The sequence below is a fragment of the Podarcis bocagei genome (genome assembly GCF_964188305.1).
Source record: "Podarcis bocagei genome assembly, chromosome: 1".
In the NCBI taxonomy this organism is placed as follows: domain Eukaryota; kingdom Metazoa; phylum Chordata; class Lepidosauria; order Squamata; family Lacertidae; genus Podarcis; species Podarcis bocagei.
The window spans coordinates 78755067-78817379 of NC_138125.1; the positions used below are offsets into that span (position 1 = coordinate 78755067).

Below are 62313 nucleotides of genomic sequence, written 5' to 3' on the forward strand. Positions count from 1 at the left end.
ATTTAGGTGCCAGGTGAAGATTTGTTTTACTTGCCTAGGCCTTTTAGATAATGGAGTTTTATAATATTTGAATTGTCTGCTCCATCTTTTTTGCTGTTGGTGTTTGTATTTACTGTAATTTTTATTTTCAATTTTTTGTTTACGGGGGGGGGGGGGGAGTTTCTCCTGAAGAGCAGGTATAAATATTTTGGGGTTTTTTTAAAAAAAACAACTCATTCCAGTGGGCTATAAAAGTAGGAAACATGTTCTTGTCTTTACTTCTTGAGATTGTCATGTAAAACAGCGGACCCCTCTATGGCTGCCTGTAAGGAATCATGTATCTTTGTTGAACTTATGAAACTACTTTATGTCAAGTCCAACTCCTGTTCAATCTAGGTCAGAATTGTTTAACAACTACCAACTTAAATGACTTTTCAAGGAGGATTAGACCCATTAATGGAAAGTTAGGCTACCTACGGCTACTAGTTATGACGGCTATATGCTGTCTCCAGGATCACGGATAATCTGCCTCTGGATATCAGTGCCTGGGAAACATCAACCGGAGTTGGGGCCATTGCCCTCATGTCTGGTTTGTCAGCTTCCCAGGTTCATCTGGTTGACCACTGTGGGAAGCTGTGGGCCTTCAGTCTGATGCAGCAGAACTCCTCTTCTTGTTATTTAAAATTTGTATATTCTGCCTGTGAGTGTAAACTCTTTCAGGGTAGTTTGCAACATACGCAGAAATATAATTAAAAAATTATGTATGAATAAAATACTGGGGGACCAACAACATATAAACCGGGCAATCCATTAAAATAGGTCCTCTTCTCGTCAGCTCATGACATGAGATAAAGAAGTGGAATTTGACGTAACAGCAACACTGCTCTGTTGACCAGGCAAAGGGAAAAGGCCAACTTTGTAGTGTTTGTGTCGGGCCTGCTGATCCAGAAGCTTCATACCACCTGCCAATTGCAGAGGGGGATGTTGCATATGCCACTTCCTTTGTATGTCTAAAGAAAGCTCTGAGGCTCTAGTCTACATGGCTAGGGATAGCTTATTGGGTATGTCCCAGCCTCATACCCAAAGATTACCCATTCAAAACCAGGAGTCCCTAAAAGGCATTTGAACCTCTTGGCTGGATTGGCAACCAGTGGAGGGCAGGGGAGCAGAATGGACCATCCAGTTATTTTTACAGTGGTACCTCGGGTTAAGTACTTAATTCGTCCCGGAGGTCCGTTCTTAACCTGAAACTGTTCTTAACCTGAAGCACCACTTTAGCTAATGGGGCCTCCTGCTGCCGCCGCACCGCTGGAGCACGATTTCTGTTCTCATCCTGAAGCAAAGTTCTTAATCCGAGGTACTATTTCTGGGTTAGCGGAGTCTGTAACCTGAAGCGTATGTAACCTGAAGCATATGTAACCCGAGGTACCACTGTATTTTGTTTTCGTATTAATTGCCAGAGAAGAAAGGGAACATCCCCCTCATAAAAGCTATAATGCTTAAGTGAATAGACAGCTTTTATGTTGTGGTCTGAAAGAGGACCTAGCTATAACTACTGGCCTCCAGCCCAAACTCTCCCAAAACCTCTGGCCTCAGCCTCTAAACTTCCACCTCCACTACAGCAACTCTCATACTAAACATGCCGTCTTTGGAAGTTATATAACCAGATATTGTTTTCACGTTGGTAGTAGAAATGCTATCTGTAGCTTTAAAAACAAACAAAAAACCGAGTAAAAGCATTCTGTTGATATTTAATCACTTGCTTCTTGTTACCAGCTCTTAGCGTTCTGCAAACATCCTTGTCATTTCCTGCCTCAGAAGTGCAAAATCTTAGATGAATCCCCAGTTCAGCCCCTGTCTGCTGTCTATTCTGTCCTCAGGACTTCGCTCCATGCAGAAACACAGAGAGGATGGGAGCCTCTGAATAAGGTCAACTGCTGGTTTGAGGTAGCTTTGGCAAACTGGTGGGCCTCCTGCTGTATGAGTAGGTGGGTCCTTACCATAGAGGATGGCAGAACAGACTTTTTGTTTTGCTTTCTTTAACTGTAAGGAGTGTCAAATTTACTGCAAGGCAGCCTCCTGGTAGCCACCATTTTATTTTTCCCCATGGTGCACTGGTCGGACACATTTGGGCCACACCCACCCAAGCTATTTAACAATCTTATACAACTTTAATAGTCAAGACTTTCCCCTAAAGAATCCTGGGAAATCTAGTTTGTTAAAGGTGGTGAGAGTTATTAGCAGAGCCTTATTCCCCTCACCAGTGGACTGCACTGGAGGAGGCTTTGCTCTGCTCCGCTCCAGGAGAACAAAAAGGGTCTGGCGCTGCTCTCGGCAGCGTAGTCAGCCCCAGAGCGTCACCCACCCAGCCCACCTCTAATCTTGTTTTCTTGCAGACTAACCTTTTCTTTCCAGGCACGCGGGCGTTGCTGTGGTTGTGTGGTGGTTTTTGTCTTCAGAGCCGGGAAGGAATTGTCCCTGCTTTGCAGGTTTTGCCTTCCCCATAGCAATTGTCACAACTTTGGTGGCTTAGGCCTTCAGCGGAATCCTTTAGTCAAACACCTAAAAGAGGGATGAATTGGTGACTCACACACTTCTGGTGGCATGGCAGATGGGTGCTATCCTCAGCGATTTGGGGAGGGACCAGCTGTGTAAACACGCATTTTGTGTTGGTCCCATCTTCCCCTTACTGACCCTGTCATGCCTCAGACCCCCAGCAGGGTGGGGGCCCAGTGCCTATGCCAAAGTTTACCTACATCTGAATTCAATAAAGTTGTGGTCATTTTAATCCCAAATATATGTTGTCATGTCTTCTCCTTTCACGGTGAGGCCTGGCTCCTAGGGGAGGGGGGCCGCGTCTGGGTATGCAACTATTTCACATTATTTTCTTTGAATATTCATCATGTATATACTGTACATATACTTCTGTGTAAGGTTACACTTCTTTTCCGTGAAAAAAAAATGTTTATATACGTGAGTATGCATGTAGTAACATGAAAAGAAAGGAGGAAACACAAAAATAAAAAATTACTCCCTCCTACCCCTCTGCAATACATCAAACAACTTATCTGTGTCCTATTGATTATTACACATATAACCCACCTTTCCCCCAAGGGGATCAAGGTGGTGTACACAATTCTCTGCCTTCTTGTTTTTCTTCACAACAACCCTGTGAGGTAGGTTAGGTTGAGAGACAGTGACTGGCCCAGTGACCTTCATGGCTGCGTGGGGATTTGAACCCTGGTCTCCCAGGTTCCATACTGTGTCTGTGCCCTGCTGTGACTACTGTATCCTAATGACATAGTAATCCATAGGAATCCATGCACCCATCTCTGTGACAGCAGAAGCCAATGGCATGAGATGGGAGCAGGGAAGTTCCCAACACCCTGATGTCTTCACACAGTCTGGTCTTGACAAAGTCTTAGACGATACAGGATGGAGAGGAGGTATCCAATACATTATTTTCCATTTTCTGTAATTGCCTTGTTCATTGTAATGTGCAGATCTGTCTTAAAAGCAATACTTTTCTATTTCAGCTGTTAGGAATTTAAGGAAATCCTGGTGCTTTATTGCTTTACAAGCTTAAAACAGATAATTTGCTGACCTGAGGGTTCACAGTCTAAAATAAGAAACATAAAACCTGGCCTTTGTTGATAGATAATCTTTGGGGAAATGAATAAAATGCAGGAACTGATTATGAGGATGCTTCCTAGCACTTACGAAAATGTTTCTGAAACTCCCCCCCCCCTCCAAAAAAAATCTTTTGATACCTGCTGCTCTCTGTCCCTGTCAACTTGCTCTTTTGCTCTGTGGATTGCAGCGCTTACAAATATCTCTTCACCTAGGCTGTGGGGGAACACAAGGAGTGGCTGACACATGTAGTTCCAGCCTCAGAGGTCTAACACGTAGGGAATCTGAGATATTGCAGGCATTGAGCCAACACAGTGAGGCATGAAACCATTGTCCCTAGGAATTAATTTCAAAATAATGTTTCCCATGCAGTGCAGAGTTCTTAAGACAGCCAAAGGAGAAAGAAATCTGTTAAGCTCTTGGTGTAAATTGTTACATGCACTTACATTCAGGCATCTTATTACAGTATCCTCAAATCAGCCAGAGAACTTGAGCTTTAGCAAGATTGGTCCAGTCCTATCCTCCGTATCTAAGATGTTTTGCTTTACAGCACCTTTTAAGATGTTGGGGGATTCAAACCAGGGACTCTGGAAAAAGGTGTTACCAAATAGTACCTTTTTCCTTCCATGTTGTTCCTACACTAGTTGCACACATGCAATTATTACTGGTAGTTCAATGGGCTTCTCTTCCTCTGCTCCCTTCATGTACCCCACACCATACCCAATTCTACTGTGGAGGGTTAGGGGAAACCCCAAAACAGATTTAGGGAATGTGCAGGTAGGAGGAAAGGAAGAGAATGTACCATTGCACAATGAGAAACACTTGTGCTGCTGAAACAAGATACTTAGTGCTATACAGTGGTACCTCTAGTTATGAACTTAATTTGTTCCAGAGGTCCATTCTTAACCTGAAACTGTTCTTAACTAGAGGCGTGCTTTCACTAATGGGGCCTTTTGCTGTCGCTGCGTCCCCGGCACATGATTTCCGTTCTCATCCTGGGGTAAAGTTATCAATTTGAGGTAACTCTTCCAGGTTAGTGGAGTTTGTAACCTGAAGCATTTGTAACCTGAGGTACTACTGTATTGGCTACAACTCTCAGTCTTCCTCTTGTGTGTTAACTGAGGAGGCTGGCAACTGTGGACAGAGTATGTTTGCAGAGCCAGTAGCCGTCTTGTATTGTCTTGGAAAAGAAGGCATTTTGGCTCTATGTGCTTTGAGCTTCAGAAACCCTGAATTGACACTTGAGAGTTCTGTGTTCTCCTGTGACCTCCCATATATCACTAAAACACACCCTATTTTCAGAAAACAAAATAAAAAGCATTCCTCTGCTAGTAAAAAACAGTAACTCAGGAGTGAAACAGGTTCTAGCCAAGCCCCCTCTCTGCTGGGGCAGGTGCAAGGTATTTTCCTGCCTGAGTCAAAGGACAAGATGGCATTCCCATCCCACAAAGAGAAACTAACTGGGCCAGCAGTTAAATTTTGCTTCAAACCTGGTAAGTAGATAGCAGCTTTCACCACAACTGAGGCAGTAGGACAGATCAGGGAGCCTGGGACAGGCATGAGACAACTAAGGGGAATGGCTGGAGGGCTCAGACAAAATATTCAGGGATGTTTTCTCTCAGGCTCTGCCACCTGAGGTGATTGCCTCCTTCTGCCTAATGGTAGAAGTAGGGAGAGTGCATTTTGTATGTTTGCTTTGTATTGTTTTTTGCCAAAGGAGAGCATTAAAAATGTGTTCCTTCACTTGCAGTCTGCAGTACATTCTACTAACTCAATACTTTTTCTCATGACTTTTCCCTGCATTTTAATGCATGGGTAGACCACACCATATTTTACCTATTAATCTGAAGAGATGGCTGGAGAATTGTAGAACCTTATAGGAGCATAGGAAGCTGCCTTCTACTAACTCAGGCCAGTAGCTCAGTATTATCTACACTCAACTGTTCTCAAGAGTTTCAGGCAGGGTTCTCTCCCAGCCCTTCCTGGAGATGCCACAAGTTGAACTTGGGACCTTCTGCGTGCAAAACAGATTTTCTACCTTTGAGCTACAGCTCTTTCCCTCTTCCTCTGGAGAGCACAATCACTACAAAGTTACCTGGCAAAAGCCCACATTGAAACTGGACAGGAGTCATACAAGAACACACCTTCCATTCATTTCCACGGGACCTGGACAGAAGAACTTCATGGTGTCCTAGTACAGTGGAACTGCATTCAAATGGCATTTTTTGACACAACATTCTGAAGCTTGTTCTTTATAATTATGCTTGTCCAGCCCTCCTCCAGGGAACAAATATTACTTAGGGCTGAAAAATGTTCATTCCCACTATGTTTGAAAGGGATAAACACTGGAGGAAAGAAAGATTTTAAAGGAAAATTAGGAACCTGTATCAGTAGGATCTCAAATCATCAGCCTTGCCTTCTATTTTAAACACACACATACAAAGAGAGAGAGAGAGTATCCTTTCATTGCCTGTTCATAATATTAGCACAGCAAGACTGCCCAACTTCGGTCCTCTTGTCTCTTTGGCCAATAGTCTATGTATCATAGAATTGTAGAGTTGGAAGGGACTCAAAGGGACACCAAGTCCAACCCCCAGAAATGCAGGAATCACAGCTAAAGAATCCCTGAGAGATGGCCATCAAACCTCTGTTTAACAACTTAGCTGTTCTTAATGTTTAGTCAGAATCTCCTTTCTTGTCATTTAAATCCATTAGTTTGGGTCCTACCCTCTGCAGCAGCAGAAATCAAGCTTGCTCCATCTTCCATGTGCTACATTCCGCCTTTATCAGGGTTATCAGATTTTCTGCACTACAGATCTGCATTTCTTTTGGACTCCACACCACACTTCTACAGCAAATACTGTTAAAAGTGTTTGTGTAAATTGTCGCAAGCCAAGCCCGTTGAACTAGCTATGGAAAAATGATACTCAAGTAGAGGAGGTGTATTTTTCTTTTATATTTCCAGATAGCATTTGCGTGCATTACGCCTGATAAAGTGAAGATCCTGTTTGGCGGTTACTCCACTTTACCCAGCTGTAGCCATCTCAGAATGTGCATGGGAATAAGGGAGGGCCTTGTAATGCTATATATAAAGCATCCAAGCTTGACAAGGTGAGGCTAGAGTGGCAGCAGCAGCACTGCCCATTGTGAGTAGATAGGGGAGGAGGAGAGTCCAAGGTGGGGGAAAGGACTCTCCACTCAACATCATGCTTTGGGCACTACTGGTTCTCCTCTGCAGCCTCCTGCATAGTTCAGGTAAGTCTAAAATCACATCTAGAATACATAGATAACATGGGACTTCTTTCAATCTTGTCATTTTGGGGGGAAAGGATGCCAAAGCATTAGAGGACATGCAATATATAGGGATAGGATGGAATAAAGTGGTAGAAGATGCTATAGATAAGTTAACCTCACTTCTTTTCTTTGACACTGCTTGTCTGGAATGCCCATCATATATAATTAACCAAATAGGAAGGAAGGAAGGAAGGAAGGAAGGAAGGAAGGAAGGAAGGAAGGAAGGAAGGAAGGAAGGATCCCAGTGTGATTATAAAGTGGGAATGACTGGTTTGAAACACAATATATTTAGGCAAAACTGAATGATTTGATCGTTGTCTTCTTGATTTTTGCACTTTGACATTTCTCTTGGGTACTTGTGGAACACTCCCTGCTTTTCATGCCACGGTTCAGCATTCGTCCTCTTTATTTGACATACAGAACCTTCGATGGAATACACTTTCAGATCTGGAAACTGCAATAAATACCAACCTCCAATGGTCCCAGAAGCAAGAGATCTTACATATTCCTTCAGCAATCTTGCATACTTGTACATGAAACTCTTCTAGGATGGAGCCCAACTATTATACCCAACAATACATTATTTCATATATTTCACTTGAAAGATGCTTCCATGAAAGAAGATAAATACTTCAACGCTTTTTGATTCGAAAAATAAATTTGTTCTGTGAATCCATCTAGGGATGTAAGATATGTCTTTCTGCATCTGTCCAAAGATCCATGTAGTTCAGCATTCCAAGCTAGATTCTAGAAGCTCACAAACAGAGCATGAAGTTGACCCCATTTGTCCTCAGAATCTGGTAATGATAGGTATTTTGCCTCTGAAGAAGGTGGTTCCTGTACCTATCACAGGTTAATAGCTAATACAGTAATACTCCATGAAGATGGATATAAACACTTTACTATCAATTGTGGTTTCAAAATACCTGTTTTATATTCTACTTTCATAGTTTTTGTTTCATAAAATTTATTTTTCTTTATCAGATCAGAATCATATGGATCATTTAGACAGGTTATCAGGTAAGTCTGTGAAAGATGTACTGTTCTTCCTACTTACTAAATGTATATGGTTCTTATCTAAAACTCTGTTGTAACTCATTTTGGTTCTCTTCTAGATTATGGTTTCTTGTTATTTGCTCTTTTTCTTTTTCACCTGTAATTATTTGCTGTTACAACTGGTCCCAGTACTGCCACAAACATTCCAAGCACATAGTTTTAAGTCTTTCTTTCTAAAAACAATACAGACGTGTTCTGAACAGTTCAAAATTTATTTCTTTTATATTTTCTAATGCACCTAATGACCCATTTGACACTAACCACATAGAAGAACATATTCCTGAAAGATGGATTTGTAGAACAACCCCCAGAAAGAACAATTAAAAAGTTCACTTAAACTTCACAGATCAATTTATAAACCTCCTTAGCAGTACAGACCTCTAAAAGTGTACTCAGAAGTCAGTCCCATTGAGTTCAGTGTAACTAACTGCCAGGAAAATGTGCATAGGATTGCTGCGTAAGGCAATCAGCACATCCAATATAAGGGTCTTCAAATGATATGTTTAGTGTAGTGTATTTTGGCCCAAAGATGTCCTTCCAACCTGTTTTAAAACCTCCAATGAAGGAAAGTCCACCACCTTCCAAGGTAGTCCATTCCACCATTGGACAGCTCTTACCATCTGGAAGGTCTTCCTAATGTTTAGTCTGAATCTCCTTTCTTGTAAATTGGTTCAGGTCCTACACAGGACACACAGAAAGTTATACATCTGCAAACAATGACATATGAAAAATTCTGAGAGGAACAAATATTGTACCTAGTGTTAAGCGTTGTTCTTTTTTTTCTTTTTTTGCTATTTGAATTGCATGGGCAATAGTGAATACTGTTCTATGTGGAACTGCAGCTGTGGTCTGGTACTGTGATTTGGAGCTGAAGGCTTACATTGCCTTGTATCCAATGCAGCATTAAGTAAGCATTCTGTCAGTGCAAGGACTTATGCTTCCACAATGGGACTTTCCTGCCCTGTGTGCCTGCCATGTACTCACCCCAAATCTGCTCCAGAGGCAGGGCATTTTTTCAGCCAGAACTCATTTCCAGCACCTCTTAGATGGGTGCCATTGCCATTACAAGATAACATGGTAGGTGTTCATAGTGAGTTCCGGGACCTCTTTTTCTAGAAAAATAGTGTCCAGAGTATTGGGGGGGCGGCAAAACATGGTAAATGGGTGTGTGAAGGAGAAGAGTAGATGAGTCCTGGAGTGCAAATGTAAATCTTTGTGCTAATAGGACAGTTACTTAGTACTACAATGGATACAAGTCATAGTGTAATGGTACTGGACTAAACCACGGTCTCTTCCAACTCTAAGGTTCTATGATTCTAGCCTATCTACAGGAGTGAACACATATGCATATATGAAAAACAGCCCTTGCATTCAGCCTGTCTTTGAAATCAAGGTGCAACTTAAATTACATAAGAAAGGATCCTAACAAGAAAGAGGGCTTCATTAATCTACTGTTCTCACAGGACTAACTTTGCTCCATACTTGGACATACATTATGTTAAGTTAGTTGAATACAACCCAAAGTTTCTGAATAGGAAATAAGCCAATACTCTTCAGACCTGCTGTGGACAGCTATAATTTTAGATTGTCTAAAATGCAATGTATAGTGTCAATACTGGGCTTTGCATTTGGGGCACTCTAAGATGGTGCCCATGCATAGTGGATAAGCATTTGGCTCACATCCTCTGCAAAAAAATGTCACTGCCTGCCAAGTAAACATGTCCAGAGGGAGAGCAACAGTAATTGTGTCATCTGGGACCATGCCCTGTTGCTTGCTGCTGCTGCTGCCTGTTGTTCACGTGCTGCCCCTGGACATGTTTATCTTTCCTGGCAGCAGCAATAGATGGGTGGGAGTCAAGCCAAGTCCAGGGAGTCAGTGACTGGCAGCAGCAGCAAAACACAGCAGTAGAGCAGGAGAAGCTGATGGTGGGAACCCTGATGGCAATGCTGGATGGAGCCCTCAATGGTGGTGTGAGCAGGACTGGTTATGCCCCCCCCCCTGTGCCCTAGGAGTGTCAGCATGGGCCTGATCATGCTGGCCTCTGATGCTGGGCCAGAGCTGTAAAGATTTTGTTTCTGAAGTTACAGTAGCATCTTGAAACAATCCATTTCCACAATGGTGTCGATTTGCATCATAATGGGAAGAGCATAGTAATGTCAGAAACTACCTTTGGCACAATTCCATCTGTTGTTAGGCATCTTCCATGGGTAAAAGTTCCTGGAATAAAATGCAAAGTAGATATTATTTTCCTTCCCGTTTAGCCATCAGGAAGTGATACTTCCTGATACTTTCTTTCCCCCACCCCTTCCACTATTTTTATGCAGCAAATACCAAAATATATCATTCCACACTTGGCTGACTCATATATCATTGACAAAACCACTTATTGTGGGCAAATGTAGAAGGAAATAAGCGAATTCAGTTCTGAGACCAGCCCTTCCTAAATATCAGGATTGTCAGGTCAAATACAGAGCTAAGTTCTCAGTTGGAAGGTACTTCAAAGGTCATCTAAATCAACCCCTTCCGATGCAGAAAATCCACAGTTACAACATAATTAATAGAAGACTATCCAGCTTCTTATTCAAAACCTCTGATAAAGGGGAGCCCACCATCTTCCAAAACAATCGGCTGTTGAACAGCTCATATTGTCAGAAAGTTCTTACTGAAATTTAGTCAAAATCCCTTTTGCTGCAATTAGAACATGCTGGTTCAGGTCTTGCCCTCTGGTCCCCTGGAGCAACAGAAAACAAATTTGCTCCTTCATATCTTTGATGGTTCTTCAGATATTTGACAATGGCTATCATATCACCTCTTAATTGCCTCTTCTCCTAGCTAGACATTCCTAATTCAGTGAAAGATACCTGTGGCATAAAATGGAAAACTTTGCCAGATGCATGCAGCTTCTTTTGCCACGGCATTATTATGAAGGGGAAACTGTCTGTCCATTTAATGTGACTATTAAAGTGAGACATAACAAATATGGAAACCCTACCATTACACTCACAAGACACTAGTGATCATTTTCTCTCTCCTGATAAAAATGCTAAAGGTAAAGGTAAAGGTACCCCTGCCCGTACGGGCCAGTCGTGTCCGACTCTGGGGTTGCGCGCCCATCTCGCTTAAGAGGCCGGGGGCCAGCGCTGTCCGAAGACACTTCCGGGTCACATGGCCAGCGTGACAAGCTGCATCTGGCGAGCCAGCGCAGCACACGGAAACGCCGTTTACCTTCCCGCTAGTAAGCGGTCCCTATTTATCTACTTGCACCCGGGGGTGCTTTCGAACTGCTAGGTTGGCAGGCGCTGGGACCGAGCAACGGGAGCGCGCCCCGCCGCGGGGATTCGAACCGCCGACCTGACGATCGGCAAGTCCTAGGCGCTGAGGTTTTACCTACAGCGCCACCCGCGTCCCCAATATAAACTACTACCTTATTTTTTATATTAAAAAACAGCCCTATTACTACTACTTAAAAAGTAAAGAGCTACTGCTGCTTATCCTCTATATCCATTGTATTGGCAGAGTAAGGGTTCTCCGAATGATGGGCCCTTGATGGAGTAAATGTGCTTGCAAAAGATTAGCACTGTATAACTGAACCTAAACTCGAATAGTTTTAATGCAGACAATATCCACTTGGTCAACTGTTGTTGTTTTTAACCTAAATAATTATTTCATTCATGAGTTTAAAACCAAGATGCATAATTCCAAGAATACTTGTGAAAAGTTGTTTGTTTCAATTAATTGTATATGTATTCTCTATTTAATTTCCTTTTTTATTTCATAGGTGCCTCCTTTCAAAGACAGGAAGTGGCATTAGGAGGAGGTAATAATTTGCACATTTAACATCCATTGTGGACTCTTTCTTAAGCAACAGCAGTGGCGGGGCTGCTATTCTGGCCGAGCCCCATTCCATGTGTTCCTGGTGATACTGGAATGGGAGAGATGATGCAGGAGTAGTTTGCAAGACCAGTGGGGAAAGAAAACATGTTGTCAGCACTTTCTGGTCTACTTCTTTCATTGTAACATCACTGCAACAAAATGGGATGGAACCGCAGGAGAGCAGTCACTGTAATGAGATTCCTCCTATAATGAGGCTCAAGGCCTGCCTTCCCCAGCCAAGTGCCCTTTAGATGTTGTTGGACTACAACTCCCATCAACTCCCTCTAAGGCCAGTGGTCAGAGCAGATGGGACTTGTAGTCTAACAATATCTGGAGGGCATCAGGACATGTCACTGTGGTAGTAGGTTTCTCAAAAGGTCTCTGTCAGGAGAAGAATATCAGTGCTGAATGGTCAGAGGTCAAGTCATGCTTGGAAAAAGAATGGTATTTAGTATTCCCAATAGTTTAGAATGCTTGTTTCGAGCTTCAAGACCATGGGACTATTCTTCAGGGTCAAAATGTGCCAGGCAAAGGATGGAAATGTTTTCACTTTGCTGTTATATTTGAAGCCACAAAAAGTAATTCAATTAACAAAGCAGTGTGTGTGTGTGTGTGTGTGTGTGTGTGTGTGTGTGTGTAGATAAATTCTACCTTTGGAAATATAACACATAAGAGCATTTTTTTCCTTTTACCTTTCGTTGGGGAGGGGAAGTGTATTATCATTATGCCCTGTTTTTTAGTAGTGGGAATTGAAATTCTGTTATAGGGTTCAGCAGTAAATGGTAAGCTATTTTAATTTTGTTGTTTAGTCGTTTAGTCGTGTCCGACTCTTTGTGACCCCATGGACCAGAGCACGCCAGGCACTCCTGTCTTCCACTGCCTCCCGCAGTTTGGCCAGACTCATGTTTGTAGCTTCGAGAACGCTGTCTAACCATCTCGTCCTCTGTCGTCCCCTTCTTGTGCCCTCCATCTTTCCCAACATCAGATGGAGGGCACAAGGAGAAGGGGACGACAGAGGACAAGATGGTTAGACAGCGTTCTCGAAGCTACAAACATGAGTCTGGCCAAACTGCGGGAGGCAGTGGAAGACAGGAGTGCCTGGCGTGCTCTGGTCCATGGGGTCACAAAGAGTCGGACACGACTAAATGGCTAAACAACAAAATTAAAATAACTTAGTTATTTTAATTAAAGTTATTTTAATTAAAGTTATTTTAATACAATCAGTATATATATGTCCAATACTGCTACAACAAATATACCTTTGTTTCACTTTAGGCCAAAGGAGTGCTGAATGGCTTGACCTTGGTAAGTATTTCTTTTCCTAGAAGTAGAACCTACAGAGACAGGCTTCCCTGTAGTGGAGAGAGAAAAATATTGATCATTCCCCCCCCCCCTTTTCTTTACTTTCCTAATAATGAGATACTCCTGTGGACATTCTAGAAACTAAAATGAGCTACAGGATAGTGTGGGTCATATTTTAATCATGAAAATGCATTTGATTGGAGGATAACTAGAAATGCTAACTTACGTAGACTTGACATATGCACCTTTTCCTATTTTCTAGAAACCTATTCTGAAGAGTTGAGAAGTCTAGATAATGCCCGTCTTCACCATACAGGTATTACTTTCCTTGCTTTAATGGGAAATCATGATAAAAGGTTCACAGCACTTCAAAAGGCAGATATATACAACACAGCATGAATTTTATACTTTAAAAAACTATTACAGTCCTGCACTCAGGCAGTCCAAATTCTGCATCAAGGAAAGCTGGATTCTTTAAAAAACACATAGGACGGGGATTTAATAGGGGCATCTGCTATGAATGGAAACTCTTGGAAAAAATAATTGTTGGTAGACAACACGGTACATGCCCATGCTTATGTATCATGAGCCAGGAGGACAGATTTAAAAGAAGAATCCATTCAACTGATTAAAATACTGCTAAAGTATATGCACAATGCCATTCAGAATGGCCAACAGAATAATCAGGGCCCAACAGAACCTCACTATAGTTTTGCTTCCTTTCTTTAAGCTGTGGATAAGGGCTCATGCTCCACCTGGGGCACTGGGCATTTCTCAACTTTTGACAACTACTTGTATGATTTTTCTGGGACTTGCAATTACATCTTTGCCACCGTATGCAATGACGTCAACCCGGATTTCAACATCCAGTTCCGTCGTGGGCCGAACAAAAAAATTACCAGAATCATCATCGAGTTGGGACCCAACGTTATCATAATTGAAAATGGCATCATATCAGTCAAGGATGTTGGGTAAGCACGTGACAGTAAAATGCTCATGTGGTGAAAGTTTTGCTCTTTTTTTTAATCAACAACTATAGGTTCAGGTTTCAAGCTGGCCTTTTTCTTTTCCTACCTGAAGGTGTTGTTAATACAGTTTTTGACATAATATTCTTTGTTGGCATGGTTTTCATTTTTATAGTGTTAATGGAAATTGTTTGGAGACAAACATAAAACTTGCCCCAAAACCTGGGGTTTAACCAAACAACAGCAACATATTTTGTACTTTATGAAAACATGATGGCAGAAATGAAGCATTTCTTTCCAATTCTTCAGCTTGTCAAAAGTGAAAGCTGGACTTTGCCAAACTCCCAAGTTTCTGTCAAAGTAGGAATGGCATTTTACACATGCTCAGAAGTTTCCTCAGATTGTGTGGTCCAAGGCTGAGGCCTCTCCTAACTGAAATTGGTTTCTAGTAGATTTCAGAGCTCTTTTGCCTGCATTTTTTAAAATTCCCAAACAGTCCCATGAATATTAATAATAAAAGGCATCCCACTAGGCATGAATGAGTTAAATGCTTATTTTTGCTGGTACTATGGCACCCGCCTTGCGTTCTTAATTAGGAAAAGTGGTCTTTTCCAGACTCAGTCTGATCTTTAACAAATATAGTTTTAAATTTAATGTTAAAAGTGACTAGGAAACTTTTAATTATTAATTTTAATGGAAATGTATGGTGAGAAATAGACATTGCTAAGCATCTCTAATTTATGGATGATAAAAAAAAAGTTTGGATAAAAAAGACAGCTTTTGACTTAGAACACGAAGCCTAGAAATTCCTTGGAGTTACTAAGTTTCTAAGTCTATGTGTTTCTTCTTTCCTCTTCCCCATACTACTCCAATAGTATTATCAGGCTGCCATACACCAGAAATGGAATTCAGATTACACCTTTTGGACGCACCATCCGCCTAGTGGCCAAGCTGATGGAGATTGAGCTTGCCGTTTTCTGGAATAATGATGATTATCTCATGGTGGGTAAAGTCTTGCTTTCATCTTCTGAGCATATTTTTGGAATGATAAAAATCGCACAGGTTTTACATTATTGCTGCATGGTTGTAATGAAGAAGCCAGCCCCCACCTGCCTTCTTACAACCAGTCCAGAGTGTGTCCCCGGCTATCAGTTGCATCCTCCTTAGTCTAAGTGTTGCCCTTGGGGATCTCAGCAGGGAGAGGGGGGGGCAAAACTAGAATTAGCTGGCTGTGCCTGCCATTGGCTACCTACTCTTTATGCTCCCTGCCTCCTGCCCTGGTGGTCACAAAGGGCATCAGCGGCTTCACAGGGTTCTCAACATGCCATGAGCTGGCTCTTCCCATCCTCCCTGCAAGTAAAAGGAAGGAAAGGATATAAGCAGGCATTGCATTACATTGGACTGCCTGGGTGGCTACAGCCTAGGGATGACAAACTCCGTACCTGATTAGGGCTGACAGGTAGAACACACTGAAGCACTAGCCACATGGTTAAGTGGTCATCTGTTTTCACCCATAGAAAATATGATTGGGGGAGAACACTTACATTCTTCAGGATGACAAATTCCAGCGAGGGAGGCCTGTTAACCTGTTAACAGCAAGAACAAAAAGGAGTCTTGCTGTGGCACTTTAAAAACTAGCAGATTAATTGTTGGCATAAATCTGTTGGCCTTCAAGGTGTCACAACAAGACTCCTTTTCAAAAAAGCAAAGCAAAAAACAAACAAAACCTCATCTTATAGCGGGTAGTCGCACGATTAATAATGCAACATGGGTCAATCTGACCTGGACAGCAGCCCACAAAGCGGTTCTCAGACATTTCGTTGAGCTTGCTGCTGCGCTAAGTGTGGTTGGTGTTGACTCAGGTGTGCATTCTCCTGGCATTTTATCAATCTGTGCTCAGAAAGATGTAAGAAATAAGTAGACTCAGTGTCAGGATGGGCACCCTCACCCCAGTCATCAGACTGATAATCTCATATAGGGAAAGGGGGTTGTAAACCTCCTTCCTCTTCTGATCTGCACATATCAACTTAGGAGGGGGTGATGTGTGTCTATGTATGCCGACCTATGTGTGTCCTTTGTGCACATGCGCAAGTCTCAAGTAGGCACACTAAGCAGTGGTATGATCTCCCCTGCTCTGAGTGCTGGCCATGGATGAATGTGGCCTTCAGGCCATAAATGGTTAGTCTCCTCTATTATACAAGAAGGGAATTTCACAGCCAGGGAGCCTTAGCAACAAGACTTTTCCCCACATCACAGCAACATGTGCTACATTGGGTAGCAGGATCACAAGGAGGGCCTTCTCAGCAGATCTTAATGTATGGGCTGGCAGAGAGCGGCTCTCCTCTAAGTACTTGAAACCTGAGTCACTCAGGGCTTTGTATTTCACCAAGATATAATGCACAGCTATTTTTCTAATTAATTCAGTTTTCTCTTTTAGGTTTTGATTGAGGAAAAATACATGACAAGAACATGCGGACTGTGTGGGAACTTTGATGGGAAAGAATTAAATGAGTTTATGAGTGAAGGTGAGTTTTTCCGGTGCAGAAATAAATGACAGAAAGGTTTGGATTTCATGACAACTTATTAAGCCAAACATTGTCATCTAATTGCCTAAACTTCTAGTATAGTTGATAAAATAAAGACGATAATATGAGGACTACTTGCTCACACATTGCAGTAAGGTCCCATGTTTTTTATTTCCCATCACTTTTCTGTGGTATTATAATAAGAAAAGGTAAAAGCATTGGATATATCCAATTGAGTTTTCAATCTAGTGGAGGTTTCCATTAACAGGAAAGGTGAGGAGGAAATCTTTTGCCAAGCCCTTCCCCCATGCTATCCACTGTGCTGTTTGGAGGGTCCTCCAAACTTCTATAGAGTATAGGGGCTGTAGTGGAATGGGGAAATTGGCAAACATTGCTTTCTGCAAAGATGTTCACTGGGTCAACAGCCCTTCCATGAAGGGAAAAGCATGACTAGAGTCAAGAAGGCATCATTTTACTGCCCTTAAAATCTCCACTCCTTATGTTTTATTTTTCCAGAGATTGATGACAACAACAAGCCACCCGCCTATTTTCATACATGCACAGTTATTGTTTATTAATGTAAAATGAGTCAGGTGTATAAATGGACCCTCATTTATATAGTGCATAGGTTGCCTAAGATGGACTCTTCACTAACAAATTCAACTGAATTTATACTTTGATTAATAGACAAACTTCTGGACCCTCAAAAATATGCTGCCTTGCAGAAAATTGATGATCCTGCAGAGATCTGCCCAGTTGAGGAAATGGCAGTTTCTAACGTTCCTCGCAAGAAATATGTATGTACCATATCATTTTTCTGGATCTGCCTACCTTTCAATACTTTTAGACAGAGGCAGTAATTGAGAAAACACTGCCATGATTGAAGATACAGTAGCAGATTGGCTAAGTCAGTCTGAAAGAACTGGGAGGAAAGCATGGAATGGGATGTACAAACCTCTTCCTATCTTTTTGGAGGTTTTTCATAAAGGGGATTTTCAAAAGTGGAGAATTTAGGCTTTCCAGCTGTGAGGGAATGGCATTCTCCCCAGTTAGTTCCCTGCTTCTCTCACAACAGGATGGAGACTGTATTCTCTTCGTAGCAGGGCAGGAGCCCCAAATGAGTGTGGCCAGAGCCCAAAGTGGTCATTACTCTCCACATTCTCATAAATATATCACTCCCATCCATGCATTCTCTCTCTCTCTCTCTCTCTCTCTCTCTCTCTCTCTCTCTCTCTCTCTCTCTCCCACGCGGACAATATGCATTGCTAGAAAAGGATCCATTTGTTTTAATATATTATTTTTTGGCAATTAAAATATCAGGTGTGCTGGGGCCTGATTTGGATCAGAACTCTGGTGGGAGGATGGTGCAGGGGCTTCAACCATTTGCCCCCTGCTGTGGCCCCTGCGCATTGCAAATAAAAAAGGGATCCATTCATATCTTCTTTTTAAAAAAGATTTTATTAAGACTTTTCAAAATGCAGTAAAAGACCAGAACATTCAAAAGATCCAAGGTCAAATGCAGATAGGGCTGGAGAAGACTCCTGTCTGGAACCCTGGAGAGTCACAGTCAGGGCAGCGGCCTGAAGGGTTAATGTTAGATAGACAAGGAATAGTAAAAAGACATAGCTTTGTGTGTCTTACTCTCTCCTTTTAATCCCTACACGCAACAGATATCACACATAATTCTGCCTATCTACTCTCCTGTTCAAGATTAAATGTTATTCAGCCCTCAGACGACAGGAAGCAAGGTGGGACGTTTTGCCACCATTGAAAGTGACATGGGTGATGGTGGAACAATGCACTGGATCCAGGGACTGCCGCCTGTGGCTTTCGGATGCCAGTCCATAACTTATATGGTGATAAGGGGGAGACCACATTAACGATAGGCACACATTCTTACTCAATGCTTTTGGTAACAACAAGTTGTCAAAGCAATTCAGTCTGTGGTACAATCGCGCCCTGTCCCAAAATGCATTGCATTCATTGAAACTGCCTTTCTTTCTTTTTCCAATAGTCTAGGATCTGCAGCCAGCTTCTAGGACTCGTCTCTCAATCTTGCAACATCTCAAGGAAAGGGTTTGTTATCCGCTGCCAACTTGACATGCAAAACTGCCCTGATCCAGGGCAGAGGAACTGTACTTGTGCTACCCTTTCAGAGTACTCCAGGCAGTGTGCCATGTCCCATCAGGAAGTGTCTGATTGGAGGAGCACTGACCTCTGCTGTAAGTTATGAGGTTCTGGATCATGATTATACATGTCAGGTATTAACAACACATTGACCAAACTACCATAAACATCAGCTTCTGTATTCTGAAATAAAATGTGCACAGCTAGTAAATGCCTCATTATTTACGTGTATTAAGACAGGGCTACCAATGAGGACAGGAAGAAAGTATGCTCCCCATCAGTGTTTCGCCTGCTCCTTATTGTTGTTGCTGCTCCTTGTTCCCCCTGTAGCTATTTTCCATTGCATTTTTCTGCTTCTTGACAATTTGCTGTACTTCTTTCCTTCCCGTCTGTCCTAACTTCACTCTCTGAACCATTGCGTTTTGCAGCTTTGGGAAGATGTCCAGCTAACCAAGTCTACAAAGAGTGTGGTTCTCCCTGTCTCAAAACATGTTCCAATCCAGATTATAGCTGTTCCAGCTACTGTACATATGGCTGCTTCTGCCCAGAAGGTAAAAGGACATTGTGATGGATAGACCTTGGGTCAGCCTCCTGGAGACCCATAAGATAATCAGGGCTGGGTGAAGTGTCATCCAATCAGAAGAGAATAGAGGGTTACAAGTTAGAACCTGACAGTTTAACTTTCAGGTAGGGCTGAGTTAGGGCTTCACTGTTAGATGGGGCTCAGAAATGACTTGTTTATGGATTGGCTAGGCATGACAACCCAGATTATTTCCCTAAGGAGAAGGTAAAGATGCTCGATGGAGCTGGGAGTGTTTTCCTGGCTTAGTAGAAAAAATAGTCATTCTAGGAGGAATCATCTTATTTAGGAACAGGTTTAAAGTGGAAATTATCTGTGATTCTGAAGCTAAACCAGGTTCTTTAAAAAGTATGTTTAGGAATATGTAACTTAAATTCAACTATGCCAAATGGCCAAATGACTGTGTATGCTGTGCACTTTATATTTAGTTAATTACCTATGGTTTTTGGTCTCTACCAGATTTATTGCTATGAAATTGGAACACAATTTGTCCATGATATGAAGAGTACCTAAGTGAATAGACCTGCCCCTGAATTTCCACCAGAGGGGAAAAAAACACCTTGCAAAAGTTCCCAAGCTTTATGCTATATACATTCAGAAGGAATTAAAATGCTTGCCATTCATTTGCTTTCACTTTGCTTTGACAGGGACTGTTTTGGATGACATTTCAAAAAACCGAACATGTGTCCCGGTAGAACAGTGTCCATGCACACTGAATGGGGAAATGTATGCTCCTGGTGATGTTATGAAAGCAACATGTAGAACCTGGTGAGTATGGTGGTATTCTAATTAAAGAAGGATGGGTTGTGGTCATGAAGCTGGTTAGAATACCTGACACTGATATGCTGAAACATACATAAAAAAAGACAGAGATAGAAAATTTTTTATAATAGAGATTTTTGCACATAGATCAGGATATGATGTGCATTTTTGACTGTCTTTAGAAGTCCAACTTGGATTTTCATGTTTAAAGTCTATTGGTTTCAAATATTGTTGCACAAATGAAGAGAGATATAATAGGTTGTGTGCGCACTTTGCATTGAAAGCACCCCCCAATAATCCTGGGATCTGTAGTTTATTCCTCAGAGAGCTGCTGCTTCCAGCACCCTTAACAAACTACAGTTCTGAGGATCCTTAGGGGGTGGGGGAATGTGCTTTTACATGTATTGCACTCGCGCAGCTATTCTGACCTAAAACAAATAACCCAGAAAGTGATGATGAGCTTAGATCTGCTTTCCCAGTTAACAGCTGACATGTACTTTTCTTTTTACTAGTAAGTGTATGACGGGTCAGTGGAGCTGCACAGAACTGCCATGTCCAGGCAGATGTTCCTTGGAGGGAGGGTCATTTGTTACCACATTTGACTCTAGGCCATACCGTTTCCATGGAGTTTGCACCTACATTCTTATGAAGGTATTCTACCTAATAAAGACCAGCATTATCAGATTTGTTTTTAAAAAATATTTTAAAAGTCATTGAATTTTTGTTTCTGAGAGCTTAATATTTTCCAGGGGTCAGCATTTACCTTATACTGTTCATAGCGGACTAGAAGGACCACAGTCATGCTATTAACCATAACTCTGTATTCCTCTTTTTTATGGCATGTGCCAATATTAAAAGAAACAAGAAGCATTACGGGGGCCTTCAAACAAGTGGGAGATGGACATTCTCCACTCTATTCATTGGGTAGAACAATCCTATGGGGGTGGGTGGGCAGAGGAGGTAGAATCCAATGCAGTGGAAGCACCCAGCATATTCAAAGCACCATTGCCTCCAAACCACCAGACTCAAAATGTTTACAATAGCACGGTCACGGGAAGTAGTCAGGGAGTCACAATTGGCAACAGCTCCATATTGAGTGTATGTTTGGTGGCATACCTGGATTTGCTGCAGCAAAATGAATAAAATGTCAATGAAAAGAAAACATTTGGTACAGTATGGAAACATTCGACAATCATTTTAAACGGTGGATGTGAACATATTGAGTTTTCTCCTTCTACAAACTTTGCATTATTTTGCTTTTCCTCTCCTTCTAGAGTCCTATGTTACCACACAATGGAACCCTGATGGCCGTGTATGAAAACTCTGGTTATTCCAGTTCAGAGACATCACTGACAGCCATCATTTATGTCTCAGGAAAAGTAAGTGTGCCTCTCATAGAAACGTTACTGCTGAGTGCATACTATGAAAAAAATCAGAGCAGATAGAGTCCAGCACAGAATGAGGTATGCCCAAGCCCCATTGATCTCAGCTGGATTTAAAGGATGTGCTTAAATTGTAGTCCAGATGTACAGATACGAGCATTTGAATGCGGAACAGAGTGAAAAGGTTAGATAAGTACCTAGATGCAATAGTCACAATCATTGTTCTCAGTTGCAAAAATTATGGTAGCAGTTAATTTCAGTGAATCCTCCAAAAATTACTTTATTTCATGTGGTTACACACATTCTATATCCGTCTTGATTCATGGAAAGATTGACCCAGAGTGGCATTTAGCCCTTCACCCAGCTCTGTGTTTAGGATTCTGTGTTATTTTTTCCACGTAGGACAAAATTGTGATTTCCAAAAATGAAATTTTAATGGATGAGGATGAACTTAAGAGGCTACCTTATAAATCAGGTAAGATAAGAAAGAAGAAAATGGAAAATGTACCCAATAAATAAGATGGTGATAAGATAAGATATGAGATAAGATATGAGATAAGATATGAGATATAAAAGATATATAAGATATAAGATAAGATGATAAGATATAAGATAATTATTATTTATATCCCACCCATCTGACTGGGTTACCCCAGCCACTCTAGGCAGCTTACAGCATATCTAAAAACATAAAACACCAGGCATTAAAAACTTCCCTAAACAGGATTGACTTTAGATGTCTTCTAAAAGTCAGATAGTTGCTTATTTCCTTGACATCTGATGTGAGGGCATTTCACAGGGTGGGTGCCACTACCAAGAAGGCCCTCTGCCTGGTTCCCTGCAACCTCAATTCTTGCAGTGAGGGAACCAGCAGAAGGCCCTCGGAGGAGGACTTCAGTGTGCGGGCTGAACAATGGGGGTGGAGAGGCTCCTTCAGATATACTGGGCTGAGGCCATTTAGGGCTTTAAAGGTCAGCACCAACACTTTGAATTATGCTCAGAAACGCAGTGGGAGCCAGTGAAGATCCAGATAAAGAGAATCCTCCCAACAATAGGTTCTATATTTTATATTATTTCTGTTTAAATATGTTGTTACCCACTCTATATTTGGGGTAGGTGAGCTGCAAATATAAATAAATAAGCAACCATTCCTCCTATCAAAATAACAAAAAATGTAATATTTATATGATGCAAACTATTCAAATTGAATAGTAGAAACAAAGAAGTAAACATATCAATATACTGTATGTAATATATTTAATAACTTAAATAGATAAAACAGAGTCAACATCTTTTCAATTATCTCATTTCTTTAGGAGACATCATCATCTTCAGACAGTCATCTACTCACATTCAAATGTATACCACCTTTGGGCTGGAGCTGGTAATTCAAGTTAGTCCAGTGTTTCAAGTTTATATTAAAGTTGGACTTCAGTTCAAAGACAATACCCGAGGTAAAGTACTTGGTTTCTGTTGAACTATTCCAGATCTGATGTGGAAATAGTTTGTGAGATGAGATCTAGCATAGCCTGGGGACACCTTCAAATTGTGACCACTCCATACTAGATTATACTTGACCTCTGGGGGACAGTCATTCACCTGTCTACCACACTAGTAAGGGGTGGAGAAACATTATATCATTTTTAATTGTTTTTGATATTGTATTTTAAATTGTAATTCATTCTGGGACCTCATGGTGACCAGAGCGTAAGAAATCTTAATAATCATAATTATAGTAACACCTCTGCACTTGGGTGGAAACTAGTTCAGAGATTCAAGCAGACTGTTAAAAATGTTTTAGCTTCTACAATTCAATGCAGCCTTTTGGGCAGACCAGAACTTATTTGCTCCAGGGCCTACAGATACTTTATGGAGAGGAAACCTGTGGCTTTCACATTGCTACCTATATTAGGCATATATAGTACAGGTATAATTCACAGGCCTGCCATAGAATTAACAAGACACTTTTCAGTGTTACTGTAGAAAATGCTCCTGGCTTTTCATTCTGCACATCTCTTTCCATGCCACTAGGGCTGTGTGGTAACTACAACGGAGAAACCACAGACGACTTCATGACCAGCATGGATATTATTGAAGGAACAGCTCCTCTCTTTGTGGATTCTTGGAGATCAGGAAATTGCCCCCCTGCCATAGAAAGAGATACAGATCCTTGTTCTATGAGTCAATTAAACAGTAAGTGACATGGTCTGCTTTTGTATGCACTCTCTTTTATTCTATTTATTTCAGAATTTTTAATATTAAATACATTCAAGACCATGGCAGGATTCTGAAAATGAGCTGTAGAATTTTTGTCTTGCTTTCAGTATATGAGGGACAGAGGGAGTAATTATGAACAGGAACCCCTGCAGTTTTTTGTTTTACCTATTCGCATCTCCCTGAGCTGCTTTGGAGATCAGAGAAGTGGTGCTCTGGGAAGGAGGCATTATCAACAAATGCAAAATGTGAAAGGGGAACATTAATGCTGCATCATTTAAAAAGTCACTGTGGGCTGTATCCTTGAGGGTGCCTCTCAGATTGACGAGCATGAAAGAGGCAGCCAAGAGCCATTTGTGTTAGTTTTAAAATGTACACATTCTATAATCATTGTCAAAGGAAGATGACAAATGAGATTCACTTTACTTCTTGGATGTCCATGAAAAGCATAACAAAATAACAGCATTTGTCACAAGTATTCAGGTCGGCCATAAAATTGTCTATTGGTATAAGGTAAATGTAAAGGGACCCCTGACCATTAGGTCCAGTCGCGAACGACTCTGGGGTTGCGGTGCTCATCTCACTTTATTGGCCGAGGGAGCCGGCATACACCTTCCAGGTCATGTGGCCAGCATGACTAAGCCGCTTCTGGCGAAACCAGAGCAGCGCACGGAAACGCCGTTTACCTTCCCGCCAGAGCGGTACCTATTTATCTACTTGCACTCTGACGTGCTTTCGAACTGCTAGGTTGGCAGGGGGCTATTGGCATAGCCACTGGCTATTATTCATAGAATCATAGAATTGTAGAGTTGGAAGGAATGTCAAGGGTCATCTAGTAGCCCAATGCCCTGCAATGCTGGAATCCTTTCTACAGCTGTTTCTGAATGAGCTCAAGCCACCAACCTTCTGGTTAACAGCCAGGCACACTGACCCACTGCACCACAGGACTTGTTTTATCTCCCCCCTTATTTGTACACATCTTTTAATATTAGCTTGGGAATAAGTGAACTTGCCTAATACCTTTGGTTGTATCTTTTTGTCTAGAAATGTGTGCCGAGACCCATTGCTCTGTTCTTATCAAGAAAGAAACAGTATTTGAGAAATGTCATTCTGTGGTGAATCCTGTTCCATTTTATAAGGTAGGGGTTTCTGTAAAATGTTCAGAAGACAGCAACTAGATGTTCAGATGTGAACTAGATGTGAAAATGCTTTTTTTTTAAAAAAAAGTTTTGAAAAATACATTGAATTTGGCATAGCTCACTGTTGCCATCTAGTTGCACATTTGCATACTGCACTTTACAGCACATTTAAAACGTTTATTTGCAGCTGTATAACTGAGTCCCAGGTAATTACAAAGTTTGTAAACATCAGAAAAAGTTGTATTCCCCTCCCACTGCCAAAATGACATCCAACTTCCAGCTGAAATCCTGTAACCCTTCTGGACATAAATAATGTGGTAGCACCAGGGAAGCATTGCAGAACGAACTTATTACTTCCAAGAGGAACTTAGCCATGGCCAGGGTAGTATCATTTGACATATCTCCAAGGAGGTACTTAAGATAGATGGTTTTGGATTTTCCAATTATGTTTACCAATAGAGGTTTAATTAACTGATCCCGGGCTTGTTTGAACGGCTCACAGTGTAGTAGGATAAGCTTCATAGAGTCGACACCTGAGAACATGAGCAGAGTAAGTTCTGATAGGGTATTCCAGACTGTCTGCCATTTAGTACTTTTGATGGAAATACATTTAGTCTGGCTTTGGTGAATAATTGGCAATAGTTAGGTACAGACAGATTCATGAAATATGATGGTCACTGAAAATCATGGCCATAGTAGATTCCAGATGCAAACATTCCACAGATTACATAAGATCAAGAGCGAAGCTAACTGTATGAAATATCCCATAACCTCTGCCTCAGGATTTAAAGGCAATATCGTAGCCCAAAAAGACGGTGAAAGACCAATAGAGAAGGCTTTTAATAAGAAATAGAAACCTACATGCTCTGCATAAGATATAGTGACTGCCATGGAATCCTTTCCCTGTATTTCTGTTTTTATTTTGAGAATGCTTTTGTGGGTCTTTGGACCAAAATAAAGAATGTAAATATCTAAACTAAAACAGAATAAATCCACCACAAACGTTGCAGAACACATGCACAATGGAACACAGTCTGGAGGGACTTTAACTGCCCCCTCAGAATAGGGCTGTGTGAAAGAGCTGACCCAGATCACCAAAGATAGCACTTTTATATAATCTCAGTTGCAATACTTTTCAATACAATCAAGTGATGTACACGCACTGACAAACCATTTCATGATCTACAGTCAGCAGTTCTGATTGCTTATTAACAAAACATATCCTGCCTCTTTGTTTTCAGAGATGTATATACCAAGCCTGCAACTATGAGGAAACCTTTCCCTATATTTGCTCCGCTCTGGGATCATATGCCCGTGTGTGTGCTTCAATGGGACTGTTTCTTGGGAACTGGCGGAGTACAGTAGACAACTGCAGTAAGTAGTCTCCAACTGATACTTATAGGGATTTGAGATCTAGCCCCAGCAAACTAGAGCTGGCTGCAGCCCTGCCTTAAACCCTGCTCCATGATAAATGGCAGGACTATTTTTTAAATGATTACATTTAGATAACTGAGAGCCCATGCACACAAATGATCCTGCATATAACATACATCCTTACTTACTGCGCTTAGGGAAGGAAGCATTCACTTAGGAACCTTGTGTCTGACCTAACCCATATAATAGATAGTGTCCCCACTCATAAAACAAGAAACAGGGACATTTAATTCCATATGCTTAAAGTCAAGCACGCAGGTGCTCTACTCTAACGAACTGTGAAATTTCCCCTCATTACGCTGCTTACGTAAGCACTATTTAAGGAAGAGAGTGCCTGGCTGATTGTTGGAACCAATACAGGGTTAAGCATGTTTTGTTGTCCTCTGAGAACTTTCTGCAGACCTTCTAGCTACTGCACCATCAGCAGTCTAACTAGTAAAAGAGGAGTAAGATTTTGTCTCTCCCAGAGACTTCCGACTTGCTTCACTGAACTGCCAACTGTTCCATGCATGAGACAGAAGTATGAAGGGAGAAGAATATCTCACCAGCTGAAAGCAAAAACCTAATTGTATTATACTTTTTTTCTACTGACAGCCATTTCTTGTACTGGAAATCAGACATTCAGCTACAACACTCAAGCCTGTGACCGGACATGCCTGTCCCTCTCCCATCGAGGCCTAGAGTGCCACCCCACTGACATCCCTATTGACGGCTGCAATTGTCCAAAAGGCACCTATCTCAATCACAAAAATGAGTGCGTCCGTAAATCCCAGTGCCCTTGCTACTTGAAAGACAGGAAGTTCATTCATGCTGATCAGTCAACCATAATTGGTGGAATTACCTGGTAAGCATGGGCTACAGCAAATGAGGATTTTGCATTGGCTCTGTTAGCACATTGGTGTTTCCTCAAATGCATGGTCTTACAGGAAAAGTAAACACTTGCAATGGTGGTGGTGGGGCGGTAGTTCAGAAATGTTAAGGTTGCAGTGTTGTTTGTGTATGTCAAACACCCTGAAAGGAATTAAAAGTATTAAAGGCCATTATAAAAGTATGGCGAGTGGGAGAGGGAGGCAAAATCTCTTCAACAAATAACATTATAAGGGAGTGAGGCAACATAAATTAAACAGACACCTAATGTTTATGCAGTTGAGAAAAGAACACTCAATATCCTGTTGAAACTAAAACAAATTTCATCAAAGATATTTCTGAGCTTTAAGAGAAAAAGGAAATGTAAAATAATTAAAACCCACTTAATTATGTCCCATTCTTGTCCCATTTTGAAGAGGTATGTTGTAGGAATAGGCCTACATATCTGAAATATGAATAGTACAACGAAGTCCAATGGTATAGTCTTTGATCTCTGGTCTAAAGGTACATGGTGGAACGACCTTGCTGAATCTAAGTCAGGGTAGGCCTCTTCAGTGTCTTTATGGGAGACTGAACCCTCAAGTTCCATCATGGTGGGTTATAAATGTAACGAATAAAATAATACTGCTATTAGCATGGGTGGTATTTGGAGCACACTTGTGGAACCAATTAAGGAGATAGACTGAAATATCTTACCTCTTACCTTTTATTAACCCTTTACCAATCCCCATCCACTCCATTGCCATCTTTGTTATTTCCATCTAACTGTCATTGTCATGTCACTTCTACATTCTGTATAGCATTTACCATATAATTGATGTTTTATTTACTTGCTTGCTTACTTAAGTTTTATCCTGCTTCTTCCCAAGGATTTGGGCCAGATAACGATTGTTAATAATAAATCAATAATAGCCAGTATTAAATCTCTTTTATTCCACATCTGTTGAACTCCTAATTAATGAATGCCAGCCCAAAGAGAAAACCTGATAAGCTCTTTTGGAAGGTATTCCAGCTCAGACATACTTGATCTCAAACATTCCCTTAGTGTATTCTTATGTTCATTTTTCTATTCTAGCTATTGCATTAATGGGAATCTGAGTTGTACTGGCAAACCTGCTGACCCTGCAGGTAAGGATCTCTTTACCCTTTCTTTTCAAAAGCACATGCTTTCCAAATGTCGCAGAAACATCATTTCACAAGCATCTTATTTCCTTTTTCCTAGAAAACTGCAAGCCTCCCAAAAAATATATTTCATGCTCAGCACCTTCAGAAAGCAAATATGGAGCTGCCTGTGCACCCACCTGCCAAATGCTGGCTACTGGAATTGCATGTGTAAGTTCAATACTTTTGCTACCATCATTATTATTATTTATTGAATTTATATACCACCCTATACCAAGAGGTCTTAAGGCGGTTCACAGAATAAAATCAAAATTAAAATATATATATAATCATTGTGATTATCATCAGCATGCAATAATTTGTAGTACTTAATTTGCCAAATGCTCTCATTCTTTGCTATGAAATTAAAACCATGTATTGAAACACTCATAGTGTAACAAAACTAACACAGAGCAGTGAAAACAGTGTATAACCGATTTTTTTGTATGAGATAATAGGCATAAATAGAAAAAAATAGCAGGAATTTCACAACTACCTTTATGCTATTCCGGGAGACAGGGAGACATCACTCCAGGCTTAGTGCTGGTTTGAATTCCAGCCTCCACAATCTGGTGGCTCCTTAAGGGTTATTACAATGATGTTTCCAGAAGTGTGGGAGACCAGAATTTCCCCCCAGTTGATAACTTGAATTGGTGTTGGGGCTGTGCAATCTCTCACTTTGGGGACTGCAAGCTTCTCACCATAAGTAAGGAAGATGGGAAGAACTTTCCCACCTCCTTTCGGGCAGACACTGCAGTAGAAGCTCAGTGAGTGAAAGGCAGACCTGGAACCTGAGGGCCACCATAGTCCACCTGTAGAACTCAAATATGGGCAGGCAAATTCTGGCTCAGGCTCTTAGAATGCAACCCCATACCTACTGATCTCGGAGTAAGTGCCATTAAATTCAATCAGACATACGCCTGAGTAGGCATACATATGATTGCACTGTTGACCTCATTAGGCCAGCTCCCAATATGTACCTCGCTTTTAGACTTAGAATCATAGAATCATAGAATCATAGAGTTGGAAGAGACCACAAGGGCCATCGAGTCCAACCCCCTGCTGTTATCCTTCACAATATCTGTATAATACAAATCACAACTTTATCCTAAATACTTTATATACATGTAGATTTCCTTTAAATGTTCTCCCAGTCATATGGCAATGACTTAGAAAACACCAGGTCTGAGCATGCCCACAATTTTGTTCTCACCTTTCTATTCTCACCCCATCACTCACATACTTATTTATGGTTGCTGCATAACAGCATTGAGCAGGAGAACCTGGTGCCCTCCAGAGTTTGCTGGACTACAGATCCCATCATATTTGGCTCATGGCTATGCTTGCAGGTGCTGTTGGGAGATGGGTGTCCAGCAACATCTGAAGGGCCACAGGCTAAGAGCAACCTTATGGTTGGCTGGTGTTGGGCTGGACTTTGCATATCTCAAAGTCTGAGTTTGAGATTGGCTGATGTTTTCTAGGTCCCCAGCAAGTGTGAATCAGGCTGTGTTTGTGCTGCTGGACTATATGAAAAGCTAGATGGTACATGTGTGCCACCTGATGAGTGTCCCTGTGAATATGGTGGCATCTCATATGCAAAAGGAGAGGAGATTCACACTGAATGCAAGTCCTGGTAAGATTTTTATTATTATTATTTTTTTGCTTTCATCCCTTTGGCTATACCATGCAAGTATGCTATTCAAATGATAGTTAACAAGCTTAGAAAACATCACATCTGAGCATCCACATAATTCTATTACATATATTGCTTGTGCCAGCTGCCCTGAAACATAGCTAAACTGAATATGGGACTCTGAGAAATCTAAGGTAACATCACATGAAGGCATCAAGGAATAACGCTTACCCAATATTGTGCTACCTTTATTTGCATTTGAAGGCTTTATGACAAGTTTCTTGTTCCTCATCAGCACCTGCACAAGAGGAAAATGGAAATGCATCCAAAATTCCAGATGCTCTTCAACATGCAGTCTCTATGGGGAAGGCCATATCACCACATTTGATGGACAACGTTTTGTGTTTGATGGCAACTGTGAATACATACTAGCTATGGTAATATCACTTTGACTGCACTTACATGCCATGATGCTAATGATCAGTATAAGCATATTTGAATCAATGTGGCACTTCAAATCAAGGCTTGCAGTTCAAAGAGTGTCTTAAGGTAGAACAAAAATTGGTCTCAAATATTTTGCAACTATAATCTTAAAAATAGGAAGTAGATCAACTCATATGGCCTTTGTTCCCTAAATTCAGCTTCAGGATTTGAAGTGCAACCAGATCTTCTCTGCAAAAAGTAGATCAGAATCTACTGGTAGATCTCTGGGTAGTTTTCAGCAAGGGTTTCTGATTCTGGGTTATCCAACAATCCTGCCCATGCTCTGCATTTTAAATCCTCACATACATTTTGCTATCTCATGGTTATCTAACTGTACTTCTCTACCTAGGACGGTTGTGGCATGGGTGGCTCTCCCCATCATTTCAAAATAGTGACTGAAAATGTTGTCTGTGGAAATACTGGGATCACATGTTCCAGAGCAATCAAGATCCACCTTGGGGTAAGGATGAAATGTTGTTCTTATGTGATATTTACTCATCTGTACCACACTGGAAATAATTTCCTAACATCCTCCAAGGAAACTGATAGATTACTCTTGTCATCCCAGCACTCTGCCATCCTCTAGTATCAAGGCACTATAAACTAACATACAGCTGTTGGGCCTGAGATTCAAATTTTCCAGTCTGAAGAAGCAGGGCCTGGCCAACTCCATCATTAGGCAGAGTGTGGCAGCCACTTAAGGCAGCAGATTTTGGTTGCTTTGGGGTGTAATATACAACCATGTTCCATCTCCAGAATTAAAGTAAAATTCAACTGCCAATGCAGCTACCTGGGAGGGCAGGGATACATTTTGTCTTTTGTTTCAGACGGCAAAATATATTGGGCCAGCCCTGTGTACACTTAAGTTATGGAGACACTAACTGGATTATAGGTGGGATTTTATCCTATGTGTATTAAACTATAGATTGCAAAGACCGAGAGAGAACTGTCTTATAACAGAATCATTCTAGTTTTATACTCATTCCCTATGTGTAATAGGGAATTGTGGGTAAATTCATCAAAGGCAGATATGACCATTCACCTTGTACACTGCTTGTACTTGTGGACTGCTTGGCGTATCTTTTGGGGAAAGAGGTTTATAATTTTTCTAAATAAATAAAAGTTTACAAACTCTTTCCACTAAAAACATTAAATATTTTTGCAAGATAATATCATTTCAGTTACGGGCGTGACTGGGTTGGGCGTTGGAGAAGAGAGAAGAGGGATAGATTGTCATACAGCAGGTGTTCACTAGGATCTCCTCCCACCATGTTGGTAAATTTTATGCTGTGAACCACCCTGAGATCTACAGATGGAGGGCGGTATGCAAATTTAAAAAGAATAAATTAATAATAATAATATTGTGAACTGTTCGCTCTTTTGTAGCCAAAGGCTAAACCGAAGGGGGTGAGGAATGGAGATGTTTAATGAGTCTTGGGTGATTACCTTTCTAAAGGAAGAGCAGCAAAGTTGTAGACAGCACCCTAGAAGTGTCTGTGTACCGTATTACAGTCTTGAATTGTTTGCAAGTCTCTTTTGTTAAAAAAAGATTGATTAGGCCCCTCCCATAGAGCTGCTAAAACACAGACCAAATTACATTGCACACAAGTAAACGACTCATTCTTTGCAAAAGTCTACAGAAATTCTGTTAGATAGCTTTTCTAGTCACATGTTATTTTCCTTGCAGAATCTGACAATCACTTTGGCAGACAGAACATACACTGTCTCTGGTTGGAATCCTATGACAGAGTTCTTTATAGAAGAGAATGCCCTCCACTTGATTATTGAGATTGCAATCCCTGGCAAATATGATATGTCCCTTGTCTGGAACAGGCACATGAACATATTCATCAAAATATTCAGAGGAGCAAAGGTAATAAATAACCTCTTACCATGGGGCTTCAGGGGTGGCCCTTTGCTGACCGGCGCAGCTGCAGCGCAGACAGTGGGGAGTTAGGAGACTTGTTCATCCTTGCAGCCAGAAGGGGACATTAGAACTTCTACTGTTGCATGATGTGAAAGAGGCCTGTGATGTGAGTCAATCATGTCAAGGCTTGTAAGTCAGGTGGAGGCAGTGACCTGGCTCAAACCAGCTCTGCCTTTTCCCTATAAAAGGGAATGGTGCTTGGACTCCGAGCTCTTTTGATGATACTGGATTTCCCACCCTCCCACTGTATTACATGGTGGTTCTGCCCAAAGGTGAGTGGGTTGGATTGTGTGGGCAGCTTGCTATGGAATGCTCGGTAACCCTATTTGGGGCCAGGGAGGAATTTTTCCTTGCTGGCTAATTGGTCTGCCTGCCGGTTTTTCACCTGTCTCATAGCAAATGAAACAACTTGGGCAGATAAGTCATTGAGTTTGGCTCTTTAGCATTTGGGTACCCTGCTAAAAGGGTGTAGAAAGAAGTATTGCTGCTCGGGAGCCCACACAGGGGCAGCCCTGGAGGGAGCATCACACTCTAATGTACGTCGGGGGCAACCTCCTTTTTAGGGTCGACCCACTTCATTATCAACCAATTGGATGGTTGATCTTAGATACATACTCAGTGCCTTCACCAAAACCTGCTTACATCTATAATCAGTAAAGCTGTGGCCTATTTCATCCCAATGCCAATGTTCTGTGTCTTATTTACCATGGCTGCCCCCAACACTGGGCAGCACACTCCACACAACTGGGCATGCAATGTGAAGCCAATTCCTAATCTGTTGTTTCTTTGCCTTTCTTGGGAAAGGCAAATAAAGCTGAATGGGAAGTTGCAGTCCCAAAATTTGTTGTAAGCAGAAATTTCTGAGGAAGATTTATCACAGGCTAGTCTCCACAGAGAAGTGATAAGACACTTTTCATATGTTTTTTTACAAGGCAAAGTGACTGTGGGTCACATCAGATTGAGCAGGAAACTGGAGGTGGGACTATTTCTTTGTCGGGCGTTTCTCTGCTCAGAATCATACTCCAGCTGCTTTTCTAAGGGAAGAAAGAGATGTGGGGGAACTCATATACACATATCTCCCCTCCAAATGGGAAAGCAATGTAGGGGATAATTTTAAACAGAAGAGTTGTCAAAGAAAGGACTAAACAGATCCTCTCTCCAGCGGCGTAGTGTGGGTTATCAGCACCCGGGGCAAGGCAAGTAATTTGCGCCCCCTAACCCGGGGCAAGGCAAGTAATTTGCGCCCCCTAACTCCTAACCATGGTCATTAATACTGACGGCTCTACTCTGGGGCAAAGGTCGTGGTGACTACTGCCCTCCGTGGTGTTGTTTTTGCAATTAAAGGACCCCTGCCTCAAATAAAGCATCTTGGGGATTGGGGACTGGGATTTGCCAAGGGAGCTGGAAATTGCAGTTCAGTGGCGGGTCAGGGGGAGAGGGTCCCTTCCGCGTCTGGGTGCCGCGGGCCCCTTTGCGCCAAGACGCGCGTCTTTGGGCGTCGCGACGCAGCCTTCTCGGTCTCCCTCCCCGGCCCGGCTACTCCCGACGCGGCTTCTTTCTGGCGCGGGGAGGGGGCTTTTTTCTGGCGCGGGGAGGGGGCAGCTCTGGGGCCAGTGCATCGGCCGGCCTCCGGCGCGGGTGGGGGGGCCCGTCGGGGCGGGTGGGCGGTCTTGGCGCGCAGGCACTAGAGCGCCGCCGATGGCGCGTTTGGCGGGCTGCGCGCGTCCAGACAGCGACCCGAGCCTGGGCGGCGTGGCGCTTGGTGCCGGAGCCTCCGCCCGCAGCGCCCCGTCGGGAGACCCGGCCGGAAGGAGCCTCGAGCCGGCTGTCAGACGCAGTTGAAGCAGCCAGGGCGGCATGGCAGGTGGCGTGCACCCCCTGCACCCCCCACGCTACGCCACTGCTCTCCGCCCCACCGCCAGGCTTCGGAGCAGCCTTCCGAAGGCTGGCGCGGGGAGAAGGTCTCTCCGCCCCACCGCCAGGCTTCGGAGGAGGTCCGAGGACAGTGGGGTTCCTGCTTCCTTGAGGAGGGCCGGCCAAACGCGCCCCCCAAAATGTTGCGCCCGGTGCGGCCGGCACCCCTGGCACCCCCCACGCTACGCCACTGCCTCTCTCTCCACTCGGCTCCACCATCACTGGTCATCCACTCAGTATCAAGTTACTCACATGGCTCATTTACATTTTAAAAGGTTCCCTTTTTATGTTTTGTTCTGATGTCCATAACTTTTATTTTTATTTTACTCTAATCTAGGATCACCTCTGTGGTTTATGTGGTAATTACAATGGGAATATAAGAGATGACTTTGAAACTCGAAGTAGATATGTGGCATCCAATGAACTGGAGTTTGTGAATTCCTGGAAAGAGAATCCCCTTTGTGGGGATGTGTTCTTTGTGGCTGATCCATGCAGTAACAACCCCTATCGCAAAGCATGGGCAGAAAAGAAGTGCTCCATTATCAACAGTCAAGTATTTGCTTCTTGCCACAGCAAGGTAAAAGTTTATCCTATGCTTTAAGATAGTAACATTGCCTCTTCAAGTGCTAACAATTCCTCCTATGCATGCTTCCAAATGCCAGCTGCCTTTTTATTATTTTGAATTTATGTATTTACTTATGTATATATCTACTTCTTAAAAAAAAAATAATCCTGCCTTTACAATGGTGGTGGGGAGGTAGATTGGGACAAATCGCCAGCGCAACAATTGTGCACAGATCAGGCCTAATGCTAACCATGAGCCCCACCCTCAGAATGCCCCATTTTGGCTTGGCCAGCAGAGATACTACTGGTGGGCCTCCCCAGCCCACCCCAATGCAGGCAGTGGAAGAAGGAGGTCTCCATCAATGGAGTGACATGAGTGTCACTCTATTGGCATCAGGTGGGAGAAGTCTGGCTGAGCCAGTGGAAGCCCACAGAGAGATGCTTCCACTCAATCCATCACCAGCCCTGAACCCAGCATAAGGTGGGGGTTTGAATTGCAGCCTAAACCATTAAAATATTACAATAATAAAAGATCGGCAGTTAAAACAACACAGAGAATCACAGAAAAATCCAGCAGTGCTTTCATGAAGTGATTGAAATTAACAGTGCAGTCTTATACATGTCTCCATATAGAAGTAAGCACCAATGAGTTCAATGAGCCTTATTCCCTGGTAAGTGTGCATGGGATTGCAGCCTGGTAGAGCAAACCAACTGTGGTGTGAGAGGAGAATTTGTAGCCTAGGAAGCACCATAGCCAAGCCCTCTCAGTCTTGTATTGGCTATGGTGGATCTGGGGTGGGGGCACTGTTCTTCCCCAGCAATGCCAGTGTTCTCATCTTTGTTTGTTTTACATTTTCCTCCCATTGGTTCCTCTGGAAGGGAAATTTGCTAGGCCAAATATCATTCTCTGTCCATACAGCAGATGATACTGTAAAGCGGATGTGTGGTTTGATTAGCGGATATTGCTTGTTTGGTCCCACTGAAAATGTAAGGATGAACTTTTAATTAACACCAACTTTCTGGTTTGGCTTCATTGTTCTTTCCCTGCCCCAGGTGTACCGCAGGCCTTATTATGAAGCTTGTGTCCGGGATTCATGTGGCTGTGACACAGGAGGGGACTGTGAGTGCATGTGTGATGCTGTTGCAGTGTATGCAAAAGCATGCTTAGAAGCTGGCGTCTGTGTTGACTGGAGAACCCCAGACTTCTGCCGTAAGTTTCTTAACAATGCCTCTTTTAAAGTGTGCTGGGTTTCTTAAAATGCATCGATGTGTCTATATGTTAATAATATTCAGAACTGGCTAATACCTATTAAGTTTGCTGACTGCTAAAACTATGGAGCAGGAAGCATTATATTTTTAGAGCAGTGTTTTCATAAACCGTATCAACCCTCTGAAGTCGATTCAATGAGAAGATAAATAATTGTGGCCAGCTGCCACCACTACAAGCAGCTTGTCCTCTCTGTCAAGCCTTTCTTGCACAGTGCAGATGTAGGAGTGCCTTTAATGTTTTCTAGGTGCAGCTGCAGCCACAGGTAAATTATTAGCACATTATGTGCACAATTGTGCAACAATGAAGCATATGAAGCCTACCCCTTCAATCATGCCAGTTTCTCAGTGCAGCATTTCACATACAGAAATTTATCAGTGGACAATCTGATTTGGGACAGAATCCCTGGAGCTAGGAAGTTTTAAATCCAGTCTTGGCACATGACGAAAAACTGGATACTACAGAGATTTCTTTACATCTCAAGTCAAAGTACAGCCAAAACCATCTGGTCCACTGCCAAAGACATGGCCAAGACATTCTTCATTTATATAAAGAAGCCTTGCTCTTCTAGATTTCTTCAACACTGCAGCACCAATATACCCCAGGATGGATTATGGAAGCATTCAGTGACCCGGTTTGCATGTAAACCTAAGCCTAATCATGGCTTAATGCAAATGTGTGAGCATGCAGATTTCTGGAAAGCAATTCACAGCTGGTTAGGCCTTCCTCCAGTGCTGCTGTGAGGTAAGCCATGGTGTGGCTTTGCATGCCATCAGAATCCAGGCTCACAGTTTGTTTCACCATGTTGTAACCAAGGATTTTTGTCCTTGGTTTACAACTCAGGGTTTGTCTGGAGACCACAAGCCTGAGCCAGAGCATGGCTGGCTTGACAGCAGCAGCAGGACAGAAGAAAGAAAAAAACAGTAGTGATCTCCTCTTCAGGAAACTGCACCCTTGCACATTTGTGCTAAACTATGGTTTGGCTTAGTGTTGCGACTGTTGCATGCAAACTGAGCCAGAGTGAGAATATGGCCAAAACCTTCAAGGATGAAATAAAGTATAACATAAGAAACAGATAATGAAGATCTTTCACTAGATGCTTCCATCTTTAAATGAGTTTGCCACAGGGGAAAACAATGCAATGTTTCTCCAGTGTACTATTTTTTCATTTAGGAAATGTAAGTGGATAGATTGAATAACAATCACTTTCTCATCTCTTTAGCTGTCTACTGTGACTATTTCAACAGCCATAAGAAGAATGCCATGGATGGCACCTATCATAACTTTGTTAATGAACTGAATTGCACCTGGCATTATCGCCCTTGTAAATGTCCATACCAGCTACTAACCTTCAGAGAAATAAACATCGAAGGTATTTCCCCCCTACTTTAAAAAAACAGAAACCGTGCTAGCAGTGGCGGAGCTTCATGCTTCAGCACCGGGGGGTGGGGGTGGAGATCAGGCAGGGTCGGGGTGGCGTGCGTCCCGGGGGGCATGACGCACTGCCCGCAGGGGCATGGCGCACGTCCTGGGGGCAGGGCACACCACCTGCAGGGGCGTAGTGCCCAGCACAGGGGGGGCTAGCCACGATGGCACCCTACTGGGATCGCGCTGCCGGGGGCAGTGCACTCCTCTTCCTCCGCCAGTGTGTGCTAGATATTATTGATAGGAAACTAGTAGTAAGTAGGCAAAATGCTTTTGTAAATCTTTTACAAAACAATTTGTAGGAAATAATAGGCCTGAATTCATGGTTGGAAATGTGGGTTTATAGCTGGTTCTCTAAGACTGACTTATACATTACAGGAATTCTTCTTTCTGAAACCTTTTTCTGAGACTAGTGTTTACCTAAAACTTTTGCTATATGCATGATGAACAATATTTCTTCTTTGCTCCTAGGCTGTTACAACTGTTCAGAGCATGACTACTATAATCCTAAGGAGAAAAAATGTGTGCCTTGTAGCGGTAGGTTAAAAAGTCCACTTTCAAATTCCTTGCTTCCAACATTTCCTATTTTAAGAAGCATCATTTATAGTGAAATCCTTTGCATGTTTACTGATTTCATTGGGACTTTTTCCCTAATGTGGATAATATACATAGGATGACACTCTTATTTAACCGTCTTATTTAAGACTCTTATTTAACCAGAGAGCCTCTTAAAGCTGCCATTGCATTATCTTCACTTATTCATTTGTTTGTTCTTAACCTAAAGTTTAGGTGATTCAGGAATGATGTGTATACAGTGGTTGATGAAAAAGTAGTAAAATTATAATTAGCTAGGATTAGAACATCCTGATATTGCATATCCTAGACCCACACTCTAACCACTATACCACAATAAATTAAATTAAAACTTCTCAAATTACTTAAATCCTGGAATTCTTCATATGCAAAGATGTACTTTTACTATTGAAATAGGAGGAAAAATATATTATTTGCAGAAATCCTCATTATGGAAAAAGTATATAGCTGAAATAATAATAATAATAATAATAATAATAATAATAATAATAATAATAATAATAATAATAATATAGCAGTGGTTAGCATCACAATACCATCAACAAATTCACCTAACATTCAGTAATTTTTCTACACAAATGTTGCTTCCATGCAAGGAAACTAAATATGTAAAAGTCTATATTTATATATACGTTTTTCTGTTGTACAACTCACATTTGTCTTTTCACCAGGTCCAGTTTCCCCAACTCCTCCATTACCAACAAGTGAGTATAAAATTTTGAAATGTATATTTCAAAGTATGTAACACTGAATGTAATGTCTATTTTGTATAGGGATGAGAAATGATCCATTTGCCAATATTGCATAGCAATAATGGTGATTATGATGATGAACAGAAGACACAGATATGATGATCTATCAAATAAAATCCACTGGGGGGAATCAGAATTATTTACATGAATTAGATTGGATTAAGCAGATGATCAGAGCATATTGCACATGCAGTCCTCTTCAATACTTCATCCGTACTTTTGCATGCTCTTGTCAATTCTGTGGTATGGACGAGTAAGAAATCTTCATCATAGAAAAGTATAGCTAGTATAATTTACTACTACTACTACTACAGAGGTTCCCATCACAACACCATCATCAAATGTAAGAGTTGGTTCACATTCAATGATTTTTCTACACAGATGTAACTTCCATGTGAACTCTGTATCTATATGGGTTTTTTGTTGCACAACTGTAACTGACATGTGCAACATGCGACTTGGTGAAACAAGTGTTTACTGTATGTGATGTGTCCACATGGTCTCCTGCCACTAAAGTTATTTGCATATAGAGGATCAAAATGAAAAACACTCCTAAAACACTCGACCCCTTTGATTTTATAAAACATTGCATATTCCATTTTATACTCACTGCTACATTGCACTCACAGTTTTATACTTACTATTTTAGCTTTTAAAAACTGGTTTTATTGATAATTTTATGGTTTTATTCTTCTTTTAAATGGCTTAGTCCCCCACCCTCCTTACAATCAATAATAATAATAATAATAAAATTTTATTTATATCCCGCCCTCCCCAGCCGAAGCCGGGCTCAGAGCGGCTAACAACAGTAAAATAATACAACATTCTAAAATCATTTCATTATAAAATTAATTCAATTAATTCAAGCAGTATAGTCGACTTGCAACCTGCACAAATTTAACGTGTGTGAATACGCATCACTGAAAAAAGGGGCAGGGCAGGCATTTGGAGGGGAGGACATTGGCAATACCACCACCCCACCCCACCCAATTTGGAGGTGCAGTGATCATTGGAGACTGTGTGAGAGGCCTTAGAAGAACATTTGGAGGGTTTTTATTTTATTTTTTGCTATACACAACTTTGGCTTTTACACACTATTGCTGGAACGTAACCCCCACATAAGTTGAATTGACTATATATAAATTGTAGGAAACAAATAAATAAAATTTTAAAAAAAATATTTCCACCAGGTTCACTTTCTCCAACTACCCCATCACCAACAACAAGTGAGTATAAGATTTTAAAATGTGTATTTTAAAATATATGACACTGAGTTTAATGTAAAGTCTGCATAGTGGTAGGAAACAATCAATTTGCCTGTATTGCATCGTAATAATAGTGGTGATGATTATGATGGTGAACAGAAGACAGAGATATGTTGATCCATCAAATAAAATCCATTTTGGGGAAATAGGGTTTATTTACAGGAACCACCCTTTCCTAGGTTAGAATCATAGCTGTCAACGTTTCCCTTTTTTTAAGGGAAATTCCCTAATTCCCAATAGGATTTCCCCTTAAAAAAAAGGAAAAGTTGCCAGCTATGGTTAGAATCAGCAGGTGATCAGTGCATAGTGTATGAGGATGAACATCTCACACATGCAGTCCTCATCAATACTTCACAATATGGATGGAGATGCATGCTCATATCAATCCTGTTACATGGACGAGGATGCTTATCCCCATCTACTATAGGCACATGATTGTGATCCTCAAATCATTAGTTGTGTGTTACTCATCAGATGTTAACACCTTGTCATTTGCAAATATGTATGGAACTAAGAATTTTGTTATTTAGACTCTGCAGAGAACACAGCCCAAAGAGCCAGACATCATCTACATGTTCTCATATGAAGTATTGATTCAGTCTGGTACCTTTCATAGTGAATTAATTTACAGCCTTTGGCAGTTGCAATGTTTATTTTTTTTAATGTTTCTCAAAGAAAGAATAGAAATGGGATATATTCATATGGGCAAAATAATTCACAGATATATAGAGTACTGAGCCAAACACACACAGGGTTATGTGCACTTTGTGCAAAAAAAATAAAAATCAAAAGCTGCGCACTGCAGAAAATTTGTGAATAAAGTGATTTTGCATGTTGTTGCCTATTTAGTATGTAATCATGGAGGAGAGACAGGGCTGCAGACATCCAGATTTTATATGTTAGGCAATCCCAAGGCCAAATTGTGCTTCCATCCTTCCATTTGCTTTTTTTTAAAAAATGAACCCAGTGTTTGACCACTTCTCTCCTCCTCTTCTTACATCCCTATTTCCTGCTTCTTTGTGTTTCTTGTGACACCAGTTTCACACTGCCAGTTTTATTTCAGATGCATTCTGGGGAAAATGGTACCCAAAAGCTCTAATTCAGGCACAACAAGCAATAGTGTTGAAAGTTGGGGTGTCAAGAGAAAGGAGTTGCCATTGCTCTACAATAAATGGCCCTAAGTACCCCCCCTTCCTCCACTCCTAAAACCAAAGTGAGCTGTTTTACTTCCTCCCTGAAAATGATTGGAATGTTTCCTCCCCCTGCTCGGCAGTTTACCACTTGGGAATGGTGTGTGTGAATTGAACAAGCAAGAATTCTGATGTTTCCAGAACATTGAACCCTTTGATTAAAAAATAATAATACTTGACTATATGAATGAAATATACTGGTGCTCTCAAAACTCAGAAGCTCCTCAATTTTATATTCTACATTATGCTCACACTTCTTCTCTTTTCCATAGCTCCAACACGGACCACAGCATCTCCGAAAACAGGTGAATATAAGAGTTTAACACATGCTACTTACAGGTATATAAGTTACACTCTTGTGCACTGAAAGCAACAAATCCATTTTCCAGTATTGCCCAATGATAACAAAGAACATAAAACACAGGTATGCTGATCCCACAAGTGTGATCTGTGAGGGGAATGAGACTTTCACTGCTGGGTCTATTTTGGATGTGAATGAACATTCGCCACATGCAGTCCTTGTTATTCCTGCACAGTTTGGATAGCTATGTATGTTATCATCCATCCTGCAATCAGGATGGGGGGAAATGAGTTGTGTGACAAGTTGTGCATAATTCAGTATGTCCCAACATATTGTTATATGCTACTGTTTCCAAGGTGCCAGAAGCATCTTACATTTACATTCAGCATACGGGTAGGTAGCCGTGTTGGCCTGCCGTAGTCAGAAGTGTGCATGCACACGAAAGCTCATACCAATAACAAACTTAGTTGGTCTCTAAGGTGCTACTGGAAGGAATTTTTTTATTTTGTTTAGATTCAGCAGTCATTATAGTCACAAGAATCACACTTGCCATCTATATTTTCTCTACATGAGATAGTAACTGAGGCCACAGTCATATCCTCATGTACCATGGAGCAATTCCCAATGAATTCAGTAGGATTTACCGTACTTCTGTGTAGACATGTTCAGGAAGGGACGCGGGTGGCGCTGTGGGTTAAACCACAGAGCCTAGGACTTGCTGATCAGAAGCTCAGTAGTTCGAATCCCCATGATGGGGTGAGCTCCCGTTGCTCGGTCCCTGTTCCTGCCAACCTAGCAGTTCAAAAGCACGTCAAAGTGCAAGTAGATAAATAGGTACCACTCCGGCGGGAAGGTAAACGGCGTTTCCGTGTGCTGCTCTGGTTCGTCAGAAGCAGCTTTGTCATGCTGGCCACATGACCCAGAAGCTGTACGCCGGTTCCCTCGGCCAGTAAAGCGAGATGAGCGCCGCAACCCCAGAGTCGGTCATGACTGGACCTAATGGTCAGGGGTCCCTTTACCTTTACCTTTAGACATGTTCAGGACTGTTGATAGCTGTTTTATAATTCGAGTTTGAAGTGGAATTGCAAACTATGTTTTTTTCCATGAAAGAAGGCACAAGAAGAGGGTGGAGCATATGAGCTCAAGGTCCGTTCACATAATATGTCATGTTACATCTCAACAACCCTATGTTTATAGAAAAGTGATACTAAATCAAAATAAATAAATGGATCACATCTGTCTGTCTTTGCATAGTTGCCAGTGAGAAATCTTAAAATACTTTGACATTACCTTCCTCTTGAAGAGGTTTCTGAAATTAGTTGTGGAAAACAAGATGATATTTAAACCAATGAGCTACTTTTGAGGGGTTGTACAATTAAATAGCCAAGATGCCTCATGGTATGCTATCAATAATAAATGTTACCAATATGTTACTCAGAATCCCAATCTCACACATTTAGATTCCATTAACCGCACAATAAAGAAATGGTTTCAGAGCTGTCTCTGTGAATAATAATTATTCAATGAGACCTCGATTAATCATGTATTTTAGTCTCATTAAAATATGAATGCTGTGTGGATTGTTTGCACTCCTTAATTGAAATGTATTTTCTCACTTCTGCTTTGTAGCTCACCCTCACCCTGTTACAGAACCGCAAGTCAAAGTAACAACAACAGGTCAGTTCTATTATCCGTTTTGGTTTCTTGCTGATTACCTCCAACAGATGGCTATCCAGGCACTGCTTGGAGACATTCCTAGATCATGCTTCTATGATCTAGGAATCATAGAATCATAGAATCATAGAGTTGGAAGAGACCACAAGGGCCATCGAGTCCAACCCCCTGCCAAGCAGGAAACACCATCAGAGCACTCCTGACATATGGTTGTCAAGCCTCTGCTTAAAGACCTCCAAAGTAGGAGACTCCACCACACTCCTTGGCAGCAAATTCCACTGTCAAAGTGAGGGCTTATCCTCTCCCCCACCACCTGTAATTGGTTTCCTTGTCTAGCTATTAACAATTTGTCCCAAAGTTGAACTGGCAAGATGGAGTCTCTGCAGGTGAGTGTTCCCCATGTCTGAAAAATAGTCCAAATGCCTGCCCTGGATGGGGCTGTACTCCCTCAGGAGGAGCAAGTACACAATTTTAGGGGTGCTTCTGGATCCAACTTTGTCACTGGTGGCCTAGGTGGCTGTGAGTGCCTTTTATCAGCTTCAGATGGCTACAACCCTTTCTGAACCTGGATAGATGGACCACAGCATCTCAGGAATGGATACATTTGAGATAGGGTTACTTCCCTAGGGGCTTCCCTTGTACTTGATCCAGAAAGCACAGCTGGTGCTGAATGGTGAAGCTTGGTAGCTGTCAGGAGTGAGACCCTGTCAACATATTATGCTCCTATGAAGAGATCAGCACGGGCTGTTGATTTGCTACCAGGTCAAGATATTATTAATACAGTGGTACCTCGGGTTAAGTACTTAATTCGTTCCAGAGGTCCGTTCTTAACCTGAAACTGTTCTTAACCTGAAGCACCACTTTAGCTAATGGGGCCTCCTGCTGCCGCCACACCGCCGGAGCACGATTTCTGTTCTCATCCTGAAGAAAGTTCTTAACCTGAGGTACTATTTCTGGGTTAGCAGAGTCTGTAACCTGAAGCGTATGTAACCTGAAGCGTATGTAACCCGAGGTACTACTGTAGTGTATAAAAACCTCAGGAACTTTGGACTAGACTAGTTTACTTAAAGGATTGCCTTAGCACATGTGGCCCATTTGACGAATTTGATCTGTCAAAATGATGGTTTTACAAGTGCCACCTAACACTTCCTTTCAGCTAGCGATGAATCAATCCTGCATTGTGGTAGCACATATTCTCTGGAACTCCCTGCCCACTAATATTATTGTGCTGTACTGTTTTCAGTACCTGTTTAAAATATATTTGTTTAGGAAAGCCTAAAAAGACATACAGGATGATAATCAGATGAGGTAATCAGCTAAGAAGGGGACAAAAAGAAATTTACAGACCTAACATAGCCATGCTTATTAATTGCAGTAAGTCTGCTCTGAGTAAACCTTAGTTGAATAACCCCCCCAAATTAACTTGTAACTTTATTTCATATGTTCATTTAAGCCAGCTGATTTTATATTTTGAGAATATCTATGACCATTTGTTTTTAATGTTTGATTCTATTAGTATTAAAAGCAGTATTTTACATTGTTCAATATAAACTGCATGGAGGTTTTTTATTGATCTAAAGGTGTATAAATTTAAATAATTAATTAAAACATGGTCACAAAGAAACACTATATAAGCCTCATAACCCTAATTAAAACCTGCTGGTTCTCTGCAACATAAAACAACAACAGCTCCATCTAGGAAGCAGGCTGAGATCCTACCTGCCTGCAGACTGTCTCGCCAGAGTGGCACATGCTCTGGTTATCTCCCACTTGGACTACTGCAATGATGAGCTCTATGTGGGGCTACCTTTGAAGGTGACTTGGAAACTAAACTAATCCCAAATGTGACAGCTAGACTGGTGACTGGGAGTGGCTGCCGGGTTTTAATGTCTAATGTTTTACCATTTTTTATGTGCTTCAAGCCACCCAGAGTAGATGGGGAAACCCAGCCCAGTGTGCAGGGTATAAACAATAAAATTATTATTTTGTTATTACCGTATTTTTCGCCCCATAAGACGCACTTTTTCCCCTCCAAAAATGAAGGGGAAATGTGCCTGCGTCTTATGGGGCGAATGCAGGCTTTCGCTGAAGCCTGGAGAGCGAGGGGGGTCGGTGCGCACCGACCCCTCTCGCTCTCCAGGCTTCAGGAAGCTCTGCGCAACCCTCGGGAGACCGGCTCCGAGGGTTGTGCAGAGCTGCCTGCAATCCCGGGTCTACGCCGCCATCCCGAGCGGTGCGCTAAGTCCTGCCCCGCTCGGGATGGCGGGGCAGAGCTGCCTGCCGTCGCGGGACTGCAGGCGGGTCTACGCCGCCATCCCGAGCGATGCGCTAAGTCCTGCCCCGCTCGGGATGGCGGCACAGAGCTGCCTGCCTTCGCGGGACTGCAGGCGGGTCTACGCCGCCATCCCGAGCGGTGCGCTAAGTCCTGCCCCGCTCGGGATGGCGGCACAGAGCTGCCTGCCGTCGCGGGACTGCAGGCGGGTCTACGCCGCCATCCCGAGCGATGCGCTAAGTCCTGCCCCGCTCGGGATGGCGGCACAGAGCTGCCTGCCGTCGCGGGACTGCAGGCGGGTCTACGCCGCCATCCCGAGCGGTGCGCTAAGTCCCGCCCCGCTCGGGATGGCGGCGTAGACCCGCCTGCAGTCCCGCGAAGGCAGGACTTAGCGCACCGCTCGGGATGGCGGCGTAGACCCGCCTGCAGTCCCGGGAGGGCAGGCAGCTCTGTGCCGCCATCCCGAGCGGGGCAGGACTTAGCGCACCGCTCGGGATGGCGGCGTAGACCCGCCTGCAGTCCCGCGACGGCAGGCAGCTCTGTGCCGCCATCCCGAGCGGGGCGGGACTTAGCGCACCGCTCGGGATGGCGGCGTAGACCCGCCTGCAGTCCCGCGAAGGCAGGCAGCTCTGTGCCGCCATCCCGAGCGGGGCAGGACTTAGCGCACCGCTCGGGATGGCGGCGTAGACCCGCCTGCAGTCCCGGGAGGGCAGGCAGCTCTGTGCCGCCATCCCGAGCGGGGCAGGACTTAGCGCACCGCTCGGGATGGCGGCGTAGACCCGCCTGCAGTCCCGCGACGGCAGGCAGCTCTGTGCCGCCATCCCGAGCGGGGCGGGACTTAGCGCACCGCTCGGGATGGCGGCGTAGACCCGCCTGCAGTCCCGCGACGGCAGGCAGCTCTGTGCCGCCATCCCGAGCGGTGCGCTAAGTCCTGCCCTGCTCGGGATGGCGGGGCAGAGCTGCCTGCCCTCCCGGGACTGGTGCACTTCTCCCCATCGCCAGCCCCACAAGCTCGGGGGACAGCGGGGAGGCAGAGCGTGCCTTCCCTCTGTTCCCCGACCTGGTTCTTCCAGCCCCGCACCTGGGGGGGGGGGGAAATAAAAAATTTTTTCTTTATTTCCCCCCCAAAAAACTAGGTGCGTCTTATGGGCCGGAGCGTCTTATGGGGCGCAAAATACGGTAACATAAGCAGAGAAAGCGAAACATCCAGTATGTCTGTTACCAAGGCAAAGCAAAAACAAACAGTTGAAACAATATACCTTAAAATAATGAATGCCAGCACAGAATAATCCAAATTACAAATAGAAACAATACAGAAAAACTGAATACGTGAAACATCAAAAAGAAAAAATAACAATAAAGTTTACCAATACTCACTGAGCTGCAGTGCTTTCACTTTCAGGAGCATATCCTCAAAGGAAATAGGTTATTAGAGGATTTAAGAGAAATTGCTTTGAAAATAAACCCATGTCGCGTTAGAATGCTGTATAAGATGGATTCAACTAAGTTTTCTCACAGTAGACACACTTAAGTAAATGAACCTGGGTTGATCAGATTACCACATTATTTCATGGAATCTCTTATCCTGCAGAGACTGCGCCAACAAAACCAACAAGCACCAGCAGCACAACATTAACTTCGCCAAAGGCAACATCGCCCATACATACAAAGAGCACAGAATCAACGACGCTAAGGCATACAACACACACAACAATGATTACGACTCCACAGAAAACCATGTCAACAGCAAGCACTTCTATACCAACAACTTCCAGAACTACAGCATTAACACAAACGGCAACAACAAGGAGGCCAAAGACCACAATCTCCACAGCGACTACTGAATCCACTAAAACAAGCAAACACACCCCAACAACCACGACAGGACCCATGCCTTCCACAACACATATTACTTCAATCCCCTTAACGAAAATGAGCACTCCAGTACCCACTGCCACAACTCTCACGACTGCTCCCCCTACCAGCACAGAAACGCCCAGCACTCCGGCCACCACAACTCCTGCAACCACCACCGTCCCAGTTACCACGGGTAAGTCTCCTTGGTCGCTCTGCAGCAGCAGCTTACAAATCTTTCAGGCGCCCTCTCTTGCCAAAGGGGCAGAGGGATTCCCACCTCCAGGTCCCACGTAAGCCAGCCCTCCAAAAAGGGCGAGACTCGTCTGGCTCAGTCAGCTGGGAACCTGTTCCTCATGTCCTCGTGTGGCGCCCTGGGCAACCCAAAATCCCAGCCGTGACGGGAGCCCGCCTTTTCCCTCTCCCACCGCCACCTATGTGACTTTGCTCTTTTGTGTTCCAGAAACACCAAAAACCACCACTTCTGTTCCACCACCGGTGCCTACAGGTAAGGGCGCTGAGCCTGCCGAAGGAGCTCTGCTTCTCTCCTTCTCTCCTTCCCCCGTTCCCACGTGTGGTCGCCCCCCTTTCACTTGCTTTCTTTCTCCTTTGCAGTCACCACACCTTCGACAACCAGACCGCCAAGCAGCACGCCGAAAACCACGCCAACCACCTCTCCCTCCACCACATCCAGAACCACTGCATCAACTGAGACGGCGACCACCAACACGCCAAAGACCACTGCAACAGCCTCCACACCATCCACCTCTACGCATCACCCCAAAATCCTAACCACCACAACCCCCTCCACCACCACAGAATCCACTGCGACTAGCACACCAACCCCGACAACCACCACAGCACCCGTGCCCCCCTCCACACCGTCTCCTCCCACGCCGTCCACCACAACCACCACCACCTCGCCCACAACCGTTACCTCCACTTCCACCAGCACTCCAGTACCCACTGCCACAACTCTCACGACTGCTCCCCCTACCAGCACAGAAACGCCCAGCACTCCGGCCACCACAACTCCTGCAACCACCACCGTCCCAGTTACCACGGGTAAGTCTCCTTGGTCGCTCTGCAGCAGCATCTTACAAATCTTTCAGGCGCCCTCCCTTGCCAAAGGGGCAGAGGGATTCCCACCTCCAGGTCCCACGTAAGCCAGCCCTCCAAAAAGGGCGAGACTCGTGTGGCTCAGTCATCCGGGAACCTGTTCCTCATGTCCTCGTGTGGCGCCCTGGGCAACCCAAAATCCCAGCCGTGACGGGAGCCCGCCTTTTCCCTCTCCCACCGCCACCTATGTGACTTTGCTCTTTTGTGTTCCAGAAACACCAAAAACCACCACTTCTGTTCCACCACCGGTGCCTACAGGTAAGGGCGCTGAGCCTGCCGAAGGAGCTCTGCTTCTCTCCTTCTCTCCTTCCCCTGTTCCCACGTGTGGTCGCCCCCCCCTTTCACTTGCTTTCTTTCTCCTTTGCAGTCACCACACTTTCGACAACCAGACCGCCAAGAAGCACGCCGAAAACCACGCCAACCACCTCTCCCTCCACCACATCCAGAACCACTGCATCAACTGAGACGGCGACCACCAACACGCCAAAGACCACTGCAACACCCTCCACACCATCCACCTCTACGCATCACCCCAAAATCCTAACCACCACAACCCCCTCCACCACCACAGAATCCACTGCGACTAGCACACCAACCCCGACAACCACCACAGCACCCGTGCCCCCCTCCACACCGTCTCCTCCCACGCCGTCCACCACAACCACCACCACCTCGCCCACAACCGTTACCTCCACTTCCACCAGCACTCCAGTACCCACTGCCACAACTCTCACGACTGCTCCCCCTACCAGCACAGAAACGCCCAGCACTCCGGCCACCACAACTCCTGCAACCACCACCGTCCCAGTTACCACGGGTAAGTCTCCTTGGTCGCTCTGCAGCAGCAGCTTACAAATCTTTCAGGCGCCCTCTCTTGCCAAAGGGGCAGAGGGATTCCCACCTCCAGGTCCCACGTAGGCCAGCCCTCCAAAAAGGGCGAGACTCGTGTGGCTCAGTCATCCGGGAACCTGTTCCTCATGTCCTCGTGTGGCGCCCTGGGCAACCCAAAATCCCAGCCGTGACGGGAGCCCGCCTTTTCCCTCTCCCACCGCCACCTATGTGGCTTTGCTCTTTTGTGTTCCAGAAACACCAAAAACCACCACTTCTGTTCCACCACCGGTGCCTACAGGTAAGGGCGCTGAGCCTGCCGAAGGAGCTCTGCTTCTCTCCTTCTCTCCTTCCCCCGTTCCCACGTGTGGTCGCCCCCCTTTCACTTGCTTTCTTTCTCCTTTGCAGTCACCACACCTTCGACAACCAGACCGCCAAGCAGCACGCCGAAAACCACGCCAACCACCTCTCCCTCCACCACATCCAGAACCACTGCATCAACTGAGACGGCAACCACCAACACGCCAAAGACCACTGCAACAGCCTCCACACCATCCACCTCTACGCATCACCCCAAAATCCTAACCACCACAACCCCCTCCACCACCACAGAATCCACTGCGACTAGCACACCAACCCCGACAACCACCACAGCACCCGTGCCCCCCTCCACACCGTCTCCTCCCACGCCGTCCACCACAACCACCACCACCTCGCCCACAACCGTTACCTCCACTTCCACCAGCACTCCAGTACCCACTGCCACAACTCTCACGACTGCTCCCCCTACCAGCACAGAAACGCCCAGCACTCCGGCCACCACAACTCCTGCAACCACCACCGTCCCAGTTACCACGGGTAAGTCTCCTTGGTCGCTCTGCAGCAGCAGCTTACAAATCTTTCAGGCGCCCTCTCTTGCCAAAGGGGCAGAGGGATTCCCACCTCCAGGTCCCACGTAAGCCAGCCCTCCAAAAAGGGCGAGACTCGTGTGGCTCAGTCATCCGGGAACCTGTTCCTCATGTCCTCGTGTGGCGCCCTGGGCAACCCAAAATCCCAGCCGTGACGGGAGCCCGCCTTTTCCCTCTCCCACCGCCACCTATGTGACTTTGCTCTTTTGTGTTCCAGAAACACCAAAAACCACCACTTCTGTTCCACCACCGGTGCCTACAGGTAAGGGCGCTGAGCCTGCCGAAGGAGCTCTGCTTCTCTCCTTCTCTCCTTCCCCTGTTCCCACGTGTGGTCGCCCCCCTTTCACTTGCTTTCTTTCTCCTTTGCAGTCACCACACCTTCGACAACCAGACCGCCAAGCAGCACGCCGAAAACCACGCCAACCACCTCTCCCTCCACCACATCCAGAACCACTGCATCAACTGAGACGGCAACCACCAACACGCCAAAGACCACTGCAACAGCCTCCACACCATCCACCTCTACGCATCACCCCAAAATCCTAACCACCACAACCCCCTCCACCACCACAGAATCCACTGCGACTAGCACACCAACCCCGACAACCACCACAGCACCCGTGCCCCCCTCCACACCGTCTCCTCCCACGCCGTCCACCACAACCACCACCACCTCGCCCACAACCGTTACCTCCACTTCCACCAGCACTCCAGTACCCACTGCCACAACTCTCACGACTGCTCCCCCTACCAGCACAGAAACGCCCAGCACTCCGGCCACCACAACTCCTGCAACCACCACCGTCCCAGTTACCACGGGTAAGTCTCCTTGGTCGCTCTGCATCAGCATCTTACAAATCTTTCAGGCGCCCTCTCTTGCCAAAGGGGCAGAGGGATTCCCACCTCCAGGTCCCACGTAAGCCAGGCCTCCAAAAAGGGCGAGACTCGTCTGGCTCAGTCATCCGGGAACCTGTTCCTCATGTCCTCGTGTGGCGCCCTGGGCAACCCAAAATCCCAGCCGTGACGGGAGCCCGCCTTTTCCTCTCCCACCGCCACCTATGTGACTTTGCTCTTTTGTGTTCCAGAAACACCAAAAACCACCACTTCTGTTCCACCACCGTTGCCTACAGGTAAGGGCGCTGAGCCTGCCGAAGGAGCTCTGCTTCTCTCCTTCTCTCCTTCCCCCGTTCCCACGTGTGGTCGCCCCCCTTTCACTTGCTTTCTTTCTCCTTTGCAGTCACCACACCTTCGACAACCAGACCGCCAAGCAGCACGCCGAAAACCACGCCAACCACCTCTCCCTCCACCACATCCAGAACCACTGCATCAACTGAGACGGCAACCACCAACACGCCAAAGACCACTGCAACAGCCTCCACACCATCCACCTCTACGCATCACCCCAAAATCCTAACCACCACAACCCCCTCCACCACCACAGAATCCACTGCGACTAGCACACCAACCCCGACAACCACCACAGCACCCGTGCCCCCCTCCACACCGTCTCCTCCCACGCCGTCCACCACAACCACCACCACCTCGCCCACAACCGTTACCTCCACTTCCACCAGCACTCCAGTACCCACTGCCACAACTCTCACGACTGCTCCCCCTACCAGCACAGAAACGCCCAGCACTCCGGCCACCACAACTCCTGCAACCACCACCGTCCCAGTTACCACGGGTAAGTCTCCTTGGTCGCTCTGCATCAGCATCTTACAAATCTTTCAGGCGCCCTCTCTTGCCAAAGGGGCAGAGGGATTCCCACCTCCAGGTCCCACGTAAGCCAGGCCTCCAAAAAGGGCGAGACTCGTCTGGCTCAGTCATCCGGGAACCTGTTCCTCATGTCCTCGTGTGGCGCCCTGGGCAACCCAAAATCCCAGCCGTGACGGGAGCCCGCCTTTTCCCTCTCCCACCGCCACCTATGTGACTTTGCTCTTTTGTGTTCCAGAAACACCAAAAACCACCACTTCTGTTCCACCACCGGTGCCTACAGGTAAGGGCGCTGAGCCTGCCGAAGGAGCTCTGCTTCTCTCCTTCCCCCGTTTCCACGTGTGGTCGCCCCCCTTTCACTTGCTTTCTTTCTCCTTTGCAGTCACCACACCTTCGACAACCAGACCGCCAAGCAGCACGCCGAAAACCACGCCAACCACCTCTCCCTCCACCACATCCAGAACCACTGCATCAACTGAGACGGCAACCACCAACACGCCAAAGACCACTGCAACAGCCTCCACACCATCCACCTCTACGCATCACCCCAAAATCCTAACCACCACAACCCCCTCCACCACCACAGAATCCACTGCGACTAGCACACCAACCCCGACAACCACCACAGCACCCGTGCCCCCCTCCACACCGTCTCCTCCCACGCCGTCCACCACAACCACCACCACCTCGCCCACAACCGTTACCTCCACTTCCACCAGCACTCCAGTACCCACTGCCACAACTCTCACGACTGCTCCCCCTACCAGCACAGAAACGCCCAGCACTCCGGCCACCACAACTCCTGCAACCACCACCGTCCCAGTTACCACGGGTAAGTCTCGTTGGTCGCTCTGCATCAGCATCTTACAAATCTTTCAGGCGCCCTCTCTTGCCAAAGGGGCAGAGGGATTCCCACCTCCAGGTCCCACGTAAGCCAGGCCTCCAAAAAGGGCGAGACTCGTCTGGCTCAGTCATCCGGGAACCTGTTCCTCATGTCCTCGTGTGGCGCCCTGGGCAACCCAAAATCCCAGCCGTGACGGAAGCCCGCCTTTTCCTCTCCCACCGCCACCTATGTGACTTTGCTCTTTTGTGTTCCAGAAACACCAAAAACCACCACTTCTGTTCCACCACCGGTGCCTACAGGTAAGGGCGCTGAGCCTGCCGAAGGAGCTCTGCTTCTCTCCTTCTCTCCTTCCCCTGTTCCCACGTGTGGTCGCCCCCCTTTCACTTGCTTTCTTTCTCCTTTGCAGTCACCACACCTTCGACAACCAGACCGCCAAGAAGCACGCCGAAAACCACGCCAACCACCTCTCCTTCCACCACATCCAGAACCACTGCATCAACTGAGACGGCGACCACCAACACGCCAAAGACCACTGCAACACCCTCCACACCATCCACCTCTACGCATCACCCCAAAATCCTAACCACCACAACCCCCTCCACCACCACAGAATCCACTGCGACTAGCACACCAACCCCGACAACCACCACAGCACCCGTGCCCCCCTCCACACCGTCTCCTCCCACGCCGTCCACCACAACCACCACCACCTCGCCCACAACCGTTACCTCCACTTCCACCAGCACTCCAGTACCCACTGCCACAACTCTCACGACTGCTCCCCCTACCAGCACAGAAACGCCCAGCACTCCGGCCACCACAACTCCTGCAACCACCACCGTCCCAGTTACCACGGGTAAGTCTCCTTGGTCGCTCTGCAGCAGCAGCTTACAAATCTTTCAGGCGCCCTCTCTTGCCAAAGGGGCAGAGGGATTCCCACCTCCAGGTCCCACGTAGGCCAGCCCTCCAAAAAGGGCGAGACTCGTCTGGCTCAGTCAGCTGGGAACCTGTTCCTCATGTCCTCGTGTGGCGCCCTGGGCAACCCAAAATCCCAGCCGTGACGGGAGCCCGCCTTTTCCCTCTCCCACCGCCACCTATGTGGCTTTGCTCTTTTGTGTTCCAGAAACACCAAAAACCACCACTTCTGTTCCACCACCGGTGCCTACAGGTAAGGGCGCTGAGCCTGCCGAAGGAGCTCTGCTTCTCTCCTTCTCTCCTTCCCCCGTTCCCACGTGTGGTCGCCCCCCTTTCACTTGCTTTCTTTCTCCTTTGCAGTCACCACACCTTCGACAACCAGACCGCCAAGCAGCACGCCGAAAACCACGCCAACCACCTCTCCCTCCACCACATCCAGAACCACTGCATCAACTGAGACGGCAACCACCAACACGCCAAAGACCACTGCAACAGCCTCCACACCATCCACCTCTACGCATCACCCCAAAATCCTAACCACCACAACCCCCTCCACCACCACAGAATCCACTGCGACTAGCACACCAACCCCGACAACCACCACAGCACCCGTGCCCCCCTCCACACCGTCTCCTCCCACGCCGTCCACCACAACCACCACCACCTCGCCCACAACCGTTACCTCCACTTCCACCAGCACTCCAGTACCCACTGCCACAACTCTCACGACTGCTCCCCCTACCAGCACAGAAACGCCCAGCACTCCGGCCACCACAACTCCTGCAACCACCACCGTCCCAGTTACCACGGGTAAGTCTCCTTGGTCGCTCTGCATCAGCATCTTACAAATCTTTCAGGCGCCCTCTCTTGCCAAAGGGGCAGAGGGATTCCCACCTCCAGGTCCCATGTAAGCCAGCCCTCCAAAAAGGGCGAGACTCGTGTGGCTCAGTCATCCGGGAACCTGTTCCTCATGTCCTCGTGTGGCGCCCTGGGCAACCCAAAATCCCAGCCGTGACGGGAGCCCGCCTTTTCCCTCTCCCACCGCCACCTATGTGACTTTGCTCTTTTGTGTTCCAGAAACACCAAAAACCACCACTTCTGTTCCACCACCGGTGCCTACAGGTAAGGGCGCTGAGCCTGCCGAAGGAGCTCTGCTTCTCTCCTTCTCTCCTTCCCCTGTTCCCACGTGTGGTCGCCCCCCTTTCACTTGCTTTCTTTCTCCTTTGCAGTCACCACACCTTCGACAACCAGACCGCCAAGCAGCACGCCGAAAACCACGCCAACCACCTCTCCCTCCACCACATCCAGAACCACTGCATCAACTGAGACGGCAACCACCAACACGCCAAAGACCACTGCAACACCCTCCACACCATCCACCTCTACGCATCACCCCAAAATCCTAACCACCACAACCCCCTCCACCACCACAGAATCCACTGCGACTAGCACACCAACCCCGACAACCACCACAGCACCCGTGCCCCCCTCCACACCGTCTCCTCCCACGCCGTCCACCACAACCACCACCACCTCGCCCACAACCGTTACCTCCACTTCCACCAGCACTCCAGTACCCACTGCCACAACTCTCACGACTGCTCCCCCTACCAGCACAGAAACGCCCAGCACTCCGGCCACCACAACTCCTGCAACCACCACCGTCCCAGTTACCACGGGTAAGTCTCCTTGGTCGCTCTGCATCAGCATCTTACAAATCTTTCAGGCGCCCTCTCTTGCCAAAGGGGCAGAGGGATTCCCACCTCCAGGTCCCACGTAAGCCAGGCCTCCAAAAAGGGCGAGACTCGTCTGGCTCAGTCATCCGGGAACCTGTTCCTCATGTCCTCGTGTGGCGCCCTGGGCAACCCAAAATCCCAGCCGTGACGGGAGCCCGCCTTTTCCTCTCCCACCGCCACCTATGTGACTTTGCTCTTTTGTGTTCCAGAAACACCAAAAACCACCACTTCTGTTCCACCACCGTTGCCTACAGGTAAGGGCGCTGAGCCTGCCGAAGGAGCTCTGCTTCTCTCCTTCTCTCCTTCCCCCGTTCCCACGTGTGGTCGCCCCCCTTTCACTTGCTTTCTTTCTCCTTTGCAGTCACCACACCTTCGACAACCAGACCGCCAAGCAGCACGCCGAAAACCACGCCAACCACCTCTCCCTCCACCACATCCAGAACCACTGCATCAACTGAGACGGCAACCACCAACACGCCAAAGACCACTGCAACAGCCTCCACACCATCCACCTCTACGCATCACCCCAAAATCCTAACCACCACAACCCCCTCCACCACCACAGAATCCACTGCGACTAGCACACCAACCCCGACAACCACCACAGCACCCGTGCCCCCCTCCACACCGTCTCCTCCCACGCCGTCCACCACAACCACCACCACCTCGCCCACAACCGTTACCTCCACTTCCACCAGCACTCCAGTACCCACTGCCACAACTCTCACGACTGCTCCCCCTACCAGCACAGAAACGCCCAGCACTCCGGCCACCACAACTCCTGCAACCACCACCGTCCCAGTTACCACGGGTAAGTCTCCTTGGTCGCTCTGCATCAGCATCTTACAAATCTTTCAGGCGCCCTCTCTTGCCAAAGGGGCAGAGGGATTCCCACCTCCAGGTCCCACGTAAGCCAGCCCTCCAAAAAGGGCGAGACTCGTGTGGCTCAGTCATCCGGGAACCTGTTCCTCATGTCCTCGTGTGGCGCCCTGGGCAACCCAAAATCCCAGCCGTGACGGGAGCCCGCCTTTTCCCTCTCCCACCGCCACCTATGTGACTTTGCTCTTTTGTGTTCCAGAAACACCAAAAACCACCACTTCTGTTCCACCACCGGTGCCTACAGGTAAGGGCGCTGAGCCTGCCGAAGGAGCTCTGCTTCTCTCCTTCTCTCCTTCCCCTGTTCCCACGTGTGGTCGCCCCCCTTTCACTTGCTTTCTTTCTCCTTTGCAGTCACCACACCTTCGACAACCAGACCGCCAAGCAGCACGCCGAAAACCACGCCAACCACCTCTCCCTCCACCACATCCAGAACCACTGCATCAACTGAGACGGCAACCACCAACACGCCAAAGACCACTGCAACAGCCTCCACACCATCCACCTCTACGCATCACCCCAAAATCCTAACCACCACAACCCCCTCCACCACCACAGAATCCACTGCGACTAGCACACCAACCCCGACAACCACCACAGCACCCGTGCCCCCCTCCACACCGTCTCCTCCCACGCCGTCCACCACAACCACCACCACCTCGCCCACAACCGTTACCTCCACTTCCACCAGCACTCCAGTACCCACTGCCACAACTCTCACGACTGCTCCCCCTACCAGCACAGAAACGCCCAGCACTCCGGCCACCACAACTCCTGCAACCACCACCGTCCCAGTTACCACGGGTAAGTCTCCTTGGTCGCTCTGCATCAGCATCTTACAAATCTTTCAGGCGCCCTCTCTTGCCAAAGGGGCAGAGGGATTCCCACCTCCAGGTCCCACGTAAGCCAGGCCTCCAAAAAGGGCGAGACTCGTCTGGCTCAGTCATCCGGGAACCTGTTCCTCATGTCCTCGTGTGGCGCCTTGGGCAACCCAAAATCCCAGCCGTGACGGGAGCCCGCCTTTTCCTCTCCCACCGCCACCTATGTGACTTTGCTCTTTTGTGTTCCAGAAACACCAAAAACCACCACTTCTGTTCCACCACCGTTGCCTACAGGTAAGGGCGCTGAGCCTGCCGAAGGAGCTCTGCTTCTCTCCTTCTCTCCTTCCCCCGTTCCCACGTGTGGTCGCCCCCCTTTCACTTGCTTTCTTTCTCCTTTGCAGTCACCACACCTTCGACAACCAGACCGCCAAGCAGCACGCCGAAAACCACGCCAACCACCTCTCCCTCCACCACATCCAGAACCACTGCATCAACTGAGACGGCAACCACCAACACGCCAAAGACCACTGCAACAGCCTCCACACCATCCACCTCTACGCATCACCCCAAAATCCTAACCACCACAACCCCCTCCACCACCACAGAATCCACTGCGACTAGCACACCAACCCCGACAACCACCACAGCACCCGTGCCCCCCTCCACACCGTCTCCTCCCACGCCGTCCACCACAACCACCACCACCTCGCCCACAACCGTTACCTCCACTTCCACCAGCACTCCAGTACCCACTGCCACAACTCTCACGACTGCTCCCCCTACCAGCACAGAAACGCCCAGCACTCCGGCCACCACAACTCCTGCAACCACCACCGTCCCAGTTACCACGGGTAAGTCTCCTTGGTCGCTCTGCATCAGCATCTTACAAATCTTTCAGGCGCCCTCTCTTGCCAAAGGGGCAGAGGGATTCCCACCTCCAGGTCCCACGTAAGCCAGGCCTCCAAAAAGGGCGAGACTCGTCTGGCTCAGTCATCCGGGAACCTGTTCCTCATGTCCTCGTGTGGCGCCCTGGGCAACCCAAAATCCCAGCCGTGACGGGAGCCCGCCTTTTCCCTCTCCCACCGCCACCTATGTGACTTTGCTCTTTTGTGTTCCAGAAACACCAAAAACCACCACTTCTGTTCCACCACCGGTGCCTACAGGTAAGGGCGCTGAGCCTGCCGAAGGAGCTCTGCTTCTCTCCTTCCCCCGTTTCCACGTGTGGTCGCCCCCCTTTCACTTGCTTTCTTTCTCCTTTGCAGTCACCACACCTTCGACAACCAGACCGCCAAGCAGCACGCCGAAAACCACGCCAACCACCTCTCCCTCCACCACATCCAGAACCACTGCATCAACTGAGACGGCAACCACCAACACGCCAAAGACCACTGCAACAGCCTCCACACCATCCACCTCTACGCATCACCCCAAAATCCTAACCACCACAACCCCCTCCACCACCACAGAATCCACTGCGACTAGCACACCAACCCCGACAACCACCACAGCACCCGTGCCCCCCTCCACACCGTCTCCTCCCACGCCGTCCACCACAACCACCACCACCTCGCCCACAACCGTTACCTCCACTTCCACCAGCACTCCAGTACCCACTGCCACAACTCTCACGACTGCTCCCCCTACCAGCACAGAAACGCCCAGCACTCCGGCCACCACAACTCCTGCAACCACCACCGTCCCAGTTACCACGGGTAAGTCTCGTTGGTCGCTCTGCATCAGCATCTTACAAATCTTTCAGGCGCCCTCTCTTGCCAAAGGGGCAGAGGGATTCCCACCTCCAGGTCCCACGTAAGCCAGGCCTCCAAAAAGGGCGAGACTCGTCTGGCTCAGTCATCCGGGAACCTGTTCCTCATGTCCTCGTGTGGCGCCCTGGGCAACCCAAAATCCCAGCCGTGACGGAAGCCCGCCTTTTCCTCTCCCACCGCCACCTATGTGACTTTGCTCTTTTGTGTTCCAGAAACACCAAAAACCACCACTTCTGTTCCACCACCGGTGCCTACAGGTAAGGGCGCTGAGCCTGCCGAAGGAGCTCTGCTTCTCTCCTTCTCTCCTTCCCCTGTTCCCACGTGTGGTCGCCCCCCTTTCACTTGCTTTCTTTCTCCTTTGCAGTCACCACACCTTCGACAACCAGACCGCCAAGAAGCACGCCGAAAACCACGCCAACCACCTCTCCTTCCACCACATCCAGAACCACTGCATCAACTGAGACGGCGACCACCAACACGCCAAAGACCACTGCAACACCCTCCACACCATCCACCTCTACGCATCACCCCAAAATCCTAACCACCACAACCCCCTCCACCACCACAGAATCCACTGCGACTAGCACACCAACCCCGACAACCACCACAGCACCCGTGCCCCCCTCCACACCGTCTCCTCCCACGCCGTCCACCACAACCACCACCACCTCGCCCACAACCGTTACCTCCACTTCCACCAGCACTCCAGTACCCACTGCCACAACTCTCACGACTGCTCCCCCTACCAGCACAGAAACGCCCAGCACTCCGGCCACCACAACTCCTGCAACCACCACCGTCCCAGTTACCACGGGTAAGTCTCCTTGGTCGCTCTGCAGCAGCAGCTTACAAATCTTTCAGGCGCCCTCTCTTGCCAAAGGGGCAGAGGGATTCCCACCTCCAGGTCCCACGTAAGCCAGCCCTCCAAAAAGGGCGAGACTCGTGTGGCTCAGTCATCCGGGAACCTGTTCCTCATGTCCTCGTGTGGCGCCCTGGGCAACCCAAAATCCCAGCCGTGACGGGAGCCCGCCTTTTCCCTCTCCCACCGCCACCTATGTGACTTTGCTCTTTTGTGTTCCAGAAACACCAAAAACCACCACTTCTGTTCCACCACCGGTGCCTACAGGTAAGGGCGCTGAGCCTGCCGAAGGAGCTCTGCTTCTCTCCTTCTCTCCTTCCCCTGTTCCCACGTGTGGTCGCCCCCCTTTCACTTGCTTTCTTTCTCCTTTGCAGTCACCACACCTTCGACAACCAGACCGCCAAGCAGCACGCCGAAAACCACGCCAACCACCTCTCCCTCCACCACATCCAGAACCACTGCATCAACTGAGACGGCAACCACCAACACGCCAAAGACCACTGCAACAGCCTCCACACCATCCACCTCTACGCATCACCCCAAAATCCTAACCACCACAACCCCCTCCACCACCACAGAATCCACTGCGACTAGCACACCAACCCCGACAACCACCACAGCACCCGTGCCCCCCTCCACACCGTCTCCTCCCACGCCGTCCACCACAACCACCACCACCTCGCCCACAACCGTTACCTCCACTTCCACCAGCACTCCAGTAGCCACTGCCACAACTCTCACGACTGCTCCCCCTACCAGCACAGAAACGCCCAGCACTCCGGCCACCACAACTCCTGCAACCACCACCGTCCCAGTTACCACGGGTAAGTCTCCTTGGTCGCTCTGCATCAGCATCTTACAAATCTTTCAGGCGCCCTCTCTTGCCAAAGGGGCAGAGGGATTCCCACCTCCAGGTCCCACGTAAGCCAGGCCTCCAAAAAGGGCGAGACTCGTCTGGCTCAGTCATCCGGGAACCTGTTCCTCATGTCCTCGTGTGGCGCCCTGGGCAACCCAAAATCCCAGCCGTGACGGGAGCCCGCCTTTTCCTCTCCCACCGCCACCTATGTGACTTTGCTCTTTTGTGTTCCAGAAACACCAAAAACCACCACTTCTGTTCCACCACCGTTGCCTACAGGTAAGGGCGCTGAGCCTGCCGAAGGAGCTCTGCTTCTCTCCTTCTCTCCTTCCCCCGTTCCCACGTGTGGTCGCCCCCCTTTCACTTGCTTTCTTTCTCCTTTGCAGTCACCACACCTTCGACAACCAGACCGCCAAGCAGCACGCCGAAAACCACGCCAACCACCTCTCCCTCCACCACATCCAGAACCACTGCATCAACTGAGACGGCAACCACCAACACGCCAAAGACCACTGCAACAGCCTCCACACCATCCACCTCTACGCATCACCCCAAAATCCTAACCACCACAACCCCCTCCACCACCACAGAATCCACTGCGACTAGCACACCAACCCCGACAACCACCACAGCACCCGTGCCCCCCTCCACACCGTCTCCTCCCACGCCGTCCACCACAACCACCACCACCTCGCCCACAACCGTTACCTCCACTTCCACCAGCACTCCAGTACCCACTGCCACAACTCTCACGACTGCTCCCCCTACCAGCACAGAAACGCCCAGCACTCCGGCCACCACAACTCCTGCAACCACCACCGTCCCAGTTACCACGGGTAAGTCTCCTTGGTCGCTCTGCATCAGCATCTTACAAATCTTTCAGGCGCCCTCTCTTGCCAAAGGGGCAGAGGGATTCCCACCTCCAGGTCCCACGTAAGCCAGGCCTCCAAAAAGGGCGAGACTCGTCTGGCTCAGTCATCCGGGAACCTGTTCCTCATGTCCTCGTGTGGCGCCCTGGGCAACCCAAAATCCCAGCCGTGACGGGAGCCCGCCTTTTCCCTCTCCCACCGCCACCTATGTGACTTTGCTCTTTTGTGTTCCAGAAACACCAAAAACCACCACTTCTGTTCCACCACCGGTGCCTACAGGTAAGGGCGCTGAGCCTGCCGAAGGAGCTCTGCTTCTCTCCTTCCCCCGTTCCCACGTGTGGTCGCCCCCCTTTCACTTGCTTTCTTTCTCCTTTGCAGTCACCACACCTTCGACAACCAGACCGCCAAGCAGCACGCCGAAAACCACGCCAACCACCTCTCCCTCCACCACATCCAGAACCACTGCATCAACTGAGACGGCAACCACCAACACGCCAAAGACCACTGCAACAGCCTCCACACCATCCACCTCTACGCATCACCCCAAAATCCTAACCACCACAACCCCCTCCACCACCACAGAATCCACTGCGACTAGCACACCAACCCCGACAACCACCACAGCACCCGTGCCCCCCTCCACACCGTCTCCTCCCACGCCGTCCACCACAACCACCACCACCTCGCCCACAACCGTTACCTCCACTTCCACCAGCACTCCAGTACCCACTGCCACAACTCTCACGACTGCTCCCCCTACCAGCACAGAAACGCCCAGCACTCCGGCCACCACA

At 46.5% G+C, this 62313-nt stretch overlaps 1 protein-coding gene and 2 long non-coding RNA genes across 3 annotated transcripts in view; 2 read left to right on the forward strand and 1 right to left on the reverse strand.

Annotated features, from left to right (window-relative positions):
• The window catches only part of LOC308592268, an 18334-nt gene extending 15667 nt beyond the window's left edge, over positions 1 to 2667 (reverse strand). The window contains exon 1 of the long non-coding RNA XR_014010458.1: positions 2382 to 2667. This is a non-coding gene — a long non-coding RNA (uncharacterized lncRNA). The remainder of the gene's footprint in view (positions 1 to 2381) is intronic.
• A 4073-nt stretch (positions 2668 to 6740) lies between these two features.
• LOC308591789 (mucin-6-like) lies at positions 6741 to 38885 on the forward strand. The gene is made up of 31 exons (XM_081202733.1): positions 6741 to 6864; positions 7888 to 7923; positions 11739 to 11777; positions 13109 to 13138; positions 13398 to 13451; positions 13866 to 14106; positions 14976 to 15102; positions 16538 to 16625; positions 17313 to 17422; positions 18640 to 18847; positions 19181 to 19303; positions 19980 to 20100; positions 20607 to 20745; positions 21369 to 21473; positions 21879 to 21951; positions 22793 to 22930; positions 23508 to 23669; positions 24735 to 24829; positions 26071 to 26203; positions 26858 to 27107; positions 28206 to 28258; positions 28353 to 28462; positions 29773 to 29924; positions 30220 to 30361; positions 30757 to 30867; positions 32095 to 32280; positions 34586 to 34825; positions 35866 to 36022; positions 37302 to 37451; positions 37976 to 38041; positions 38770 to 38885. The coding sequence occupies exons 1-31, from the start codon at positions 6816 to 6818 to the stop codon at positions 38841 to 38843; spliced, it is 3762 nt and encodes a 1253-aa protein (XP_081058859.1). The 5' UTR covers positions 6741 to 6815; the 3' UTR covers positions 38844 to 38885.
• A 1149-nt stretch (positions 38886 to 40034) lies between these two features.
• On the forward strand, positions 40035 to 47596 carry LOC308585709. The gene is made up of 4 exons (XR_014007556.1): positions 40035 to 40076; positions 41578 to 41610; positions 43236 to 43283; positions 47144 to 47596. It is a non-coding gene; the product is annotated as an uncharacterized lncRNA (long non-coding RNA).
• Positions 47597 to 62313: the final 14717 nt, after the last annotated feature.

What these genes read in the sequence shown, in the direction of transcription:
- LOC308591789 (XM_081202733.1), top strand. Translation starts at nt 6,816, where the DNA reads ATGCTTTGGGCACTACTGGTTCTCCTCTGCAGCCTCCTGCATAGTTCA. An exon ending in GAGTACAGTAGACAACTGCA is followed by an intron (nt 26,204 to 26,857) that starts GTAAGTAGTCTC and finishes TTCTACTGACAG; the next exon opens with CCATTTCTTGTACTGGAAAT. An exon ending in ATAATTGGTGGAATTACCTG is followed by an intron (nt 27,108 to 28,205) that starts GTAAGCATGGGC and finishes TTTCTATTCTAG; the next exon opens with CTATTGCATTAATGGGAATC.